At 35.8% G+C, this 72,089-nt stretch overlaps 1 protein-coding gene across 5 annotated transcripts; it reads right to left on the reverse strand.

The window, feature by feature from the left end:
- Positions 1-10,095: 10,095 nt before the first annotated feature.
- On the reverse strand, positions 10,096-48,772 carry LOC149198983 (splicing factor U2af small subunit B-like). Of its 5 annotated transcripts, none has more exons than XR_016253750.1 (8): positions 48,540-48,767; positions 35,854-36,145; positions 34,751-34,837; positions 34,566-34,647; positions 11,884-12,010; positions 11,266-11,768; positions 11,120-11,154; positions 10,096-10,560 (listed from the first exon to the last, which is right to left on the reverse strand). XR_016253750.1 is itself a non-coding variant. In XM_089402241.1 (7 exons), exons 2-6 carry the CDS (start codon positions 36,088-36,090, stop codon positions 11,291-11,293), a joined length of 984 nt encoding a protein of 327 aa, XP_089258367.1. In that variant the 5' UTR covers positions 36,091-36,145; positions 48,540-48,772; the 3' UTR covers positions 10,096-10,493; positions 11,266-11,290. The 5 variants fall into 5 exon arrangements, 3 of the variants coding, with proteins under 3 accessions (XP_089258367.1, XP_089258366.1, XP_089258365.1); XR_016253749.1 differs by having other exon boundaries at positions 10,096-10,493; positions 48,540-48,766; XM_089402241.1 differs by lacking the exon at positions 11,120-11,154 and having other exon boundaries at positions 10,096-10,493; positions 34,778-34,837; positions 48,540-48,772.
- Between the last annotated feature and the right edge of the window lie 23,317 nt (positions 48,773-72,089).

Below are 72,089 nucleotides of genomic sequence, written 5' to 3' on the forward strand. Positions count from 1 at the left end.
CTCGTTAAAACTATCGAAAAGTCATCCCTTTCGCCTTGTTTTATACTTTTTCGGACTTAAGGGATTATATTACGAAAAAGGAATATTTGAGTTTCCTTTCTGTCTTTTTTCAGACTCTCTAAAATTGAAAAGAACCGAGTTATCCTTGTCGTTAGGTGCAATGGAGCTTCAGTATATCTGCATAGATGAGTCAATTACAGATATTTTGACCAAGCCCTTAATAAAAGGAAAGTTTGTATTATACAGAGATAAGCTAGGGATGGTGCAAAATATCCTCCATGCTGAGAGGGAGTATTGAAATTTAGCAAGGTACAAGTGCTTCTACATAGGCTAGGTGTCAAGCACGCAGGAGTCATCTAAAGCCTCACTTAGGAAAATTACTTAACCTCAATTAATTGAGTAAGTTCCTTTTCATAACTTTCCTAAGTCTAACTTAGGGATAGCGCGTTAATTAAAGCCAATAAATTAATTACCTTAGTGACTTAGGCTTAATCTCAATCAATGATCTCAAGTGAGGTGAGATCTAGTCTCAACCTACATCAATCGTTTTGAAGATTAGGGTTATAGGTTTAGCTCAATAAACAATTACATAAAGTAGCCTAAGGAGAGAAGAAGACAGTTTTGGGAAAAGCATTTCTCAGTGAGTGTGAGCCACTTATCATGAAAACACATGTTGAGGAAAAGTGGAATAGTAGTAAAGTAAAATAAGAGCCTAGCGGCTAAAGATAGATCTGACCATATTTTTTAACGATGACCGAATGAGTTTTCAAAGAGAAAATTCGCAAACACACATAAAGAATCTAGGGTGTGGCTTGAGGCTAACCCAGGGTGAGTTTTCGAGGTCCAGAATTACAACCAGGACTCATGTGAGGACTGAACAGGCCACGTAGGAGGAACCCATTATATGTTGAGTGTTGTACAGGATGTGCAGTTGAGTTCATCTTCTACCCAAAATTTGTACAACATGATGCAACTATGACTTTCCACAATTTGGAGTTTTTTTGGGGCTGAGTTCAACTAAGTTTAATTGTTGCAAATTTCATATTTCCTATATATTTTTCCCAATTAGGGAACCCCCATTATTCTAATAAATAAAATGTGGCTTATTGAAGAGTAAATTTTTGTGTCTGAAAATTATTCCCTGTGTTTACTTCCGCTAAAAAATCTGAATTAAAATTATAATATATTTCTTATTCAGTATATTCATATTTAATTTTTTCTAGGTTAATAAACTACTAGGAATATTAAATCAGATTTGGGAATAGAAGTTTAACATGCAATGTGGCCAAGGCTAACATATCCACATGGGAATATTTGCAATCTATTTACCAAACATTATGGGAGTTTTGAGGTCTAAATTGGGCCTCCTAAGGAGATTATAAAACAATAGTGGAAATAATAAAATAAGATTAGATTACATCATCAAATTTTGGGAAAAAAAAAAATAAAAAACAAAATTAAATTAAATTAAAATTAAAATTAAAAAAAAATAATAATAATAAAAAAAAAAAAAAATCAACTCGTGTTTTCAACCTATCTCCCTATGGGTTTACTCAAATTTCGAGAGGAAACACTCGCTAGACGAAGAATTTGATTCTTCGCCCAAGGAGTACCCATGTTACATATTTTCGATGAACCCTTCTACACGAAAAATGAGAAATACATGAAAAACATTATTGCAATCATGTTTTTCATGTATTTCTCAATTTTCGTGTAGCAGGGTCCATCGAAAGCATGCAACATGGGTACTCCTTGGATGAGGAATTAAATTTTGCATCCAACAAATACTCCCACTCAAAATTTGAGTAAAACCTTAAAGAGATAAGTTGAAAATATGAGTTCAAACAGTGGTTTTATTATTTTATTATTTTTTAATCTTTTTACTTTTTTACTCCAAAAATGGTGAATCATCCCCCATGGTTGACATCGTCATCTTGAATCCTATTGGTTCTTATAAATTTTATTTTAGTAGTACATTTTCTTAGGAGACCCATTTTAGACCTCAAAATTCTCTTAATAATAGTAAGAAGCATGCTCCTAATGACTCGTCTTCCTAAACTAAAACCATGTCAATGATTGATTTAAATGTTGTAAAATCTAATAATAAATGTGTTGTAATCAAAGGGACCCAACAATGGGCAAACACAAGATTTTTTCAAAGCATGCACGTTATCACTCCAAGTAAATGAAGCTCTCTCTTAGAAAAACATTTGAAACATTTTGTAATGTTTACATAATTTACAATAAACCATCACAAAAACTTAAAAGCTTTAAACCTTGTGAGTGTTTCATAGAAGAGGCCACTACAACATTCTCTCAATCTTAAAAGGATCCATCGTGATCCCATTCTTGGGAACAATAAACAAAAATCTTAAAAGGATCCATCGTGATCCCATTCTTGGGAACAATAAACAAAATAACCTAGACACAAGGAAAAAATGCTTTTCATGAAAAATCAATTAAATATTATAATATCTATATTTTTTAACACAATGCAAAGTTAAGTTGGATGCTTAGACATTCTCATTGAGCAAACAATGAAGTTATATAGAGGAACATCCACAATATCTTTAATGTCAAGAAAAACATAAATCGTGGCCCATTAAAAACCGCCTCCAAAATTTTAGACATCATTTCCTATAAACAAGTATTCCTCAAAAACAAATAAATACAAATCTTATTCTAATCTTTGTTATAGATTCAAGATGGTTATAACCTAAAAATGTCATCTATAAAAGAAAATATTTTATGACATAATTTATTTTAGACACACTTTATTTAAATCGCAAAAATAAGTACATCGTAAACTGCCCTGCTTTTTGTCAGCATGAATATGGTTTAACACCCACTTTGTAGAGAAGGTGATAGATGAAAAAAACTTTCAACATCTCTAAATGATCACAACATGTTGATGGACTTAGCAATCTCGTAAGTTTTGAGTACATGTTTGAACATCCAAAATTGCATAGTGTACAAAAGGAACCCCATTTGTGTAAAAGTTGAAAGGAGGATCTCTCTTCTCAAAACATGAAGTCCCTTTTTTGAATTTCTGACGATGACAAGTAAGTTTGGTTTATCTTATTAGTTTAGATATGACATGTAGTAGGAACCTCATTTGTGTCCCAAGTAACATGGGTTCAAGTTTCTGGAGACATGTTGGCCCTTGTGGTATTTATGAAATAGTGGTTCTACCACGTGGAATAGTGGCAGCTATTTATATGAAGTTACCGATTATGCCTAATAGAATGTACTCATTACTATTAAAAAAAGTGATGTCTAAAATGTTCTTGAAAGTTTGTATGGAATATCTTATTAAATACTCTTAGTATTGTGAAAGTTACGCACATTTATTTTTGAACCAAAGTCTAAATACTTTGAAATATTAAATTTAAAAGATTTAAAATTGTCTCCATAAACTTTAAAAAACAAAAAATCTTCCTTCATAATTAAATGCTTTACTAACACTATTTCTATAACATCAAGAATATATCAATGTACCTTAAAGTTATATTTCATTGATCTTTGGCCTCCTAACTCCTGGGGTGGAAAGTTTGTATATTTCCAAAAAAAATAGAATTGAATAGCAATATCCTTAAAAGGAGAAATTATGTTTGATTAATGCTCGGCCCCTAACTCTTCAAGATTACTTCCTAAAAGGGGTTAAAACATATAAATTAGTGTAATTTAGCACTTTCCAAAGGTAAGGGAGTGCTTCCTAAAAGGAGTTAAAATCATATAAATTAGCATAATTCAACGCTTTCTAAAATTTAAATAAACATTACTTTAATGGGGTATTGAGCTTCATTATGCCTATGTTACAAACAAGGTTCTTTATCTCATAATTATATTTAAAATATTTAGAATATCCATGATAAATTATATTTCTCTATAAAATGTTGGAGTACAAGTAATGTGTTTTGATAGTACAATGAGGGCCCTAATCATATAGCCTCCTAACTCTTAGGGATTACTTCTTAAAATGGGTTTAAAATATATAAATTAGTGTAATTTAGCACTTTCAAAACTTTCCAAAATTGAAGAAATACCAATTTATTGGGGTATTGAGCTTCATTATGATTGTGATACAAACAAGCTTTATTATTATACAATTATATATAGAATATCTGAATATTGAATATCCATCATAGGATAAATAATAGTTTTATATAAAATGTTTGAGTGCAAATGATGTGTTTTGAAAATACAATGAGGACCTCATTTATACACTAAGTGTGTCCTTTCATAAGTCTTTTTAAAGCTTGTTTATTCATAATTAATTATACTTATTAACCATTATTTATTATTTTTATTTTATTATTTATAGGTAGTCAATGAAAAGGCTTGATATATTTTTGTCTTGTAATGTATTCGCATCTTTTTAAATTCTTCGAGTTGTCGTCTTTGAAGATACAAGACGTTATGAACTTCTAGGTGCAAAGGAAAATTGTTGAACTGAAAATGATCTAACCATCCAAATTCGGTCTTCTGTTAAACTTTGCACTTTATTTCATTGAAACATAGGTCATTTGTTTTTGTTCTGAGTGATCTGGATAGGTTAACTGGTTGAGATGTCTACACTTATGATTTGGACGTCAATAAGTTATTCATGTGAGCTGAGTTTCTCTCATCATATTTGTAGTGATTTCATGGTTTTCTTCAAATATATGATTATCTCTGCACATAAATGTTACTTGGTAGATCATGAAACCTAGATCCTAGAATTTATTTCGTTTGTATTGCAGCGTCTAAATATGCCTTCATTTTAATTGGATAGAAATCCCTCTAAATCATAATATTATCTAGATTTGTATTTGATTACTTACTGAACTTTTTTACCTTACATATATGTTTGGATAAGCTATTCTACTCTATTTCCAGTGATTGTTTATTAGAGTTAATCTTATTAATTTAAATGAGTATATTTTAGCTATTAATTCATTGACTTTATTTTTTGATGTTCTAATTTCTTCCAACTTTTGATTAAGACATTCTAAGAGAGGAGTTTCTTCATCTTATTGTGATAAGTTTACGTTGACTTTCTTCTCAAAGGCTTCTTTTTCATGTTCTAATTCACGCTTTGTAGCTTTAGACTTCTTGATTTGCGGAAACAATTTTTTACTATGATCTTTTAAGCAAAAAAATCTTTGCTTTTATTAAAGATAACTTCATATAAAAAAAAAATTATGCATCTTTGATATTGACTTTTGACCTTCTTAATTGATTAAATATGTCATTTAGGTCTTCAAATGAAGGTACTATTGAATCTAACTTCACTATAATGTCCTAAAGTGCCAGTGTCTTCTATCAAGAAAAGTCAAAAACTTTTTCTCAGTATTCAATACCAAATTAAATAAAAAATTACATCAATATTTTTTTCAAGCATAGATGCTACAGTGAATTCAACAAAGTAATATTGATGTAATTTTTCTTATTATTCACATTGATAAAAATATATTAACCTCTTTTCTTTGAATACTCCTATTTAAAGTAAACAACCTGGGACGTGATGAAATTTAACAATCTTTATTCTTTCATTTTCAATCTTCCGTCCTTATAGCGTTTGAATTGAATTTAGGATTAATCTTTTCACTTTGCTTTATATTATATTTTTGTTAATCTTTAATAATTTATCTTGACCTATACAAATAAAGCCACTCCACTTTTCATATAATATATATTTTTAAAATTACTTTTTTTACTTAATTTATACTTTATTCAGAAAAAATGTCTTAATAACTAAAAATATAAAAAGTTGCACCACTTTTGCAAGCCCTTTTAAAAACACTCACGCAATAAGCAATTTAATAATAATTCAACTTGGCCCTTTTATCCTTGTGTGATATTCGTATTTTAATAAAAAAATATTTCAACCATGTCTCACAAATTTAATATATATAAACGTATCATTGGAATATAGTCAAATATAAAAAGTCATGTGGGTCACGATTTTTCTCATACACAATTTTATACTACTTTGGACTAATTTGTTTTTATGTGTAAATGGTAAATGAACCTATCATACCCAATTACTACTTTGGACTTATTTGTTTTGTGTGTAAATGAAACTATTATTGTACACATGCAAACAAATTGATTGAATGGTCGGTACAACAATGAAGTAGGAAATGAATACAACATGAGCAAATGCAAACACAAAAACAAGTGTGGATTGGTACGAATCTATACAGAGGCATTGATTGTGTGCAAACGAGTTGTAGTTATTGGAATTTGGAGGGTCTAGAGGGTGTACAAATGTGTTGGTTCCTATAGCAATTATAAAATTCACTAAAATTGTTATAATTGTACGGCAAATGATTTGGATTTTGCCAATTGTAAGAACGTCAACCTTTTTTAATTGGTTGTACAAAAATAATGTATGTGTGAATGACAATATGGCAATGTTGTACATTGTTTTAGGGATGATCATTGACACTATGTACAAATGGCAACAACAACAATGTACAGACTTGATGGCTGGTGGACCCAAGGTTTGTGCAGATACTAAATTGCAAGGTTTTTTTAAATTTGGTGGCCAGCATGATACAGGATCAATGGCCTAGAGTCACGGAACATTGATTTTTTTTTGTTAATATGTGACTAAAAACCTTATTAGACAAAATCTGAAAAAAAAAACTATGGCCAACCGTTAGCATCAAGGAATGAAGCTTCAATACCAAATGATATGAACAAATTCATTATCACATTTATATTTAGAATATTTGAGTATCCATCATAAGATAAATAATATTTTTATATGAAATGTGTAAGAACAAATAATGTGTTTTGATAGTATAATGAGGACCTTGTTTTTTTTCCAGTACGAAAAAAAAGCATGAGTTATATTAATATAAGAGATTTACATAATAGTGTTACTATAAAGAGCAATATCATGTTCTGTAGTTGGAGAATTTTGTTATAAGATAAGAAACGATCAAGGCCATCAGGGCCATCATAAAAGCATAGAAAACTCAGTTCTCTGGATCATGATTCGGATCAGAAATAATGAGGACCTTGTTTATATAATAGGTGAAAGCACTATTTCATAAGCATCATGTCCTGAATCATACCCTTTCACAATTAATTATACTTATTAATCATTATATATTATTATTGTTATTTATATTATTTATACATAGCTATGTTTATAACCTCCTCTTAGTATTATGCATTAAGACCACTATTTACATTTTGTATAAGCATTAAATGTTATCTATCACTTTCCTTCCTTTCCCAAAAAGCAATTGCTAATAATTACGGGAGAAAACACCAATCAAAAAGGTCACCTTCCAATACATCATTTCTTTTTTATTGTCAGTTAAGTACTTAGAATGCCCCATCAGCTCAGCAGTAAAGTGAATGCTTACCATGGCTATGCACCTAATGTTCATTACATCAAGAAGCATCTGCCCATTGAAGGTTGGCAAATTAATCTTTCTTTTAATCCAATTTTTTTATTTTTGGTCATAAACAAAAGATATTTAAATACATTTCAAGACTCATCACATAAATGCTTTGATTGTCGACACATTTCGAACCAACCAATGTTTCATCATCAAGACAATTAGATGAAGAGAGTATGATCTAACGTGGCTATAAAATGAGGAAGTCGTCAAAAAATTAAAGACCAAGTCCAAAAAAAATATCCATTAAAATAACGGAGATGTCTTTAGTGAGACTTTTTAGAAGCTCTTCCGATGGGTTTTTCCGGTCCAATTTTTCTAAAATTCAGCAAGAATTTATTGAAATTACAAGTTTGATGGGTAATCTCTGCATAATGAAAGTGCCCTAGGGGATTTTGAGGGTGTTGAATCCATATGAACAGTCGAATAATACAAATCAAAATTTCACCTCAAATGTTTCCGCTCAATTCTGGCACCAATAAGTCCAAAAAGTCGCACTAAAGACAACTCCTAAAAAAACTAACTGTTAGAAAAATAAAAATAATCAAGAACATGATCAAACATAATAAAAAAATAAAAACTATTCTTTTTATTTTTTATCGTGTTCTTAATTATTATTATATTTTTCTTTTTTTAAACCTAGTCCTTAATCCTGACTCCTTCCTTTTACACCCCTGTTACATCAGATTCTTTTTATCTAATCATCATGGTGATGAACCATATTGGTGGGTGTGAAATGAGTCAACAATCAAAAGCATTATGTGATGGATCCAACCGATCAGATCTTTTTTATCTAATCATCATGGTGATGAACCACATTGGTTGGTTTAAAAGGCGTCGACAATCAAAACATTTATGTGATGGATCCAAAAAATAGATATTTGAACAATTCTACTCACAAAAACCTCTATTCAGAGAATGAAAGATATTGGCATATTTTAATCATTTCCTCAATATCAACAAATGGAATTTCAAATATTGACTACCTTGCATCTCTAAATCCATGTCTAACTTTTCAAATTTATCTAATATAATTATAATATTACCATGCAAATTACCAAAGAACAAATAGCACCATGTGGATCAATGTCATTTCAACACAGCCACATTTACTAACATAATTGTATTAATTTGTCAAAGGAACTTAGCTCAAGTGATATGGTTCACGACCAGCCCAACCACATTTACTAATATAATTGTGTTATTTGTCAAAGCAACTTAGATCCAGTGATATGATTCACAATTTGTGTCCCAAATAGCATTAGTTCAAGTCGTCAAAGACATGTTGGCCCTTGTGATATTTATGAAATATTGATTCTACCAGATAAAATAATGACAATCGTTTCTACGAAATTACCGATTGTACCTACTGGAATATACTCATTACCAATATAAATTTATTACCACTTACATGCTTAGAATACCCATCAATTTATCAGTCAACTAGATACACTCAAATACTTAGAATACCCATCAATTTATCAGTCAACTAGATATACACACCCGATGTTTATACAAGTTCTAATGCAAAATCCCATAGCCATAGCTCAAGAATAAAGTACCTTTGCAACCCATAAAATGGTTTAGAAAAACCCGCCCATGACTACTTTTTCTCCCACGTACATGTTTCCCTCCACCAGACAACTACACTATGATCTACTTCACAAGGTGCCGCAATCGAAGGCACATTATTCAAATCTATTCCGCTTCACATTCGTCGAACATAATTTTGACCTCCATATGAACCTGCTTTTGCAAAACATGAACATGTCTATCACCCGTGATGTAATTAAACTCTCTTTTTCCCCTAACAGCAATCTTGTTTAACCATTTCTTTTTTATTTCCCTCCACCACTATTTACTAATTTGAAAATCCATTATTTTCCGTTTTGTTTATGAAGGAATGTCCCATTTGTTGGACAACCCTAAGCCATCAACCCAACATGGAGAGTTGAATTATTTTATCCTGACAACATCATCTAAAACAAATGGTTCTCAAAGCATTTTGTAAAATCATACATGAACCAAGTGAGACATGTCAGTGCAAGTTCCTTTTATGATTAAAAAAAAACAAGCTAAGCTAACTGCAAATGTAGTATAATACCGTGTCCTACCAAAAGAATGACCAGAAACACTAGCATTTATGAAGTCGCAGGCAATATTAACAGTCAACTGTTCCAAAGAGATTCCTAATAGCATAATACCGTATCCTACAAACAGAATGAACAGAAGCCCCAACATTAATGAAGTAAGCAATATTAACGGATCCAAAGAAATTCCCAATAGATCTCTCTTTGCCAGAGTCACTGAAGCACCTGCCAGTGTTCTCAATGCCCTAAATTGTGACCTTTTAAGGTATATAGAAGACTTGCGCTATTAATCTCCTTAACGCAAGCCGTCTCATTTCTAATTTTGAGCATTCAACAAGAAAGTCAATAAAGGCATAACAATTGAAACTGGAATCTTATCATATTCAAAGAGTCATAGAAACCACCACCATCTACCATTCCTAAAAATAACAAGAAATGCATGGTATTGCAAATAATCAATCACAGAAATTGTATGCTGTACAAAACATCAATTCTAGCTAAGAAATATATTCCACCACAGAATATGAGAGGTCTGTATAAAACTAAATCCTGAAGAATTCAGGTATATAACTTCCAAACAAAGAGAATCCAACCACTGCATACTGTTAGATCCGTTACCATTCAATTCTGTATCAAAATAAATCCTGAAGAATACAGGTACTTAAATTCCAAATATAGAGAATCCAGCCACTGAATACTGTTAGATCTGTTACCATCAAATCTAGAACCATTTTAAACCATGTACCTGCAAAACACCTTTTATAAAGAACCACGGTTCAAAATCCACAGTGCCCGCACAAATAATATAGCTCTAATTTTTTAGGCAAAAGACCTGTGCCTGCACAAGATGAACCTGAAACAGAGTCATGTAGACATCCTTTCTCCCTGCATAATGGAGACCATTGCAGTCTCCATAATTTTCTTCCTGCACAAACAGCTTTAGCATCTCCAGAAATTTCGAAAACTCCATACACCAGTAACATTGAAGCAGCAGCACATGCACCTGTACACAAATCTCATATAAGCTGCATACAAGTGAACTGCATCCTGAAAAGCAGGGATACCTGAACCTGCAAAAACTCGTGCAAGACTGTAAGCTCACAGTTTGCAGACAAGCAACCTGAACTAAAAAACTATCTTGCAAGAAACGTATAGATATTATGTATACTGCACATTAACTTAAGAAAACAGAGTGCCTTGAATGCAGCCATAACACAAAAGACCCTTTACATTACACAAGGTGGATGATGTCAGTCAGCCTCAACAGAATCTCAACTGAACGAAAACACACCGCGTAATACAAGCATTAACTAAACTATCTTCACTACCATATGACCCAAAAACAATAATAATGCAAGAACACATTCGTGAACAACAAACACAATGCATAATGCACACATTAACTAACTTGTTCTTGTTATTCAATTTTTCTTCCGCATATAGCCATTTATTTTTCATGTTTTCTGGACTGTTTTCTCTGTTAAATGTTCATGATTGTTGGTGGTTTGGACCCGCTATATATGGACTTGAGAGAACACATTCATGGACAATAAACACAATGCATAATGTACAGATCAACTGACACGTTCTCACTACTGTAGACCCTAGACAAAAACGGAAAGATTTTACTTTTGAGAGAAGACATTCGTGAACCTGCGTGCCACCTGCACAATGTAAAATGATTTGTAAGCTAGGTTTACATGACAGGTGTGAAATGCGACCTATGCACCTAACAAGGTACAGTAGGGGATTTCAGAAGAAAGAGTGGAACAAACCAAAAATGCAGTGATCATCCATAAGCTAAAAGCCGTCGTCAGGTTGATCCGAATACACCCCTCCATTTTGGATGGACTGGTTCGCAGTGGAAGATGCTGCAGCTTGTTCTCTTTCTTTATTCCACTGTTCAATTTTAGCTCTCCTCTCAGCACTACCTTCTCTCACAAAATTTCTGCTCCTCCTAGGGCTGTGGCTCCTGCTCCTGCTCCGACCTCGTCTGTAACCTGGACTGCGGCTCCGTGGCCTTCGTCCATGTCTATCATCATGATAACTAGGATAACCCCTCCCATTTCTCCTGCCAAAACCACGACCACCTTGGGAACGGTTATCATAGCCACGACCACCATAGGGACGGTCATCATAACCACGGCCACCACGAGGACGATCATCATAACCACGGTGTCTTTCTACAGACAGTCGAGGGCTAGGACTTCGACTCTGGCTTCTACTGTAACCATGGCCATATTGTCTATACCTTCCAAATAATTGCCGCCTCAGCTCTCTGCACAGAAACAACGTCAGAAATAGAAACTACTACTATAAAAGAGCCCTTCAGCCAACAAAGCCCACATATCAAAGGATCTATAAAATCATAGAGATATATCTGATAAGCTTGCCTGCTGATCTTCTTGAGGTGCATAAAGTTACAGTAGCCACCACGGTTGCAAGTATTCTCTTCATATTGCCTACATGTCGCTTCGCGGAAGTCAGTAACAGGAGAGAAATCCACTATGATTGCTCGCTCTGTCAAAAGAAATGGGAAGCTTTCGGTTAACAAATGCAGAGCTGATTGCACCCAAAAATTATTAATCAATGCAGTTCAGCTTAAATCAAAAGATTTAATTTAAAGTTTAAACAATTAAGCCAAGATCTACAAATGCCAAAAGTGAATCCTTGAGGCTAGATGTCTGAAGAAAGAATGAATTAACTGCAAAGTTGGCGAAAGTTTCATTACATGAATAAAGGCTGGAGCAACCCTGTTAGAGGAACTGACAAACTAAAGAATCAGGCCTAGTCAAGTCAGATTCTGAATTTAAGACTGAAAACCTAACAAACTAGTCAAATGCCTTGTTTGCCATGTTTGCAATAAGAGAGCCAATAAGTAATTGTACTAAGCATAGAACGTACCATTGTTCACTAAAATTAATAGTTATTGACCAAAGAAACCAAATTTTCAATTAGGATGTTGCAAAGTTATGATGTGTTGAATGCCTCGGTTAGTATATGCAAAATGCCCAAAGAATATTCACCATGTATTTAATGTTCAACGTGTAATACTGTTATCAGCACAGATCTCCTCTTAATGAAGTGAAATCAATTTGAGAGCATCAAGACATGAATATGTAAACTCATTTATTGAGGGTTAAGTTAAGACTCATGCCCATTGCCCAGTGAAGGCATTTAGGGCCTCTTTTCCTTTCTCAACCATCTCTTTAAATTTTACCCTTTAAATTTTTTGTTTGTAAACAACCTAGGGTTTGTACTTTCAAATCATAGAGATAGGTTTGCTTCTCCAAGCTTCATTGAGCTAACCTTCCTATAATTTTTCAGCAAGCTTCTGTTGATGTTTGTAGCAACTGAAGGTCTTTTGCATAGAGCTTAAGTGTCTAGCATGCAAGAGAGAGTCTTCCTTAGGTGCTTGTTCAAGAGGAGCCAGTATTATGATTATTTTCCTAAGTTTTAACTTAGAAAAAGCACATTAATTAATTTGTTGATTAATGTTGGTTATTGAGATAAAGTTTCTAAGGATAGATAATCTAATTATTTACACAACCTAGACCTAATCTCCACCATTGATCTACGTGAAATTATAAAGAGAACCTAAGGAACAGCACAAAAACACATTATTTTTGAGGAAGTTGTTTTCTCATGAGAGGCTCGAGTGACTAAGGAGAAAAAGGAAAAGTGTGCACCAGATTTTTGGAAGAAGAATTTATGTGAGGGCCGAGAATCTTGAAGACAACCAAGACTTGGAAGAGAAAAAGAAGGTGAAAAACCTGAACAGGCTCAGACTACAAGAGAGGCCAAGATTTCCAGCAAGGGGGCCAAAATTTGGAGGCCGAGTTTTGTTTAACAGGCTGAGAATTCCAGTGCACAGGCTGTATGGATGGGAGGGCTTAGTCGTTGTAGGTACAGGCCAAGACCTATCAGGGCCAATTCATCAGGGGCTTATTTCTTCCTTGGCCGAAAATCTTCAAGCCATTTCTAGTTTCTAATATTGTTGTATTTACTGTGTAATTTCTCTGTGGGTCTAGACCCCAAAATTTTCTAGATTTAATAGGAAGTGAAGGAAGATTTATTGGGCAGAATTTATGTTGTCTTCTGGTGATTTCCTATTTAATTTTTGGATGCATATTTTATATCTAGAGTTGAGAACACCAGTGTATATATGCACAGTTTCAGAATTGATTTGAGCATAAATTAATTTCTGGGTAAAAATAATTGTGAAGAAAATAAATCAGATCTGATGTTAAAAGTTCAACGCGGTATGAGAGCTCTAGAAACTTTGTGGGGGAGATCATACAGCTCAACTGTTTTACAGTGGCAAACTTATTTTACCAGAAGTGATATTTGATTTGGGGTTTGCAAAAATGGCCGCAACAGATTTGAGATATGGCCGGCTGGAGGGGGCATCCAACTAGAGTCCTTGGAAGGAGAGGATAGCATTAGTCCTAAGGTAAAGCAAGATCTGGGAATTTGCAAATAGCACTCCTATTGCTCCTGCTGCTACACAATTGGCTGCCTTTCAACTAAAAGATGTAAAGACTAGGAGAGTTATTCTTGATGAAGTGAAGGATAATGTCATCCCTAATATCTCAAGGACAAATATTAACAGGGAAATGTGAGAGGCTTTGACTAAACTTTATCAAAGAAAAATGCAAACAAAAAAATGGTGGTGTAGGCATCTTGGAGGAGAAAGGACTGTTGGAGGTCAGTTCTGTGAGCCTATGTTAAATCATTCTAAAAGCAACTAGATAACTGATAGTGGCAGTTTGATCAGCTGAAGACGCAAGCATTCTAAAGTTGCAGAAGTCTTCTGAGCAGCAGAAATGGTTGCAAAGGACCTGTCAAAGGTGTTCCACATACGTGGACCAAAAGGGCTGAGTTGAGTGCTCCTCCAGCAAGTCAAGTGTACTTTGTTCAGGGTAGATTGAGTATCATGACTCATAAGTCGTTGACATCAAAGCCATAGCTGTTCTTGTATCAGGGCTAATTGTAAGGGCCATGATCCCCAGTATGGGTTCCCTATGTTTGCTGTATTAAAGTTTGTAATATAACAAGTTTTGGGTTAAAATTGTCTTGTGTACTACATTGATTCGTTGTTGTACATTTTCCATTGTGTGAAGTGATTGTGTTGTGGCATTTTAGTATGTGTATGATTGCTATCTTAAACATAACCTGATTTTGAAGTGCCGCAGAAAAATAGACACAATGCCTGAGAGAGGGCCTGTTACATGTTATGAGCAAAACCATGATTCGTTGTTGTACATTTTCCATTGTGTGAAGTGATTGTGTTGTGGCATTTTAGTATGTGTATGATTGCTATCTTAAACATAACCTGATTTTGAAGTGCCGCAGAAAAATTGACACAATGCCTGAGAGAGGGCCTGTTACATGTTATGAGCAAAACCATGGCCAGTCGCTTTGATTTTTTTGCAGTGATACTCAGCCACATTAAATTCCCAACACCACATGCTGACCACCCAACCGCTAGCACTGACAAAACAAATGAAGAAATGGGATTGGGCATATGGGTAGAGGACTGCACCGATTCCCGCCCCCCCTCATGGATCAAGGTCAAGGAATTGAATGTTGAAAAATGTAACTAGTTTCGGTCTTCATAATTGTCATTTGACTCATGTAATGATGTAAATATTATTTGGAGAAAGAATATGATGTAAAGAATAAAAGAAAAATATTTTTGGAACATGGGTTTCATGCTCAAGTTATTGGTCATAAGCTCTCCTAGGGTTTAGCATGAGCCAAAGAGTCACTGTTATTGTGAAAGACCGGGCATTTGTATCATTAAAAGAAAAATTATTTTGTATATGGAAATGTCTAGAAGGCTCCTAAGAACTAAGTCTTCCAGCCTACATGAAGTTGGCCTTGTGAGGGATATTTAAACCCAAAGAAAGGCTATACAAAGAAAGGATTCGACCTCATTTAGAAGACAATGAAGCAATCACATATCTTGGTTTCGGTTGAAGTTAACAAGGAATGTGACTGTCCTAGGAAAGCAAGAGAAGGCTAGCGAAGGAATGGAGAAGCTCTTGAAGAAGTCGAAGGTCTGAATTTTCATGTTTCTCCCGACACGTGCGAGAAACCTAGGTTTTTTGGATGCACTTCAGATCTAAAAGTTGCAGGATAGGTTGCAGACTCCGCTTGCAAAATCAAATGGCTAGAAGAGCCTTGCTTTGAAAGAACATGGTCTCGCTACTCTTGGAAAATCAAATGGCTAGAAGAGGCTTGCTTTGAAGGAACATGGTCTCGCTACTCTTGAACGACCTTATCTTGCAATGTAGAAGAAAGATTTGGGTGTCTGACTTGGTTCTTGGTGGTAGCGTGGGTCTAGGGTTTGGTCTTGGAAGTCTACTTTGAAGTTGATTCTATAAAAAAAAAAGTTATCCATGGGTTTTCCCCTTGGAGGGGTTCTGCCCTAGCTTGGAGCCTATATCTTGTGTTCATTGTGTATGGTTGTGACCTTCCTATTTTGGCATTTATTTGATGATAAGAACATAAGCATAATAAACAAGAAGAAGAATATAAAACACAAGTAACTGTCATGAATGGAAAAGTGAATTAATATGTTGACCTAATCATTTTCCAACATTGAGGCCTCAAGAAGAAAGACAAGAGTCAATTGGGAAAGCAGAGAAGAGGGCATTGGCAAAAGAACGTGGGGCAACAACGAAGAACATTGGCCACAGGAGAGAATTCCCTGTGGGTTGAGCTTGGAACGCATGGCGCAGAGCTAGAGTTGTGACCAAGTCCTATACTCAAAAATTTGGGATGTTATCCCCTGTATTGTTGTTTTTAAGGATATTCTGGTGCTTGTTGTATAGTTGTTAAACCACTTGAACAAGGCAATCATTGTGGTGCTTGTTGTATAGTTGTTAAACCACTCAAACAGGGAATCTAAACCATTGTGGTGCTCACTGGATAGTTGTTATACCACCTAGATAATGGACTACAAACCCTTACGATGCTTGCTATGAAAAGATAGTCGTTAACCCACATGAACAAGGGATTCAATCTCCTAGACTAAGCAATAGCCCATCTGGACCTTGGGTGAAGCCTTGTGATTAAACGCAAAGAAGTGAGTCACTTTGGTGCTTAATGCAAGAGGGAAGTTATTAAACCAATAAGACAGTGGACTCCATCTCCTAGGTTTCTACCAAGTTTTGGTGTGAATTTCCCTGAGCAAGCATCCCCTAAAACTCTAGATCTAACTAGAGGGTGGTCAACTACAAGAAAGTTGCATTGTAATTGGCCTATGGTTGGGTAGAGACTGGAAGTCCCTCCTTTAGTTGCCAACCATTTAAAAACATACACAGATAAGTATAATTCCCCATACATATTGGGCTATGGACCGTGATATTCCTAGTTGTGTTTAAGATTAATGCAAGGTCATGTATGCTTATCTATGATTGTTTGGGACTCATTATTATGCTCAGGATTTATAAACTATCTCATATGTATGTGGTTTAAAGAATGCTTGCATTAGGAAGTCCCATGTTATGAATATGATCTACAGATGTTTGGTGTGTTATAAACTAAAAGAATACTAAGATTGTGTTGATGAATAAATGACTCAGGATCCATGTGATAAATCGTGGGTTTATGCATCGGCATTTAGTTACTATGGTTGAGAACTATGGTCGAAATGAATAACTGAAATGTGTGGATTATTGCCACATTCATGATTACAAGATATTTTGCATATTTATCCTAGAGTTTACTCAAGATTAGCCAATTATCTTATAAACCTTCAATTATATTGAATATTGGCACTAGATAGCCCAAAGGGATAGTTCAGTTGGTCGAGTCCCTGTTGCTAAGCACCTCACTTATCGGGTGGTCACGAGGTCAAATCTCCTCGACACCCTTGAGGTTAGGTTGATGGGTAGATCCCTTCGGGTTGATCTACCTAGATTTTCCCGTGGAGGTAGCAGCCACTTGGTGTCTGTTAACCACCCTTGAAAAAGAATATTGGCACTAGGTAATTCAATTTGAGTACCTAGGTTGTGTTGGTTTCAATGTTTTAAAACTCCGGCTCAGGTTCGAAACCGGCCAAGGGTCGAATCCGAATCCAACTCGATATCCATATGGAAAGAAGACCACATATGATCAAAGTAGGCTCATGAATATATCCATTATATCAAAATAGCACCCAATGCACTATCCAATACATACATAATATAGAGATCAGAACAAAAACACATAACCAGGGAGGCTCTAAATGGCCTCTACAATAAAAGTAAAACATCACTAGTCACTACTGGCTACTGCTAGAGAAGCCAACATCATCTGGCTCAGACTCTGAATCAAAGTTAGATAGGGAAACCCATGGCTCCTCCTCATCAAGATCTCCAACTGCAACTGTAGTAGTAGCACTAGCATGCACAATGAGGGGGTTGGGTGTTAGTTTTTGTAGCATTGGATGTGTTCTAGCCACGAAAATTTGTGGAGATGCTAGAATACATGTATTCTCCAAAATACAGACTGGAAATTCCACCTAGAGATAACTTAATTAAAATAATTGATCTTTTTTTAATGGTACCTAAGTCGACACTTAGGAAAACTAATTAATTAAAGGGCATTAATTAAGTCATTGTGAGAATCTTCTAGAAGAACACTTGGATCGATTTCTAGTTAATCTTAGCCATCAATTATGTTTTAATCTTGGTCGTTGAAGCCTCAATGAGAGATTATAGGAAGAAATTTGATGGGGGTTGGAGAACACACTTGAGATACAAGGAATTCGATTTGCTGGGAAATCAATCTCCACAGTAGCAGCAGTCAATCGCTGGAGGTGATTCAGTGAAGTCAAAGCAGTGAGAGAGGGGCAGGGATAGTAAGGTCAGAGTCAGCTTCTTTAGTCTGGTGAGTGCATAGCTGAGAGGCAATGAGTGCAGAACTGAGTAGGTTGCCGCAAAGACAGCACAAAGGCAACAAGGGGCAGCACATCTTGAGCCAAGGTCAATGTCAGATCACTGGTGGGAGTGAGATTTTTCTCACTAGATCTCTTGTCAATTATTTCATTGTATGGAACACTAGATTTGAGCTTCCATAGATTTATACTCACATTTCTTAATTCATACTAATAAAAGCCTCAGTTGTTGCACCAGTTTTCCCGCATTGGGTCTTTCCAGGGACATTGGTCCAAATATAATGGTGTTTTATTGTGTGTGTACATCTATTCTACCAGAGTTTTTATTTCTTCCGCAATATTGTATTTGTGAAGGCTGCAATGTATTAGTTTCAATATTTACCGTAGGATGCTGTAAATAATTTGTTCAAGTTATTTAACAAATAGAAGAAACTTAATCAATTGTTGTAGTAGGATTAGGGGTCACCAAATTTTCACATTGGGTAGCTTCTATAGGCTCGATCAGTTCGGTAACTGTTGATTTTAGGTAACAATGGTATGTTTTATGCTTTAGAGCAATTTTACTTCAATCTCTTTATTAGCCCAATATCCATATCCACATTAGCAATCACATCAACATGATAGTAAAATGCAAATAGAACCTAAACATAAACAGTGAAAGACAAGCCGAGACAAGAGGACACAAGTTGTGGCACCAGCCAGGAACAAACACCGATGTGGGGAAACCCTTGATCAATTCTTCTTATATTCTTCAATAATTCAGCAGAGGGAGAGAGAGAGAGAGAGAGTACAATGATTTAAAGTCTTGCCAAATAGTAGATCTGACATCAAAGCTCTTAACCATGAAGATGACTCAATGAAATTGCAATTATGGCACCATCCACTGGAGATTTATATACTGCAATTCTGAACACTGGTTAGAGCACAAAAACATAAATATGTCAGCCCTAAAACTGCTCCAACAATCACCTAGAGGACTGCGGCTTTCCTTCCACAAGACCCTCCTTCCTTCGCTGCTCTATATGGCACCCTGTTTCAGCTTGTTATGAACAGCAGTCCCAACAAAACTCCTCTACAGGCCTGCGGCCAAGACTGCACACAATGCACAGGTGTCCAGATTCTCCTCAAAACATTCGGCCTCCCTTTCTACTCAAATCGGACCCAAAACAGAGATAATGATCACCTTAAATCGTACCCAAATTTGCCTTTAGGCTTGCAGCCTGTAACAGAGATACACCTCACCAAATAGCACAGAAAATCATCCAACAAGCATTCCTCTGACTACGGCTCTATTCAACAAGAAATCTATGCCCAAAAACAAGAGGTACACTACCCAGACAGACCTCCTATCCTCCATACATGATGCCACAGACCTGCGGCTCTTTTCTCCCAAGAAAACTAAACCCTAAACAGAGATGAGTCTCATCATAATGATCACCTTAAATCGGACCCAAAACAACGATAATGATCACCTTAAATCGTACCCAGATTTGCCTTTAGGCTTGCGGCCTGTAACAAAGATACACCTCACCAAATAGCACAGAAAATCATCCAACAAGCATTCCTCTGACTGCGGCTCTATTCAACAGGAAATTTGTACCCAAAAACAAGAGGTACGCTGCCCAGACAGACCTCCTATCCTCCATGCATGATGCCACAGACCTGCAGCTCTTTTCTCCCAAGAAAACTGAACCCTAAACAGAGATGGGTCTCATCATAAACTCAACCCTTGCCACTTGCGTCCTGCCTCAGATGTCGTCCTATTTTAGAGGAGAGGATGAGCACTTGGATGTCACAAATGAGGGAGAAAGCGCCTCTATATATACCAATCGGTGGGGGTCAAGAGACGTGACTATTGGATTACGTGAGCCAAGATATAGAAGAGGTCGACCTTGATAATTTGACCATTATCAAAATAAATTCATAACTTCACTTGTACATGTCAAAATCATATGATATTTAGATCAATCCTACACCTCTCGGAGAGAGGAATGCAAGAAAAATACCAATTGTCATAAATAAGATGACCCATGTGGAGTTTGGCCCTAGTTGCCAATTTTAACAGTAAAAAACCAACCTTTGAACCGGTTTTTGTACCGAGCCGACCCAAGCAAGGGTTCTCCTCCGTCGGCTCCGCCGATTCCGAATTTGTTTGGCCAATTTTTAAAACACTAGTTAGTCTGGGTACAGTTCATGAATATTGTGAATTTTGTGTGTTGCGCTCTCCTCTTGGCAATATTAGCTCAGGATCAGGCCTATAAAACGTGTTTGTAAATATAGCTCACCCTAAGCCTATACAATGCATTTGTAACTATAGCTCCCCCTGAGCAGTTGAGCAACCCGGTGAGTCACGATCATTTAATTGGTCAAGGCATAGCATCTAGGAGTACAAGATTCAGACCCTTGGGCCTCAACTCACAAGAGACAGCGGGAGTGGTCACTTCCCCTTAGCCTGCAATAACATTTCACTTGGCAGTGGTCCCATCCGTCGACGAGCTAGGGTTTGATATGACTGTTGAGTAATATGCAGGGAAGATTTGCCACCACCAATATGTTTGGGACTGATCACCTCACAATCAAGCAAAAAAGATGGAAGAATAGTCGATCCGATGGAGGTTCCATCTCATGTAACCTAACTCACTGAATGACCAACCACCACCAACTTGTTCGCCATTTGCTCACTTGAAAAAGACCATCTGAAAGAAGCACTGATCAATCTACCTATGGTTCCTTATCGGGATCCTTGTTAAAGCATGCTAACGAGCAAACAACAATGACTTGTTTAGATAATCTTCGGCAAAATCACATAACCAATCTTTTGTCGACGCGTTTCGAACCAACCAGTGTGGTTCATCGTCAGGACAAGTTGAAGAACCAATCCGGCTCAGCTTGTTTAAATAGAGTGTGCAGAGACTCCAACGGCTAATTTTGACCTAAGGTCCTAGTCAAACCACTAATATTCTTGTTATATAATTAATTTAATAAATTATATCTAGTATAATAATTCATATTTATTAAATAATCTATATATATTATTATTCCAATATTATTTAAATACAAACAAATAGTATTAAATTACCATTTAGTTACATTAGGTAATTGTATATTTATTTAATAATAATTATTTAAATCAAATGGTCCCTTGGTAAACTAGATCTTCTCTGTTTGTTTTTTAATAGATGAATATGCGAATATATCATTTTTTTTTATTATTTAAATATAATGGCCCATTTGAAATCAATAAGTTATATATAATAATTAATATTAATTAAATAATTCCACCATTATTAAGAAACAAACCAATAGTATTTAGTAAATAACAATGACTTGGTTGATCTAACCATGGTTCTGATTCACGAAATCGTGTTGTTGAACCATCCCTCATTGTCGTGAACCTTTGCGCCTTTAACACCTTGCAAAGATAGCTGAATGAAGGAAGATGGTTGATCTGGCCGAGGTTCCAAGCATGGAAGCCTATCATTGAGCAACCACTCACCGCCATGAAGTCTAGTGCTTTGTTAACTCTACTAACCAAGTGTGCTAACAAAGATTGAGTCGATTCAACCTTAGTTCTGATTCATGGAACCATGACGTCAGGCTACTGCCCACCACCGAGTTCCTTTGCGCTTGGGCAAAATTTATAACAAGGGAGTCGACAAGGAGTTGGGCGATCAAGCCATGGTTCCCTCCATGGAACGCTATAGAAGAAGAGACCGCCCATCACCAAGTTTTGTAATTCATTACTAGTAGCAAGTGAGAACGGGATGGAGTGGTCGCTCCGACGTGATGTGGACCTGGCTCTCCGCTAAGTGACTATGGGCCCCACAGTGATGACATGTATGGTCACATGAACCTGGTAAAGGCCACGTGGATGCCATGTGGGTATTAGGATGACATGGCCTATTGGCCAAAATTTCTAACAAACGTAACTTTTGATCCGGGACTCAAATTGAGAGAAAATTCATATCGTCAAAAAGCTCTCGACGAGCTAAACACTATAGTGTATCAGAATTATATTCCGCAAACTTGCAAAAATGATTTTTTTGCTAACCCCATCTTTATAACAAACCTTGAAGATTGGGTCAAACAAGCGAGTAGCACCAGAAGCCTAGTCTTGGTTCTGTGAATGATTTTAATATTAAAATAATTTGAGGATTTCTTCAATCCCAATATAATAGTGTGTCTGGACATGTTATATGGTCTATGGCCTAGTGCTAAGGCACATAAGCAATAACTCATGGAAAGTTGGATTGAAGGGAGCTCCAAGACTTCAAAGAGCAATAAGCGTTGCAAAAGAAGTGCTAGCATATACATGCACCAGGTTTTGAAAAGGTGTGATTGAAGGGAGCGCCTATATGACAAAGCATCATAAAAGTGCAGCACTAGTGATGTAAGCACAAACACAGCTCTGAGGCTGTGGTAGCACCAGGGCTATAGTTTACTACAAAACATTTGGCTTTGTAAGTGCCATACTCTTGAAGGTGGTTTGAAGGAAGTGTTTGTCCTGACAGCTTGAAGGAAGACCTATTTCTAATAATTCAAGTTGAAGGAAGTGCATAATCTAACGGTTCAAGTTGAAGGAAGCACCAAATTAATAATGCAATAGTAAGGGGTAATTGTACAAAGGTAAAGAATTGAATAGATAACCAGAGTGAATCGTTGCAAAGCAAATTTAGAATCACAAAGTAAACCTTTGAAGAATATGATTGTAGAGCAAAGTTCAATGACACAGAGTGGATCCTTAAAGTAATAGTTTATAAAATAGACAACAAAGGGAATTGGTGTCTCCTCCAGGTTGGTGCCTACAAAGCAGTTGTGGGGATTGGTGCTCCTATAGGTTGGTACCTACAAAGAACTCTCATTTAAAGAAGAATTATGGTTTTCTCCCGAAAGGGTTTCCACGTATATCTTGTGTTTCACATTCCGTTTATGAGATTGATGTTTTATAGTCTAATTGTTTAAATAAGTAAAAATTAGTTTTATGGTGCTTGAATGTTTAAACAAGTAAAAATTGTATTATATTGACCCCCCCCCTCCGTCACCCTTCTCAATATAATTGCGAGTCCAATATTCTATTTTCGAACCAATGCTCAACACTTTTTAGAGTTTTCAATTTTGCTTATTTTTCTTGGATTAGCAGTTCAAAACAATCACCTTAATTGAACAATTTGCTTTAACAAGGCATTGTCACATGGATAAATCTCATCCTTCTAATCACTTGGTAAAGCAAACTAGAACTTTGACTCAAATAACACCAACACTTACAGTTGGTGAAAATCATGCATTTGGTGGTAAATTGTACTACATGCGACAATCAAGTGAACCATCTTCACATTTCATTTTGCAATGATTTCAAGGTAGTAGATTCATTTATGGTTTTAACTCCAAAAGTCAATTTGTGCTAATTTCCACATCCACTCTTTCTATAATGTATTTAGCTCAAATAGGTCTACAAGGATTACCCCCTAGGTTAGGATAGTGAGTTTTTTCCTTAGTCTGAAGTGTGGGGCAAGGCTATTGAGGTGGCAGTGGTTAGCTTACTTCTTGTAGCCTTAGGATCTCCTATAGAGGTTAGGACTTTTCCTTCTAGGGTAGAGTTTGAGAGCTAACGCCTTCCAAAAGTGACTTGGGGTCCAATGGTTAATGTCAAAATAATGAATGTCTGCATTCCAAGATTTGAAGAAACATGCATGGGTTGTCTAACTATGCCTATGTTGTACATAGGAAAACCATTCGCACCGCATCTTTAAATATTCATCACAGTACATTCTCAATATTTGGACCATTGTTTGATTCAATATTCCAATTCATTCATCCATAGGCAAGTGAGATGTTGTGCTTTTTGATTGGGTTTTTGTGAGTAACCAAAATAATCCATGTTGAAAATGTTAGCAAGGGAAGGTCTTATTTGGCTCATGTCTTAGCCAGAAAAAACCAAGTTTGTCTTTCCTTTGACAATGGACAAGTTCACGGAGTTGGAGGACTAGTTATGAGGATCCTTCCTTCAGTTTGACTATAGATTGATTGGCATTTATAAATTTGGATAAGATGAGTTGGAAGCTTCAGTTTCTAATTGAGGCAGGGACGAGTTAGAGCCAAGTTAGCAAGTCAAGAAAGTCAAGTTAGAGACAAGTTAAACTCAATTAACAAGTCAATCACAACTGGTGTTCTAAATTTGTACTCGCCAATTTTAGCATATATCGAACCTATAAAGGAAGGACAAAGGCACAAATTTATTTATTCTTGTATGCAAAAAGTTGTGTGTGTGAGAGCATCTTGTTAAGGGTGTGCAATTTGGAGCAACCAATACGTGGTGATAGAAAGACTAATTGTTGCCAAATTTGCACTAGGATTCAGTGGTTTTTTCCTAAATAATAGGGGCCAAGACTGCACTAGGAAATACGAGATCTCCTACGCAAGGGAAAAGGGCCAAACAGGTTGTAGACAAGTAAGAGCAAGGGTTGATAGGTAGCAAGGTGTGTCCAGCTAGTGTAGCATCTCGGGGTCACTATTTACCTTTAAGAAATTTAATTATTCATAAAATTCTACAGCAAGACGTGGGTTTTCCCAATCGAGTTTCCCCAGAAAAATTTTGTTTTTTGTGTGATTGTGCTCTTTACCTCTGCGTTTTCTTTTGCTGCTTATCTAGTGTTGAGAAATTTTGTGTCTTGGTGTAAAGAAATTAGTTTCAAATTGTTCATCATAGCAGTTGCAGATTTTCGTGCAAATCAACATGGTATCAGAGCAAAGATCCACATAAAGACCAACACACAGAGATGAGTTTGAAGCAAGCAGTTTAGTTAGGTTTTGGTCTAGGAAGATACCATTGTTCTGAGTGTTTATTACCTTTGTTATGACAATCAAGGAAGCAACCTAAGAGAGACTTGTAACACCTCAAATCCAAGACAAGTAGAGGGTCGAGAATTATGTGTTTCATGGAGCAAGGTCGAGTAACAGGAGTATTGGTATTGGTAGTATAGATTGAATACCCAAGTTATCTCAGGCAAGAGCGAGGACTCGGGAGGATACATGTTTGTGAGACAAAGTTAAGGGTTGTCACGACTCACAATATACTTCAGGTCTGAAGATTGGACACAGAGTTTGAGAAGTATATCTACAGCAAACTGAGGCTAGAAGGTATTTTGATGTCATGTTTTAGGAAAAGATTGCTAGTAGAATAAGTTTGTCCTAAAGGGTTTTTAGGGCAGCAGTTTGTCCTAAAGGGTTTTTAGGGCAGCAGTTTGTCCTAGTAGTAGCACAAACAATTGTAATTTTGCTCAAGGCGGCAGAGCGCAAGGAGAAGTGCAAGGAACCTAAGGTGTCTCGAGCAAAGACGAGGAAGTCTGTCGCAAATCCAAGTTGCTTGAACCAAGGAAGGTTATCCCTTTGCAGCAGAATTTTGAAGGCACAGATCAAAGTTTGAAGAACAAAGCACAGCAATTCCTGGATAGCAGTATGGCATTCCTAGGGCTAAAGGTTAGATCTCATTTTAGAGGATCAAATTTTTGTGCATGGAAGGAGTGAATCACAATAGTGTTGGAAGATAATCAATGTTCCACCAAGACTCCGGTGCGGGGAGACGCGGGTGCGGGGAGATGCACAAGGGGGACGTGTGGGAGTACCCTCAAATTTTAGGGAAATTTCGGGGGTGCGGGGAGTCGTCGAGGTGTATATATATATAATTCAAGTTCATATTCATTGTTCACTGTTCAATAATGAAAGCATAAAAATATTAAATAGACAATTGAAATTCTAATCATTGATCCATCCTCATCATTCATTTTGATACATACATCATTCATATGACATACTCAAGTGACAAGTCTCATTATTGAATTAATTATTATTCATACATACCATGAGATTCGAAAAACAAAAATAAAAATCAATAATAAAATATTCAAATACATTGATCAATATCATTCATCATTCAATGGTTCATCATTCTACAATCTACATTGATTTAAAAACTAAATTCATCATCCATCATTCTAGAATCTAAATTGAAAGCAAAACATACTAGTATATTTTCAAAGTTTGAACACTAAATCTATATAACTCAAAGTTTCAAAGTTCAAACTCAAAAATAGTTAAGAGTGAAATGGAAATGACTTTGGGTTGAAATGAAATGAGCTTTTAACTTTAAGGTTTAGGCTTTTAAGTTTTAGTTATTTAGTTTTAATTTTATTTTTTTTAGACTTTTAAGTTTTAGTTATTTAGTTTAAAAAAAATAAAATTTAATGGTTTTGAGTTTTGAATTTTTTATTTTGAATTTTGAATTTTTAAGTCTTATTAGACAAATTTAAAGGGGGACGCCCAGGCGCACCCTTTTTGGGGAGTCTAGACTCCCATACTGAAGGGGGACGCCCAGAAGCACCCTTTTTGGGGAGTCTTGGGGAGTCTAGACTCCCACACTGGGGAAACGCACCCCCTTGCGTCTCCCCAAGACTCCCCAAAAAGGGTGCGTGGGGAAACGCACCCCCAAGAGACTCCCCGTCCCGGGTGCGTGGGGTGCGAGAACACGACCCTGGGGGACGCGTCCCCGTGGAACACTGAAGATAATGGGATGGGAGAGTTTATCAAGAATGTTATACAGCGAGCTCAAGATACCCAACAATTGGCCCAACATACTAAAAGTATGACACCAAGGCGAAGAGGATCATTCTAAAAGGGATCAGAGACCATATTATTCCTCATCTCTATGAGAAGACAACATGAGATGTTCAAAGAGATCTTCGATTTGTTTCAGGGTACCAGTGATGCCAGGAAGCTTGCTCTCAAGGAGAAAGCTAAGAAGTATCTGGATGGCCAAAGATGAGCCCAGCATCTCATATCCTTCAAAGTTCACTCGAGTTCGGGATGAGCTAGGTGGTGTAGGTGAGATAGTAGCATAATAAGACCTCGTAGGTCTTGCGCTTTTAGGACTCCATAAGTCTTGGTATGGCTTCCAAGATGCAGTAAGTGGTCGAGAAAATTTCCCTAGTTGGGAAAGGTTAGGAGTGATTGTATTCAAGAAGAAATATGGAGAGTGACTAGAGATGGTAGATCAACGAAGACAGAGGATGATGAGAAATTTGCCTTGGCAGGCAAAGCCAGGCAGGCAAATTAGTAGAGCCAAGGGCAAGAAGAGCCAAGGAGAGGTCGAGTCTAGTCAAAAGTGCGAGAAGAAGAAGGATTTGAGCCAAGATCAAATGCTTCCATTTTCATGACTTGGGACACTATGCCACTAAGTGTCCTAATCGGAAGGAGGAGTCCAAGAAGGATCACGTAGATGCATCAACAGAGGTAGATGCATTTTCTACCCAATTCGAGAAATATTTCTCATTGATTGCTTGCATGGACAGCTCAACAAACAGCAGTGTATGGTATATTGATTCAAGAGAATCCTTCCACATGACCAAGAACAAGAAGTATTTCAACCATCTTAAGGAGAAGGACATGCAGCTTCAGATCAAGCTAGGAGATGATGGATGTGTGCAACTAGAGGAGTTGGTACTGTCAGTTTCCAAAGGGATTCAGGTAGCATAACTATGTTCTCGAATTAAAACATAATCTTGTTTCGATAGCTACCCTTGAGGACAAGGGTTATGATGTTATCTTCAGCAAAGGTAAGGCTTACCTCCAATTAGCTTCTAGATGTAAGAAGCAGATAAGTGTAAGGAAGAAGAATTTGTACTTACTCCAGGTTGAGACAGGTGCAGTCTTAAGCAACAAGGTAAGAATCTCTTAGAGTACAGAAGTGATGGTTGAGTGAGAGCGAGATAGAGCTCTCAAGATGGAGTCTCAACCAGTATCTCAATTAGAGTCTCAACTAGTTGGAAATTGGATCGACCAGCAAGATGATGAGGAGCAAAGTCCAGGGCGAGTGGAGGCAGCCACTTAGTAAGTAACTCCTAGTATAAGGAGAGTTCGAACCAAGTGGGTAGAAGATTTGTTTAAGGGAGATCAGGAGAAAGTTGGATCTTCCAATATCACCTTCAACCAAAGGAAGCAGCCACAGAGGTACACAGGGTACATGCCACTTATGACTAAGGTGGTAGACTCACAGAGCATGGAAAGAAAAAATAGGTCTTCAGATCAGATTTCACAGAAGAAAGCACGAAAGTCTTCTAGTTCAAAGGGAGCAACTGCAGCAACAGAGAATGTGGTAGTGTTGAAGACAAATCCATGTCGACAAGTTTCTTCTAGAAGCACCTTCCTTACTAAGAGGGAGTGTTGAAAATGGTAGTGAGGGAAGGTCTTCTTTGGATCATGCCTTAGCTAGAACGACTAAGTTTGTCTTTCCTTTAACAATGGGCAGGTTCATGCAGTTGAAGAGTTCATGCGTATAGTTGGAGGACCTACTTATGAGGGTTCTTCCTTTAGTTTGACTACAAACCGATTGGCATTTATAAATTTAGATCAAATGAGTTGAAAGCTTCAATTTCTAATTGAGGCTAGGACGAGTTAGAGACAAGTTGACAAGTCAAACAAGTCAAGTTAGAGACTAGTTAGAGACAAGTTAAACTCAGTTAACAAAGTCAATCACAATGCTTATTCTAAATTTTTACTCGCCAATTTTAGCATGGATTCAACCTATAAAGGAAGGACAAAGGCACAGATTTATTCATTCTTGTATGCACAAGGTTGTGTGTGTGAGAGCATCTTGAGGGTACGTACTTTTGAGTAGCCAATAAATTGTGATAAGAGACTTCTTGCTGCTAGATTTGCGCTATGATTTAGGAGGTTTTTCCCAGGAAATAGGAGATTGTAATGTTCCCAGGATATTAATTTCCCAAGGGTCAAAATAGCCTATTGATCCTCGTATGCTATAGTCCTTCATAAAGGGGGGGAAATCCAAAATACTCAATGTCTGGGTGAGTTTAGGGCAGTTGGGCAAACAAACCCAAAATTAAGGCTTGGAGTAAAGTTTACTCAATTAATTAAAGAGAAGAGACCCCTCTAGGAAATTTATAAATATAAGAGAGTCGAATTCATTTTGGATCATCATTGTGGATCTATTGGTCTCTATTTTCTTGAGCCTGGGGCTCTGAGGATTTTAAGACCCCTTTCTCCTTATCAATTTCAGTAGTGAAAGACTCCACCCTAGTTGACACCATTCCATCTTTCTCTTTGTTCTGACAGGAATACTATTTGGAAGGGTAGCGAAATTATGTTGGGTTTGATCTCTTATTTTGGCACAGGAACATCATCTAAGCGACAGCAAGGTTTTCTTTTATTACTTGAATTGGGTTTCTCTTCATCTTGAGCAACAAAGCCTTTTCTTCACCTTGAAGTAAGTCGAACTCTTCTCTAGTCTAGAATATGGGCAAAACTTTAATCCTATGACCAGGTCATTAACCCTACATTAGACAGGTTTTATGAGGCTATGCGCATTACAAGACAGGACGTCATACGAAAAACTACAGAGCTATGCGAGTTTCAGGAACCTGAGGAATTACAAATTACAATGGCCTGAGGAGATGTGAAGTGTTTTGAGACAGAAGCGAGGGTCCAACACAGAAAGGCTAGGGTTCTTGTAACTACCTGCGCTCTGTGGAGCCGAAATTCTAAATACGCCTGTGGAAGGAACCTTCTAAAGGATTCAGTTGACCCCAGCATATTAAACTAGCCAATCCAAGCATCTTGTAGCAATTGATCTATGGTTTTTGTAGCAGACTTGGGTCCTGCAATACATTTGGATTCTATAGTAGAGAAGACAGCCTTTTGTGGTGGCAAATGTGTGGAGATTGGGGTAAATCTGCGAATGGAAATTAGTGCAGTCCCGAGGCAAACTCAGATCTTTCAATTAAGTAGACAGAGATCCGCAAAGGTTTTAACAAATTATGTAGAAGGTGAATATGTGGTTAAGGTGTTGAATAAAGATTATATTATAACCTGATATCTTATTATTGTTTTGTTTTGCAAAACAATACATTGCACTGTTGGGATTCATTGTTGTAGAAAATTATGGAGTGATGTAGCCCAACCCAGTGTTCAAGTTTTTGCTTGGTTTAATGCCCAAACCCATCATGATATTTATATCAGATTTGCACTTACTTCAAACAAAAGGGCTATTATACCACATTCACTTTTCAGCTAATACAAGATAAAATAAGCAAATACACACAATAAATTTTATACACTTATTTTTGGTCAACTGACCCTGCAAAACCCCACAAGAGGAAAATAAGTCTTCAAGGAGAATTTTATTTTGCTTCTTTCGAAAATTCTTACAACAAAAACACAAGAGATTCAACTTATCTCTTCCCTTGAAGAAGCATTTATGTAGTCTTCTTTCACTGAGTTTTTGGACTGATATTTTGCCCCCACAGTCTGCTCTCCTTCAGTTAGATTTTTAGCCTCTTTCACTGCTCCTTCAGTGCTGGAAATGACCCACGGAACAGCCAATATTCTGCTCGGGAAAACAAGTTTGAACAGTAGGTAATACTCACTGTATCTCCTTCCTTAACCACAAACTGAAACCAATCAAAAACCTGTCCCAAGAAACTTGCTGAATGTATTCAAAACAGGCCCAAAATTTTAGGGACTCAGCTCTAGAAACTCAGGATTCAAGTGCCGACTGAAGGAGAGTTTCTTTGCTGCCTGAACACTGTGATTCAAGCTCCTTAGCTTAAACTCAGCCTTCAAGGAACTCGAACTGCTGGAGATGATCCTTTGTTCTCTGTTGTAAGTTTTCTTCACAAAGTTCCCTTTCTTTTCTTGCTCTCCTCTCCTCAATAGCTTTTCATGAGAATGAATGAGCTCTATTCTCCTTTTCCTCCTTTCTGTCTTCTCAATAAGACGAGAAACCTAACACTTAGGTCTAATGGCTGAGATTAAATTTCAGCTCATTAGATTAAGAGTGGAGATCATTTCAACTTGACCCCCTTTTTAATGTGGTCCCCCTTTTATTAATGAGCCTCCCTAGTACTTTTTAATTTTTAGTACCATGGACACTTTTTTCTTCATAAAGTAACTTTTAGAATATAAAAGTCACTTTAATAATATAAAGTGTATTTTCTGTATTCAGGCTTCTGTGATCCATAATGAATTAAGCAGAGTCTTTCTGTAGAAATCACATAAGAGAAATTTTTGGCCAACACATTTTGAACCAACAAGAGTGGTTCATCATCAGGGTTCGAAACGCATCAGCCAAAAATTTCTCTTATGTGATTTCTACCGAAAGACTTTACTTAACATAAGTGACTTTAATAACTTAATTAATTAAACTCATAATGTCACTCAGACAAAAGGTGATTAATGTCTCTCACTAGGCCAAAAGGAGAAATGCCTAGGAAACACCTCCTTGGTACCCTTATTTTCAACAATTGTTTGGTTGATTGATCATAGTCTTGCGACCGTACTCCCCAGGCGGAGTGTTTCACCCGTTAGCTGGGCCCCTGATCCTAATCCTACCTAGTAGGCAGGCAGACCAAGGACAAACACTCATCGCTTACGGCATGGACTACCAGGGTATCTGATCCTGTTTGCTCCCCATGCTTTCGCACCCCAGCGTCAGTGGGGACCAAGCTTCTTTAATCTGTTCAGTTTATTCATATTGCATCATTAAATAAGTGTTGTTCATTAAAGAAGTACTCAATTGTATTGAATTAACTGTGTGGGGGAAATAACTTTACAAAACCCTAGTGCTCAAATTACCCTAGGCCACTACAGAGATCTCCTGCGCAAGGGAAAAGGGCCAAGCAGGCTGCAAGCAAGTAGGAGCAGGGGCTGATAGGTCAAAGGGTGTGTGCAGCTAGTGTAGCAGAGAGAACAAGTGTGTTCTCAGGGTCATTATTTGCCTTGTAAGAAAAAGTGGGTTTTACCAGTTGGGTTTCCCAAGAAAATTTGTGTCATTTGTGTCACTGTGTTCTTTATCTCTGAGTTTTATTCCAATGCTTATCTAGTGTTGAGAAAATTTGTGTCCTGATGAAAAGAAACTAGTTTCAGATTGTTCATCATAGTTGTTGAAATATTTTCGTGGAAATTCAACAATCAATTCTAAACATCATACGGGATTCATGTCACATATAATGTCGGATTTTCAAGTACCAAAACATGCTTGAACAACAGGTATGCAGACTGTTGTCTTTTTATGGACCCTTTTATATGGTATAATAACTGCCATCTTGATGCACCTAACTATTTTAACCAGTATAATCATTCAGTTTCAAGGTAGCTGACAAAACCTCCATTATCTGTTTGTTGGCTATGTCACACGGTTCGAGTTCGACAACGATTAAGTTCTATTCGAATTCGAATTTTCCGATCACGTTCGAATGAGGTTCGGCATTAAGTTCGACTATACATATTTTTCAATATATATATATATATATATATATATATACAAAATATTCTATATAAATAACAATTATATTTTCTCAAAGTCTCTCAATCTCAATAAATGTCACAGGTTGCCCAAATTTCCGGGTGGTCGTTTGCAAGCACACCATGCTATAGACTAAGATATTATATTTATAAGAAATTATTAAAATTAAATTAATAATGGAGGCCTATGCTAGGCACTAAAGTTGTTAAAACAAAGATAACGATAAAACATGCACATATTAGTTAATATATGGTCTTGTTCTGATCCCCAATTTAATAAATTTATAAGTTATAACCATGATATTTTAATAAGGTTGCTATTATTTTAATAATGGACGGTTATATAAGAGATTTTTTTTTTAAGTATCAATAATTTAGGTAGCACTATTTACTTTAGAATATATGTTTTGATATTTCTCATTTATAACATGTGAATTATTTTTGCAACTGATATCTCAAAATGAATTAGGTTACACTAAACGAATTTTGAAGTTCGTTTATAGAGAAGATTTTAATCTAAAAAAACTAGAGAAAATAAAATTTCCCACCAACTCATGGTTCACTTTATGCGTATTAGATAATGAAATTATCTCAAAGTGATCTAACTCATTGAAGTATCCTTTAAAAAAGGTGAAAGACATTTTTTCATGATGAACATTCCCCAGTCAAAAGGAATGTTAAAATTTATGCTTTACATCTTTTACATCCATTACCTTCTGCATAAGTGAGACATTTCGCATATGACATAGTGAGATGTTGTTGCGAGTGACGATAGCCACTCTAAAAAAATGCTCCAGCCTGAGGACCAGGAGGTACAAAATACTAACATAAATTTGAAAATACTTACAAAATATCTGAGGTTTCTCAGTCGACTTATAATATTTATTGTATTAGATAATTAGACATCCTAATAAAGTTAGAAAAATAATAATAGAAAATTCAAGTTCTTCTCTAACACTGGTGCCGCGGTGCATCGGTGGTCTGCGACTGCTCAAGCGGCAAGCCTCGGCCCTCAGGCTCACACTGCGTGCCCACTGCCTCAGGCCTGCACGTCTGCAAAGTGCAAACTGCACAGCGCTATCAAGTTATCAACTGAGAACTCTACAAACAAACGCTCAGCCTCAAATTCCAATCAATACTCCCTTCCCGACAGTGTGTGCCAAAACAGTAGCCAGCCATTGTTTATAAAGAATTATTTGGCGGGAAGAGTTGCTAAAAAGCGGTATGCGGCCCCTGGTTTTTCTTCTAAAACCGTCAAGAAAACCGTCGAACCTCAAAAAATTCGTTTAAGTTCGCGATTAGGTTCGTTTAGGTTTAGATTAGGTTCGTTGAAGTTCGATGAGGTTCGGGTTCGACTTTCAGGTTCGGCAAACCTGAACGAACTTCAAAAAAAATTTACAGGTTTGCCGAACCCTGTGACATAGTTTGTTGGCATCAACACATCACACAATGTACAACTTGAACATACATTTCTACATCTTGCTCCATTTTGGACCATATGAAGTGCCTTTGTAATGCAATTGGTGTTGTTTACACTCAAATTGATCAATTCTAACTGTGAAGATTGACATTCAAAGAGTGTTAAGCTTGTACGAGTCCCCTCTTGATGATACCCTTTATTTTCTTCTATTCAAATCCTAGTTGACTTAACAACAAACCAACATGTCATTTAAGTCTTCGGTGGTTGATGTTCTTCCCAACTATGTTCTTCCAAATTCTAGAGCCATTACTAATATTGATGCCGCCATGCCATCTTGAAGCAACCACATAAGGATCATAAGATCAACATAAATAGGCTGAACAGACTAGTATATGATAGCACTCTAAAATTCTATATCAAGGAATATAATCAGTAATACAAGGCATAAAGTTCATTACCAGCATAAAATCTACCAGTCAAAGCCTGCAATGCAGCAGCAGCATGTTCTTCCTCCCTGAACTGTACATAAACATTGCCAACCTGTAATAGAGGAGAAATATTAGGCAAAAAGGATAAATCAGAGTTAAAGACCAAACTATATTCATAAATAAATAATCATGATATAATTGATTATAACAGTCACCATATGATCAGCCAAGTTGTCACAAACATTCAAGCTTTCTATTGCTCCATACTTGCCGAGCTCTTCAAATAAATCTTCATAGAAATCCTGCATTCAATCAATACATAAATATAACTCAGTGCTGACAAACCTGAGGCATCTTTAGGAACATCATTAGTAATCTTTAAGTCATAAACATTCCATTTAGTATATGCATAAAGTTGGGTTTGGCTTGATAAACAAAATATTTTGAATAAATAAAACTAGAAACAATGCATATCTTTAAAGTTTCAGGTTATGCAAAAGAAAGCACCCAAAACAGTTTTCAGACAGCTCCAACCACGAGAAATATTTCCAGTCTACAAGCTGTAAATATAAACAGTGACTAATAATTGCCACTTGCTCCTTCAAATCATTGTCAAAGGACAACAAGGAAGATAGCACCACTACAGGAAAAAATAAGTTTTGGCACTAGAAAACAATTTTATCCAGCTTTTAAATGAAAACATGAACTTTGATTATGCCCTTGGTACTGCATAGGCTGTTATCTGCAATATGGATATTCTGTATGTTTATTGGCCCCTTTCTTGCTTTTGTATGTTTTTTGCTAGTTCAACTTCATATGCCTTTTTTGACTCAATGGTGGTGCCCGGTGTCATACGCCAACCTTTCTTTCTAAAATGCTATATGTAGAATGACACCCTTTATTTTGTAAGAAGTGTAGTATGTACATATTGTTATAATTCTTGAAATAAATAAGTATTGGCACTAGAAAACAATTTTATCCAGCTTTTAAATGAAAACATGAACTTTAATTATGCCCTTGGTACTGCATAGGCTGTTATCTGCAATATGGATATTTTGTATGTTTATTGGCCCCTTTCTTGCTTTTGTAAGTTTTTTGCTAGTTCAACTTCATATGCCTTTTTTGACTCAATGGTGGTGCCCGGTGTCATACGCCAACCTTTCTTTCTAAAATGCTATATGTAGAATGACACCCTTTCTTTTGTAAGAAGTGTAGTATGTACATATTGTTATAATTCTTGAAATATTATAAGAAGCATTGCTATTAAAAATGGAAAATTAAAAACAAAGTTACAGAATTCAACTTAATAGATCTCTACCTCAAAGTGTTCCTGGATCTTTCGAGGGTCCAGAGCATGACCTTGAGGATCCATCCCTGGAGTAATCATATCTGGCCTTTGATACATGTTAGATAGAAGAAGTGTAGGGCTGATACTAGGCCTTGTGTGAAGTCGTGAACAGCGATCCCCATGCCTGCAAACCCCAATTTTGAAGTAGAAAGGGCAATTTACTCTATCTTTCTCAGTACCAAAGATTGAAGCTAAATGTTCTGCCATGGCTTCAAATAGCTACTAGATTCAGACTTTCACAGATTATCAGCACTTCCACAACCTGAAGAAAACACTTTACCATCAGAAAAGAAATATATTCTGTACATGAGAAAAAAAAGCATATGGTTGTATGGTAATACATTGGAAACATGTGCTCTAGCAAAAATAATATTTGAGTTTACGATTTTGTATGATAACTCCAGCTAATAGCCTCGTCCCTTCATGCTAGATCTTAGACATATCAGAAGGGTTCTTTCATGTGAACCATAACTTTCTATATAGTAAATACATTACCTTAAAAATATATTGCCATAAAACAAAGGCATGGCTTGGCGTTTAGTAATTTAGTTTGACTTTAAAAAATCCTGTGGAACAGAATACTTCTCAAAAACTAAGAATTTAACATTGAGTGTCAAACAATCCTGATTTGTAGACTCCCTCATCATCACAATACAAATCACATCTTAGGTTAAAGTTTAAACCATGAATTATAGCAATAGATGACTGAAATTTTAAGATCATGGTAATTGTATTGCCATAGATCATGAACTTTTTATTGAGAACATTACCACATATGTCAACATTTAAACATTGAACAGCATCTTTTAATGATATAAAACATTTCAATCTTGATATGTACTACCAAGTGAATCTCACTGTGTTTACAATACTCAATATTTTTTAGGAGATTGGGCATTTTTAACTCGACCCATGCTCTCTGTTTTTAAACTAGGCCGATTCAACTGGTTGGAACTCCCTTCCGGTCTGACTCAGCCCTTAACTTGGATCGGGGACCAGACCATTCCGACTGGCCGAGTCTAACTTGAACCGAACCTCAGATTGGGTAATGGAGATTCAACCAATAGAGTTTGACCCTGACAAGGATATTGATCTTGATGTTAATATGGATTTGGATGCATTAGGGACTGATCATTTAGATGCAGATCCACTGTTACCAACCCCAAGTCCTCCAGCTGCATGCATTTCCTCTACTCAGACGTCACGCAAGTGCATAGCTTGTCTATCTCAGTGTGCAGCAAGTGCTAGTGCTACTACTTCTACAGTTGTAGTTGGAGATCTTGATGAAGAGGAGGAGCAATGGGTTTCCCTCTCTGACTCCGATTTAGAGTATGAGCCAGATGATGTTGCCATGTCTAGCAGTAGTGATCATTGATCATGTTGATCAATGAGATAGTATTCTGTATTAGTGACTTGTAGTCCTGCAGTTGTATTGTTTTGTTGTAGAGGCCATTTACAGCCTCCTTGGTTATGTGTTTTTGTTCTGATCTCCATATATTACATGTATTGGACAGTGCACGGGGTGTCATTTTGATAATAATAGATATATTCATAAGCACACTTTGATAAAAATATTTGTATAAAAAAAGATAATTATTAATGTCCAACAAATGACCACAAAAGTAGATCAATTGTATTTGTTTTTTGCCCAAGTATTATTAACTTATAACAGAATTCCCTTAATTTTCTCTTTGTCAGACTTAACTTTATGGCAAATTTCATCATTATGTTTTGCAATAGCATACGTTCTTCGAAACAATTTACAGGGTGCTTCTGGAGCCACAAAGGAAAACCCAGTCCATTCAAATTTCTCGACTTTTTCAAGGATGAGACTTTGAAACAAATATTGTGCACCCGAGGTTCAACCCTTAGCAGAGCTGATATGCAAAACAAGGTAATGTATGGCGCCCCTATCACCAGATTTTCTGCTTCCCACGGAAGGTGATCAACCCAAAATTTTGAGAGGAACGTCTCTCCAATAGGAAAAGAGTCACTAACTCCTTGAAACATATTTCCATAGACTATAGTCTATCATATATCAAGTGCTTACCAAAATTACATGGTATGCCATTATCCCAAAGATGTTGGAAGAAGTTCCAGTCATAATGACAGATAAAAGATATGATAATGAATACTAGATTTTGCAAACATGACAAATTATAAAACATTTTATGCATTAGCAATCAGAGTTGCACTTATCGCGTGATTATCAAAATTATCAAACTCCAAAACCAGCCTCAGGAATAATATCAACAATATATATCATGATAATTTCCCCTTTTTAAATTATCACAATACTTTGGAAATCACTGTCCCCATCAATGTTGCCTTATAAACCAACATTCCTGGTAATTTAACCCTCACTTTTAAAAGTGAGATAGGGGATTGAGCTCTAAGAATCAGTGCTATCAGAACCAGTCGGTCCAACCAGTTTGAGGTCAAGCCAGTCTGGTTCAAGGTCTGGAACCGAAAATGGCTGGTTTGGTACCGAACCTTAGGGAAAAATAAAAAACAAACAAACAAAAACAAAAACGAAAACAAATTTTAGTGTGGGACAGCCTGATATTCAAGCTTATGGCCCTATTATTGCTATGCAGTTCATGGTAATATTAAATTTTTAACATATGACTCAAGATATTTGAGAGTGGTTCCGACCTCATTGGATTTCATATATAGAAAGTTGAATTTTAGATTTCACTCAAAATCCAGCAAACTTAACAGTTTTCAGGATTTCGGAATTGCAATGTTTCCATTGGACTTTGTCATGTACAAGGGTATGAAACTAGTATTTAATCAAGAACACCAAGCCCTCTATGCACCTTGATGTTAGTGGCATTGGTTTTCGAACTCCTCTATCATGACCATACTAAATATGTACCCATCACTCGAACAAAATCTTAACTTGACATGCTACGTCATCTTTGTCTTATTTTAATGCTTAGAGGGTGATATTGATGACAAAAATCCCAACATGGGCAATGATTTTGATGATATGTAATGATATGTAGGTATTTTTTGTTGCATGATTCTTTTTGGATGCTAGAGGTCGTCTAGAGCTCTTCTGCTATATGTATAAATTTGTACCGTAAATCCCTCCCAGTTTCAAGTTTGGTTTTCACATCAAGTTTAATGCCCTTCCCATCTTTCATTAAAAGCTGATATGAACTTAAATTTTATTCTCAAAAGAAAACAAAAGAGATCTACTCTACTTTTCACATTTGCTGAGATGTAACACAAACATTCATGAAATTAAGACAATTTTTTAGTCAAGCTGACCCTGGAAAACCCCTAAACGGAAAACCGGTGGGAAAGAGATTTTTATTTCAAACAGAGAAATTATTACAGCAATTAAATTTGACACACAGTCAACTTATCTGCCTGATATCTTGCTCAAAATTCCTTGGGAAATGTACTGACATCTCCTCAGAAATTTCTGCTAACAGCCCCTTGATTTCTGTGCTGAACAAACATAGTTTTTTGTGCCCAAATCTGCTCAGAAAACTGCACCTCAGCCCCCTCAAAATTTCCTTGCTGAGTTTTCTCCTTGAAAAATGCATTCAGCCCCTCAAAACTTGTGTTGGTTTGCAGTTATGACAAACAGCAATTTATGAGATCTGTCCCCCTCGATTTTCACACCAGCTCTCCTTTAAAACCATGCTGCTACTTACAGCAATAAATGTGGCCCTGACAGTTTTTTCCTATGTTGCACGAGTTTCTGGAACTTGGGAACGTTGGGAACTTCGGTACGGGTGTCTGGAACGGCTAGAGGTTTCCCTAAATTTTCCAGGAAACGGCTAATTGGGAGCGGCAATATTATATAATAAAAAAATAATATATATAATCAAAAAAATATAATCAAAAAGACCACTGCCATAGCAAAAAGATATATATGTTTACATATGTTACCAAAAGTGTTGACATATGTCTCCTATTTTACCAAAAAGATATAATATTTACCAATAGGGTGAACCTTTACTAAAATTACATTAATATAAGTTACAGAGGTAAGAAAAAGAATTTGCAGATATTTCTTTAAAAAATTTAGTGATCCATAACAAATTTAAAGGCACTTTTTTACTAGTGTAGTGTAGATACCAATTTTAAGTTTGAAGCCATGTCTTATTATTTTCTTTTGAATTAATCATTGCGTTGTATCCATGAACATATTTGAGTAAAATGTTGGATCGTACATGTAAATGTTTAAGCCATGAGCTCTCCGCCTAAATTTTTAAATGCTGCATTCCCAAACGACTCGAATATATAAAAAACAAAAACAAAAATAAAATATGCTTGATTTGTTTTTTTACCTGAACTTATGAAAACGAAACAAGTAGTTTATTGCTGAAGGGCAGCGCTCCAACTCTCAACACACTTAGCTCTCCGCTCTCAACGCCAAACAACAACTAAAGCTCTCAGTGAAAAGAGGTGTAGCAACCAGCATTTATGGAAAAACTGAAGGGTTTTTTTGGCGCCAAAAACATTCCCACCCATTCATATCCACAGAAACTGGTGGAAAGACGAATAGTGCATCGTCTATCAATAACAAGTGCATATTTCCCTCTCTGATCATACAGTGTGTAACAACAAGTGCGTCTTTCTCTGCCCAGGTCCTTTTCTTTGGGGTTTACAGTATTTTTGACTTACCATATTGTTCGTAATCCACTATACAATTTCATGGGTGAATTCAATTACTAAATTCTGCAATTTCGTGGGTGAATTCAAAGTGAAAATTACTAAATTAGTGAATTCAAGTAGCCAATTTTCGTATCACTATGGCAGTTTCCACCGAAACCATACTGGAATGTTTGGTTCGAAACTCGCTGTCATAGCTAAAAGACCGCTGCCAATTCCAATTTCCACATGGGTCCACATGGGAACGCTGGAGCGTTGCAAATTTAAGTCTGACCAGTTTCGGAAACCGTCCAAAGTTTCTTTTACCGTTCCCACGGAAAACGGAACGTTCCTGTGCAGCTCCAAAGCTCCAGGGAGCGTGGGAACCACCGGAACGGGTTTCCTAGCTCTCAGGAACGGTTCCCGTGCAACATAGGTTTTTTCTAAACTGACCCAGTCTGCCTTGAAATCTACACTCAAGTAGCAGCAATTAATGCACAGAATTTCCTCCTCAAATTTTGTGCCAATCTGCTCAGCCTCTGCCTTGGAATCTGTGCCTGTAGTCTAGCTGTTGTACTGTTGCACTGTCACACGGTTCGAGTTCGAATTCGAGTTCGACAACGATTAAGTTCGATTCGAATTCAAATTTTCCGATCAGGTTCAAATGAGGTTCAGCATTAGGTTCGACTATACATATTTTTCAATATATATATATATACCTATATATGACAAAATATTCTATATAAATAACAATTATATTTTCAATATATTTTCTCAAAGTCTCTCAATCTCAATAAATGTCACAGGTTGCCCAAATTTCCGAGTGGTCGTTTGCAATCAATTTGCAAGCACACCATGCTATAAACTAAGATATGATATTTATAAGAAGTTATTAAAATTAAATTAATAATGGAGGCTTATGCTAGGCACTAAAGTTGTTAAAACAAAGATAACGATAAAACATGCACATATTAGTTAATATATGGTCTTGTTGTGATCCCCAATTTAATAGATTTATAACCATGTTATTTTAATAAGGTTGTTATTATTTTAATAATGGATGGTTATATAAGAGATTTTTTTTAAGGTATCAATAATTTAGGTAGCACTATTTACTTTAGAATATATGTTTTGATATGTCTCATTTATAACATGTGAATTATTTTTGCAACTGATATCTCAAAATGAATTAGGTTACACTAAACGAATTTTGAAGTTCGTTTATAGAGAAGATTTTAATCTAAAAAAACTAGAGAAAATAAAATTTCCCACCAACTCATGCTTCACTTTATGCGTATTAGATAATGAAATTATCTCAAAGTGATCTAACTCATTGAAGTATCCTTTAAAAAAGGTGAAAGACATTTTTTCATGATGAACATTCCCCATTCAAAAGGAATGTTAAAATTTATGCTTTACATCTTTTACATCCATTACCTTCTGCATAAGTGAGACATTTCGCATATGACATAGTGAGATGTCGTTGCGAGTGACGATAGCCACTCTAAACGAAATGCTCCAGCCTGAGGACCAGGAGGTACAAAATACTAACATAAATTTGAAAATACTTACAAAATATCTTAGGTTTCTCAGTCGACTTATAATATTTATTGTATTAGATAATTAGACATCCTAATAAAGTTAGAAAAATAATAATAAGAAATTCAAGTTCTTCTCTAACACTAGTGCCGCGGTGCGTCGGTGGTCTGCGACTGCTCAAGCAGCAAGCCTCGACCCTCACGCTCACACTGCGTGCCCACTGCCTCAGGCCTGCACATCTACAAAGTGCAAACTGCACAACGCTATCAAGTTATCAATTGAGAACTCTACAAACAAACGCTCAGCCTCAAATTTCAATCAATACTCCCTTCCCGACAGTGTGTGCCAAAACGGTAGCCAGCCATCGTTTATAAAGAACTATTTGGCGGGAAGAGTTGCTAAAAAGCAGTATGCGGCCCCTAGTTTTTCTTCTAAAACCATCAAGAAAACCGTCAAACCTCAAATTCGTTTAAGTTCGCGATTAGGTTCGTTTAGGTTCGATTAGGTTCGTTGAGGTTCGATGGAGTTCGGGTTCGACTTGAGGTTCAACTTTCAGGTTCGGCGAACCTGAACGAACTTCAAAAAAATTTTATAGGTTCGCCGAATTTCAAACCTGAAGCTTCAAATTCGCTGAACCCTGTGACATAGCTGCTGCACTCTCCTTTCACCTCTCAGCCTTCTTTGCTCCTTTTCTCCAATCTCACACATGAAGAATGAATCCTTCATAGTGCCTTTTCTCCCTTTTATGTCCTCATAATGAAGAGAAAGACCTATCCCTAAGATTAAAGGCTGAGATTAGATCTTAACCTCTCTTAATCAATGGTGGAGATCTAATCTAACATTGACCCCCTCAAGTCCCCCTTTTCATTAATTGACCCTCCTAGTCACTTTAACAACATAACCTACACTACAGACAGAAGCTAGTCTAGTACTAAAGCAAATGTCTATACTATGTATGGACTTACTGCTATGGAACTGACGGCAAAGGCTACAGCAGCTAGTGTCTCTTGGGGGCACTCTGAAGAAATAACATGTACTTTATGACACACAAAGTAACTTTAAAACATAAAGTAACCAACAAAAGGTCACATGACTTTAATAAATTCATAAAGTCACTTTTTAAATTTATAAATCACTTTATATAGTAATGTGGCTAGAGAATGAAATATGCTTGGTTACCCCTACATGCTAGGCACTGTCAATGCAGAAATACCTCCAAGCTACCATAAACTAACACCATAATACATCATAGCAAAATCTGAACACAAATATGAATATGACTCGGAACAGCAAAAAACACTTGAACAAAAAAAAAAAATACAATGTATACATCTCATAGGTACAAAAATGTCACATATCTTAGAGTGACATAGTAGAGTTATAGTAATATACAGTGCAGTGACAGCTTATTGTTTCAACTTTCTGCGAGTATTCGTAGGAGAATTATATAAGCATATATTAATGAACTAAAACAATAATTCAAATATTCTGCAACTAATCATAGGAGAAATAAAGCTACACTCTACAAGCATGATGACACAGAGTGGCTGTGTGCTACTGCTCACTATTTTCACTATTAAATTCTCGTTTCAATCTAGAATCTAAACAGAACTTATAACCTGAAAGTGCAGGAATTTATTACAATAAGAGTCTGGACTCTGGAGATGAAACACAACAGAAATGAGAGCCTATTATTACAGTAATGGCCACTATTATCTCTTGATAAATCACTTGCATTGAGAAAATTGAGCTTCAAAAACCACAAAGAATTAGAAGAAAATAATTTAATTCGTTGAAATGGCAATAAAATTAACTGGATATTTATAGGTTTTTAAATGGAATTGTGGCTTTTATATCAGTTAGCTTGAAAAAATTTAGCAGTTATTTGGTTTATTTTGGGATTGTAGAGCAGTTTTTTGGGTTTATTTTAGTATTTTTAAGTGGGCTTTTGGGTTTATTGATCAGGCAAACCATACACCCCTAAGACAGATATGGCAGTGTTAACTGTACCATCCACATGCTACCGATTGTAGAGCAGTTTTTTGGGTTTATTTTAGTATTTTTAAGTGGGCTTTTGGGTTTATTGATCAGGCAAACCATACACCCCTAAGACAGATATGGCAGTGTTAACTGTACCATCCACATGCTACCAATTATCCAGTGACTTCCATGCTGCCTGTGAATTTACATACAACACTTGGGCCAATACAGCCAAATCTGCCTTTATGCTGTTGAAAATAATACCAAGGACAGGTGTTACTAATTTACTAGGCATTTATCCCTTTTAGCCTAGTAGACACATTAATGACTTCTGTCTTGGTGACATTTATGAGTTATATTAATGTCATGGGTGGAAGAGATACTTAAAAGTGGTCTACCATGTACTTTTTCTAATATTAAAGGCACTTGTACTTTATAAATTGACTTTATGTGTAATATTACTAAGAGGCTTTTAAGTAATGAGGCAAATGTGTGAGGGGGGTCATTTCAGAAAAATGATCTCAACCACACATCTTGAGATTTGGAGATTAAATCTCAACCATTGAATCCTAGGATTAGGGATTCAATATTTTCTAAAAGACGAAAAGAGAAAAGGGAGGCTCATTCTTCACTTCACACTTGAGAAAGCATGAGAAGAAGAGAAGAGGAGAGGAGAATTTGCAGCAAGAGGGCCTGAGTTTCTAGAAGGAGGCAGCCAGAGGGAGGGGCAATTTCCAAGGAAGAGAAGCACAAAAATCAAGGGAAAGTTGGTGCAGAAATCGAGGCCAACAGAAGCACAAATTTCGAGGGCTATGGCATGCATTTCAAGCATCTGTTCAGCGTGGATTGTCGAGGAGGGTCTCTGCTGTCACCTGGCACAAATTTTGGGGGCATCTTCCGTCACTTCCAGTGCAGATTTCGGGCACAGAAATCGAGACAGCCAGTGCAGAGATCAACGCTGTTTATGCACAAGATTTCAAGGCTGTTTTGGCACAGAAATCAAGGCTGTTGCAGCACAGATTTCAAGGCTAATTTCTGGGCACAAAAATCAAGGAGCTGGGTTAAGGAAAAGTGCAGAAAATCCTGGGCATGAAAATTTGTAAAAATCTGAAAATATGCAGTGAGCACAAATTTCAAAAAATTGCATTTAAAGCTTCAGCTGAAGGGAGATAAGTACTGTGTTTAATTCATGTACTTAGACTAATTTCTCAAGTAATAAAATCCTCCCTTGAAGACCAGTTTACCCCAAAAGGCTGTGGGGTTTTCTCAGGGTCACCTTGACCAAAAATAATTCTCTCATATGCTTGAATGTTTGCCTAAATTTAGCATTAATTTCAGCTGATAGGAAACGTGAAAAATAGTAGAAGTACTCTTTGAATGTTTACAAGTAATGCATTCTGAAATTTATATCAGAATGGCAAAACATGTGGGTTGGGTCAAAATAAACACATGCAAAATTGTAAACTGGTGTTAGGGTGCAGATCATTAATTTTCTAGCAGTTATTTGGCTTATTCTGGGATTTTAGAGCAGTTTATTGGGTTTATTTTATTAGTAATTTTAACTGGGTTTTTGGGTTTATTGATCAGGCAAACCATACACAATTGTATATATAGCCCTAAGGCAGATCTGGCAGTGTTGACAGTACCATCCACATGCTACCAATTATCCAGTGAATTCCATGCTGCCTGTGAATTTACATACAACACTTGGGACAATACAGCCAAATCTGCATTTATGCTATACGCCAGGAAACACCTTGCCCATCACAGCACCCATCATCATTTAGTTTGGAATTTTTTAGCAGTTATTTGGCTTTGGATTTTTGGGTAGTTTTGTTACTTGTAGGTTTATTTTGGAATTTAAGTGGGTTTTGGGGTTTATTGATCAAGCCAACCATACACAATCATATGTATTGTTAATGTTTTGTGGCTGTGGGAGGTAATCCACGCTTGCTTGTTTGATTGCCCCTTTAGATGCTTTACTAAGGTTAACGTTAGGAAAAGTACAATAATTAGAGTAATTAATTATTGTGGACTATTAAGCAAAAGCTCCAAGGATAAACAATAAAAAAAAATTAAGTGACTTAGAGTTAATCGCAGACATTGATCCCAAGAGAGGCTTAGGATCTAATTCTAGACATTGAGATTAGGGTTAGGGATTATTTACTTAGTGAAATGATAAAGTGGATCTAATGGAGAGGTGAAGACACCAGTATACACATTGAGAGAGTGATTTTCTCAAGAGGAGAGCAAGAGGCCCTAGTTGACTGAAGAAGATTGGGGAGAAATTGATAGAGGGGAGATTTCTGGAGAAATTCAAGGGAAGCCGAGCAAAAAGAGAAGGACCGAGCTGAGGGACCGATTTGTTGTGGAGGCCGAGTTATTTCCTTGGGCTGATTTGACAGGTGTGCAGGCCTTACAATTGCTAGAGAGGCCGTCAGCAGGGAGAAAGGGCCCAGATCACTCCAAGGAGGCCGAGGAGGCTGAGTTTGTCTTGGGGCCAATTCCAGTTCAGTGTTTGACTTTCTGGGCAGCAGGTTCCCCTTCAGCTGTTATTTCCCTGAGTGATTTTCTGCAGGTCAAAACCCAATAATTCCCAGATTTAATATAAGTGAAGGAAAAACAATTTGGATCAAATTTCTGCTGTTCTTGTGGCTGATTTCTTGTGATTTTTCTGCTGCATTTTATTTGTGAAGTTGAGAAATGCCAAAGTATTTATTTTCAGTAGTTCAGAATTTTATTTGTGTAATAAAATACCTTTCTGCGTATATATAATTGTTGGTAAAATAAATCAGGCCTGGTATTTAAATTTTAACATGTATAGCCCAAAGACAGATGTGATGATGTTGAATGTACCATCACCATGGTCTCACCAAAGGGGCAGTAGGCCCCACCACTAAGCTGAGAAACAGGTTCAGAATTATAAGGGGGATCCGGGCTAGGGCATAGCTGGCCTTCTGCCCCAACCAAGAATAATAAGCACTTTCCAACCATGAACTTGGTCATATCAGAGAACCCCCAAGCCAGAGCCTAATTTTGGACAATACTCCCCCAGTCACTATATGGGATCCTGCACTGGGTAACATCCTACTCCAGGTAACAACAATGATTCCTTACTTGCAGCTGACATTATTGTTTCTTAGTGCTTATGGTCAGGCAGTTAGCCAAGTGGTTTTGGGACACTGCTGCCTTTGTATTTTCGTCTATTAATTACAGCTCTTTGTATTCAGTTGAGTTTATGTTCCACCAAGTTTCCGGGATGCAGGAACAGGCTAACAATTCCAGGGGATGTGTGGAAGCACCCCTCACATTCTCGGGGACATCAATGTCAATAATATAGGGGACCACCCCCGAAATACTAAAAGATTAGAATTCATATAAATGAAAACTGAAACATTAATGATTTTAAATATTATACATAATAATATTAATAACATTGAACATACATCTATCCATGTAATATAATAAATCATAAATGATACGCGTAATGATGTCACAACATAAAATCGGGTTTCACAAATCATTTATTACCACTATATTTCTCATTATAGTTAGAAAATTCTGAAGATATAGATCTAAGGTCTTAAAAATCTAGGAACCGGTCAAATGACAAATGAGAATGACATTCATTTTATTTTTATTTTTCACCATTTTTTTCACTTAAAACAATGAACTTCCGTCAAAGGAGAGCATGGGAGCATCACATATTTTGACGGGGCACTCCCTACTGCATCCCCCAAAAGTGTACATAGGGACCCTGTATTCCCAGAAAAAGCTACATAGGGACCGGAAGTGTGCAGAGCGCAGTGAGTGTGTCCCCATGTAATATTGTATTTGATAGTTTAGGTTTTTTTGCTAGTGCTGGTAGCTTTTTTAGTTTTCATGGTTTATATTTTTTCACTGGTGCTAGTGGAGGCTTTGTGCTAGTCAAATTAAGGTTTAATTACCCCCCCACCCCCCAACCAAAAGAAAAAAAAAAAAAAAAACAAATCTAGTGCTTTAAGTTGTCGAATGGAATCTGGGAAAAAAATGTGCAGAGAGAAGAAAAGGTACACAAAATTTCCTCTCAGCTAATTAATTACGGGATGCACAAAATAAGAACGTCAAAAACAAAAGTTTTTTTTTAAATTAGAAAGTAAAAATCATGACCATGCCAGATATGAGTGTTAAAAACCCTGGAACTGTCGATTATTGCAAACCAGGTAAAACTAAAAATAGCCTCGATAGCTCAGACCATAACAAGGCTTAATTGGTAGAAAGAAAAAGTTAATAAAACGTACTTAAGTTAATCACTAAACCCTAATGTATACGACTAGAGCAATATGTTAACCGTTTAACTCGTGAAACCCTAAAAACTAGAGCAAATAGAACATGGGTCTTCAAAAATTTAATCGATCTGCTTTGATTCCAGATATAATCAATAGATTTCAAAGGCAAAGAAAGAATCTGTAAATTATCGACATGTTGAAAAATATAAATAAAATACAAAAGCAACTGCAAGTAAAGTGCGAAATTCGCAGATTGACCTGTGATGGAGCCGATTACAGTTGGAATTCCTTCCAACTTGTGGAGTGAGCGGACGGCTTCACAATCTGTGGACTCAAACTTCGTACTGTGTAACCTCCAGTGCCTTCCTTTTTTCTTATTGTCACTCGACACCCGACGTTCGGTTGCGCCAGAAACACAAAGGCGAGATCTCATAAGCACAAACGGGATTTGTTATTTATAACCTAATCCAACGACCGACATCATTTGAAAAACTTGAAGGAGCATGAAAACCCTTCGATCCCTAAAGGGCACGCGAGAGGTACTTGCTATTCAATAGATCATCAGTGAAATTTATTTTTCTCACCCAAGAGGCAACCCATGCACATGTTTGCTACTTTCTTTTCAACTCAATTTTTCTAAAAGAAAATTCGAAATAAAGGTGACAATGTCTCTATTAGGTCTGATTTTCTAGGGATGTTCATCTTTTGGCATTTTTCATCTTTCCTTGAGCAATGTCAACCAAAGCCTAACTTCACCTTTCATCATTATTATAATGCATTGTTGAAAGACCTTCTTGCCCTTATCTTGGGTTGCATTCAAGCTTTATTTAACTCTAGGATTTGATTTCCATTTCTTTGGAAAACTTTAATCCATCTCTCACAATACACTTCCATGCGATGGGATGTTTCATTCTTTAAATAATTGCTCTCAAATGACTTGAACTCATTGAGTTCATGTTACCTCAAGATGCTCTCAAAGTTACATTCTTAGTAGCTTAATTCGTAGTTCCTTGGGTGGTCTAAGCCTAAGCCTAATTTGATCCCTTATCGTCAGCTACTTCTTAAGTAAGGTAAAGTTCATCATTCTTTCACATTTTTATATACAAGTCGATGGTTCATATTTTGCAACTCTTCTAAACATACACATATCATGTCCATTAAGATGGTTTGCTCATCATATAGATGAAATTCATGGCTTCTTTTCTCTTGGTAAATTTCCTCTATCACACTAGGCATTCTATTGACTCCTTGTGCAATCATGATGTCCATCATGTTTTGTGACCTTTACTACTTCATTACCTTTCCTTGTCTCGAGGTGTTAAGACATTTATCCTTCTTTCTTGTGTGAGGATGTCATTCACTATAGACATCCATATCTCTAATAGAAATTCTCTTGGTGTATTGAATACAATTATTATGGTAACTAATAGTATTAAAGTTGATTTCTACAACTCAAAGTTGTGTAATGAACCTTTATAAATGAAAGATACAACCCTTGAGCTTCAAAATAATAAAATGTGTCGACACAAGAATAAACACCAAGCTTGTAGAGAATGCCATTGAGGTAAGGTAATGCCATTGACTACTCCTTATGGGAGGAATCACCCCATAAGCCATGCTTATTACAATGTGATCCCCAGCATACCTCAAGACAATGATACTCATGAAAAGGGAGGAAGGGATCTTTTCCTTGACTCTCTCCCCCTTTCTTTTCACTTCTATTTTATTTGATTTCCTTTGTTTTCTTCAACACTTCCCTTCTTGGCCTTGGGGCTTATTGACCTCATCAAGCCTTTCATATATGACTACAATATCCATTAAGATCATAATATTTAGATACACACTTAACCTCACAAACAAAACCTTGATCAAGCCAAATACCTTCACTTTCTTGTCTATGGCAAAGATGTTACTATATGGTCTTCTTGTCTTGAGGCCTAATTAATGCATCATTGTTAATGGCATAATGTTCATGAATGCCCTTGACTTAACATATTATTTTACAGCAACAAATCATTGGTTCATAATAAAATATAAAAACGGCTATCTCCACCATTTAATCCTCTTTTGTGTGTGGTTTCCAAAATTACAGGTTCATCTTGGGAAAGACCCTCATCAACTTTGCGGAATCCAAAAATCATCCCAACTATTTCCTTCAATGATGGAATCTTGCTAAGTTCAAGGAAAGGAATTATTGCGTGAGACTTAGTAAGATAAGTATCTAAATCAAAGTTGGTGTCCACATTTCCATCTTTAGACATATTTATCATCAAGCAACGACTTGTGTTCTTCAAAATTTGAGTTGGTTGGGTTTCTTTGGTGGTTCCTTGTGGTTGCTTACTTGTATTACTTGGACTTTGGCTTGGATTGGTTAGGCCTGGACTTGGGCTACTATGAATTGAATTACTTAGAGTTTTTTATTAAGCTTGTTTACCCCTACATGGGCATGTAACCCAATCCTTTTCACAGATTATCCTCTTGATTTCTTCTTGGGATGGCTTGGGTGTGAAGGCCCTATCAATTATGGTTGGATCAAAGCTTCTTTCCTTACAGAATCCCCATTGTTGATCTCATCTACTTGTTGAAAGACTTATTTGGTGATAATGCAAGTATCTCAGTCATGTGGTAGACCACAAGGGTTACACCACGGATAACTCTCTTGATTAACCACATTATTTATCTCTATAGGATTTGGAACTCTTTAATTATGATTATGTCAAAGTTGCCTAGATGTATCCTAACCATTACCTACCTTTGGCTAATATCTATCTTGTTAAGCTTGCGTCTCCATTAGAACTATCTTATTTTTCATACCCTGATTTTATTTTTTAATTGTTTTAGCTTGTTTAGCTAAATTAACCTCCATTCTCTTCGTAGTATATAATAAACAAATTATAATTTCTTTCAACTGTTTGTAATGACTAACCTTTCTTTGGTTCATTCTTAGTTCTAGAGGAGCTTGCTTGGCTAGACCTACCAATTGTAGACATATTCTTCTTGGTCTTGATAGTAACCTCCTATGAAACTATAAGATTTCTAGGCTTTTGTTGCCTCAACTGAAATTCCAATTCCCTAACAAAAGCATCCAAGTAATAGATAAGGATTGCTTACTACTGGGATTTAAAGCTTTGGTTGAGATTTTGGACATTTTGAATAAACCTTTGATTGAACTCTTCAATGGTTTCATTTCATTTCTATTAGATAGCTTAAGGGCAACCAATAAATACTTATTGTCTTTTTTCTCACTTGTTTTTTCATAAAAGCATTTTCCGACCGAGTTAATGTACTAATGTTATCTGTAGGCAATGCTATAAACAAATCTAATGCATCATCTTCCAAATATAGTGCAAGCAATCTCATCTTCACATCCTCGTGATTGTTAGCATATTTCATAGCCATAGTTTTGAAATACTTCCAATGATTTGTTGTTGAAAGAATGTTGTTTCCTTGAAAAGTATGCAACTTGTCAATGGCTTTGTCACAAATAGATAGATCAACGACTTAAAAATTATCCTCTTCAAGGGGAAATCTTCATTTACATTACATAAATGATCAATTCTTGGATGATTCAAATGACAAGACCTCATTTGTATATATAAGAGTCTAAGGGGTCACAATATAATCAGAGCCTACATAATAATAATAATTTAAGGGCGCAACAATAACAATAGTGGGCTTCTATGGGGCACAACAATAACAACATGGGGGCTGCATTGGCACAACAATAATAATAAGGGAGATACACTAGTATTATAGGGACCTAACATGCCCCTCTCCTTCAAAAAAGTGTTGTCCTTAACGCTTGAGTAGTTCTCGATGCTTCTGTATAAAATTCTCATCCTCCCATGTGGAATCTTCAATGGGTAAGTTCTTCCATTTAATGAGATACTCTGAAATTGATCAATTTCGCAGCTGTCGGGTTCTTGTTTCCGTGACTGCTTCAGGCTCAAATATGATTTTACTTCTTCGTCAAGTTTTGGCAACACTGTTTGAACGAGAAGTTTGCCACCAATAACCTTCTTTAAGCATGAAGCATGGAAAATTGGGTGTACTCAGGAAGATGCAGGCAACTCCAATTTGTATGCCATAGTACCAATCTTACGCAACATCTTGTAAGGACCATAGTACTTGGATGATAATGTAGGAATTTGCAGGGTAAGCTCCTCAGATAGAACACCAAAGGACACCACTCACAAACAGATCACAGATCAATACACCAATATTCTTAATGTGGTTAAAACCCTCAAAGAGGGAAACAGCCCATGACCTGAGCCAACGTGGCCACTTCAGGAAACTTATTAATAAAATAATGAAAATTTACATAAGATTCTCTCTTGAACGGTTACCCTACAAATGACCCTCCATGCTCTTTAAATAGAGATCATGGACCAATCAGGTGTTAAGCCACGAATCAAGTGTCGGTAATACTGAGGAGAGAATGAACCATCGAATCACTTCATGTCTAGAACATATCGTGACCGTCAGATTGTAAGTTACAAATGTACATAGTAAAGAAACACACTTTACCTCTAGACCAAGTTATACTTAATTATTTCCTATGTGTCGAAATATCCTAACATCCCCCCTTAAGAACAACTTGGGATAGGATTGAAGGATGTACAAATATGACACAATAGGAGAAGGAAGGAGGCATTAGAGCCTATCCCCCTTAGTGACAACTTTCTGAACTCCAACCATAAATCAAATTTTAGTAAACTTCGCCTCTGTGACAGCCTTTGTAAAGATGTCTGCAACTTGATCATTTGTTGAATAATATTGCACTTCAAGAACATGGTCATGAATGAGCTTTCTGATGAAGTGCATGTGTAGTTCAATGTGTTTGTTGCGCTGATGTTGGACTGGATCTTTGCATAGTTGAATGGCACTTTGATTATCACATCAAAGTGTAGTCGGATGTTGTTGTTGAAAGTCAAACGCCACGATACTCTGCTTCTGTTGAGGAAAGAGAAATGACACTTTGTTTCTTGCCAGCCCATGTAATAGGTCCAAAACCAAGAGTGAAGACATAACCTGCAGTAGACTTCCGATCATCAAGGTCACTAGCCCAATCGAAATCAGTGAAACCAACCAATAGAGGAGATGCTTCTACACTGTAATGAATCCCAAACTGAACTGTACCTCAAACATAACGAAGTATTCTTTTATATGTTTTCCAATGAATTTCAAGTGGGTTTTGCTTTTACCGAGCAATAAGGCCAGTAGCAAAGGAAAGGCCAGGACGAGTATGGGTCAGATACAAAAGTTTTCCTAACAAATTGACGGTATAAGGTAGCATCAACTTCAAAGTAAGTACAAGTGACTAAAAGTTTGGCTCCAGAATGAAAGGGAGAAGGGGATGGCTTACAATTTTCCATGTGAAAGTGGCATAGAAGATCACAAGCATACTTGGACTGGGAAAGGGAAATACCTTCCTTGGATTGTAAGACTTGAAGACCAAGAAAATAATGCAAGTGTCCTCAGTTTGTCATTTCAAACTTCCTTTTAAGGTTGGACTTCACATGGTTTATAAGGTTGGGATCACTACCAGTAAGGATAAGATCATCAACATAAAGAACGAGAATGATAAGAGACTTACCCACTTTCTTGGTGTAGACAGTATTGTCAGAATGATACCTAGAAAAGCCAGTATCTAAAAGAAAGTTATCCATTTTTGCATACCAAGCCAGAGGGGCTTGCTTGAGACCATAAAGGGATTTCTTAAGCCTACATACAAGGCTGAAGTTTGTTTGTATAAAGCCAGTAGGTTGTTCCATATATATTTCTTCATGCAAGTCCCCATGCAAGAAGGAAGATTTAACATCCATCTGATTGACTTCCCATTTGAAAGAGGCAGCAAGAGAAATAACAAAGTGGATAGAGTTCATTTTGGAAACAGGGGAGAAGGTTTCAGTATAGTCAATGCCTTCAACTTGTGAAAAACCCTTAGCAACAAGACGAGCTTTATGTTTATCAACTTTTCCATCTGGTCATACTTGGTTCTGTAAACCCATTTGCATCTAACAAGTTTTCGTTCCTTTGGAAGAGGAACAAGATCCCATGTATCATTTGCCAATAACAAATGATATTCTTCATTCATAGTTGCGTCCCAATCTGGATGGCCTGAAGCTTCTACAAAGGTGTCAGGATCATAAGTTGTTGGAGCTTGAGCAAGTAAATAAGAGGCTCTATCGAAATGAGAACGTGTACATCCCTGATCTGTAGGATCACCTGCAAGAGCACCTGCTGCATCCCGAGTAGCACGGACCCATTTTGGAAGCTAAGGAGCTGAAGGAGGATCCTGAGAAGGTGGGGGAGGATTGTCATACTCGTTGTCATCATCTGAAGAAGAAATATTTCCAGAAGTAGAATGGATAGAGAGAGGTGGCACATCCGTCGAACTAGGCTCGTAGGCCGATATATTTTCATTAAACTTTACATCTCTTCTAATGATAACATTTTTGGACTTAAGTGGAATAAGTCTATATCCTTTGACATCTTCAGAATATCTAACAAAATACATTTTTCACTCTTAGTTTCTAAAGCTTTATGTTTCTCATCTAGAATATGGGCCCATGCTTCACTTCCAAAAACACGAAAGTGACTTACATCTGGTTTAATTGAGCTCCATGCTTCTTCTGGAGTGATATGATTTAAAACCTTAGTAGGAGTGTGATTTACTATGTAATTTGCACAGTTAATTGCTTCTACCCAAACATTAAGACTAAGTCCTTTAGCTTGAAGCTTACAATTAGTCATTTTCTTTAAGGTGTGATTCTTCCTTTCAGCTACACCATTTTGTTGTGGAGTGTATGGAACAATATGTTGCACCTGAATTCCATTCTTAGTGCAAAAGTTGATGAATTTGTTGTTAACATATTCTCCGCCATTATCAGATATTAGCTTAAGAATTTGATGTCCAGATTGTTTTTCAAAAAAGGCCTTAAAGGCCAAGAACATGTTAAATACTTCACTCTTGAGTTTTAAAAATTATACCTAAGTGTGTCTGAAAAAATCATCAATGAAAGTTAAGAAATACTTGTAGCTAGAGAATGAAACAACTGGAAGTGGACCACATAAATCACCATGCACAAGATGTAAAGGGGCTGAGGCATGCCAAGAGGCACGTTTTTTAAAACTATCCCAATGATGTTTTCCGAGTACACATCCAAAACAAACACCATCTCTGCAAGATACCATAGGAAGACCTATCACCATATTTTCTTTACATAGATTTTGAAGGGAGCGATAGTTTAAGTGACCAAATCGCTCATGCCAAAGTTTGCTCACTTCATCATTATGAGCAACAAATACCAAGGGAATAGTTGATGACCCAAAGTTGTTAAACTTATACAACCTTGTAGAATCATCAACAATGTCAGTAGCTAAAATCTGTCTAGGATCTCTTAGGTCCTTAATTACAACATCATGAGGTGAGAATTCAACGATTTTACCTTCACCTGAATGAGTTATCTGATATACAGATAGAAGGTTGCAGGATAAGGTTGGAACACATAATACATCATTAAATTGACCATTGTCTAGATGAATAGTTATAGTCCCTACAACACTAAGAGATCTATCATCGCAACATATATATTTTTGGTGTTACAATCATTTAAAGAAGAAAACACAACTTTGTTTTTGGCCATGTGATAAGAAGCTCCAGAGTCAATGAGCCACTCATGAGAATGAGAGGAAGAAGATACATTTAGTGCATAACTAGACCGAGATGCTTGACAACCACATGCAGAAAGTGCTATTTTTGAAGATGAAGTTGAAGTTGAAGAGTGCTCCAAATGGATGTTATGCTTCTTATTTATGCTTCCAAGGCTTCCATTTTCTTAAAGCATTTGGATTCTAAGTGGCCATCTCGATTACAAAAGTTGCAATGTCTATCACTCTTCTTCCCTTTGTTTTTATTTGCCTTATCATTTTGTGGAATTGATTTTCATTTTGAGACTAAAATTGCTTAGGACCCTTGTTTGGTTTAGGATCATTCTTTTTAGGATACTACTTCTTAGGATTCTTTGAATTTGGTTGTTGTTGGGCGGCCAAGGCTTTCTTAGAAGAGTTTCTAAGATTAAGAAGACCAATATGTAAGAGTTTTTCTTATTCTCTTATTAAAGAATCACAAAAGGCATCAAAAGAGGGGGACTTGTAGTCTTGTCCTTGAGAAATAAATGCGTTTCTAATAGAATGGAAGGTGGAAACAAACACAAATTAGACTGGTCTCAACTTAATAAGAATGGAATAAATAAGGCTACCATCTTCTTTCTTAACCTTAACACCTTCTAAGAGAAGTCTAAGGGTCTTGAACTTGGACAAAAAAATCTTCAATGGAAGAAAAATTATTGGGTTCCAACGTAAGCAACTCATTTTTGAGTTGATGGGCTCTAATTTCATTTTTAATTCCAAAAACTTTAGTGAGTTGTTTCATTGCTTCATTAGGGGTATCAAGTTCTGCGATATGGAATTTAAGGTCTTGAGAAATAAACATCTCTATCAACCCACATGCTTGATCTTGCCTATTTTCCCATTTGGTTGTCTTATCTTCATCTTTAGGTTTAGTTTCTTGGCCTGAGGCTATTCTGTAAATACCTTTATTTCTAAGTAAATCCACAATGTAGGACCACCATTGGAAGTAGTCGGTGTTGTCAAGAATAACTTAGCATGGACTTTCCAATTTGACAGAAACTGAAGCTGTAGGTGCTAAAACTAAGTGTTCCAATGGAAATATCTTGAAAAATTAGGCCGATTAAAAAAAAATGGCTCTGAAAACAGCTTCTGGATGAAGAAGTTACGTATTTTTTAAGAAAAGTTGTTGAAGATGCCGACGAAGTGCGTGAATGTGCAGAAGTGAATGATAATGTCATATTTAAAAATGCCCCCGGCTCCCCATCCCCCCTCCCTCTCCAAACTTAGTCTAATTAGCTCCACTTTAAAAAATAATTTATGTGACCCACTTTTATAAATAAGTGAAAGTCACTTTTACAAAGGTACTTTATGGGCTACTCACTAAATTGTAACTTAAATAAACTAGCAATTGTCCCAAAAGGTACAAAGAGAGGCCAATAGGATTATTAAATTGGAATTGTTGAGTTTTTCTAGAAGAGTTAATTGGTTTGTGGAAAACCCTTTTTTCTTGCACTAGATCATTGTGCAATTACTTGTCTTTAGATGTTTTGTTTATATCTATATTACAAGGAACACATTGAATGTCTTATTTCATTTTAGAGTAAGCTAATTACCCAAAATCAAGAAACCTCTATAGATGGCCAAGCATATACGAAGAATACATCTCATTCATATGCAATACCAAATCCATCTTTTCTTTTCTCTGAGTAAAATTTCAAAAGCATGAACACATGCCATTTCATATGCACAATAAATCCAACTTCTGAAATTTCAATTCTTGGATGCATGCCATTCACATGCTACAGTAAACCCATATTTTCCGTAAATTTCAATCCATAAACACATCCATTCATGAGCCATAACAGAACCACAAAAAACAAAACAAGCCAAGCCTCTCGAGGCAAATTAGAGAATGGAAGTCAAATTTCGAAAAGCATATAGGATTATTAAATTAGCATAAACAAAAATGAGAATTAGCATGATGATTTGATGTCTCAAACGTCAAACAAGGCCGCACAACCTTGTGATTTTAAATATGACATTTTTTTTTTCAAGTTTGGTTGAAGATTGACTACCAACCTAACCCCAAGATCCCTGGCATATTTGATTTTCACCATGCTTTTAAATTGCAAATTAATAATTTGTATTTCCTCGTGACACTTGTGCCTTCCATGTGATTTGTCGATATAGTCCATTGGACAATTATCGTTGCCCTATGCAAAAAACTTAAAACCATGTGAAATAATAAACAAAAATGGTTTAACCTTCCCTGCTATATCAAGAATACGGCAAAACAACTACGGCTCCATGGAACAAAAAAAGGTAAAAATGCCATGGTGCATATATACAGGGCAATACTGAACAAATTAATCAATTAATGTTAACCCTCATCTTCTACCGGCTTAACTGTTTACTTGGGCATTCTCATCTACCTATTTACATGGGTCATCTCCACATAAATATAGGTTTTGGACATTCAACTGATGGTATTGACCAAAATAACAAGTAATTAAACCAGAAATGATCGAGTTGATGGAATTTGCAGAGAGCAAATCGAAAATGACCGAATGATTTCTCTCTTTAAGAAAAGAAGAATCGCTACTAAATTTATTATTATTAAACAATAGAATTATCACTTTTATTAGCTAAGCCCATTCGAAATCCACTTAACCAAGTTTAAACTTATTTTTTTCAAAATTAAAATAGCAAATTTCTAACAAATTACATGAATGAAAAATCACAAAGGGAGAAAAGAATAAATAAGAAAATGGGATGTTCAATGAATGCTTAGTCCACTCAACGAGATTCATTGCAATTTAGTGTATACTTTGTGGATTGTACATACATCTAGTTTAAAAAGGGACTTTATCCACACCTTGCGGTGTTCTGTGGTGAAATAGCTTGGGGCTCAAATTTACCCAAAATTCAACTTGATTGGTTCAAAATAAGAAGAAACAATTTTATCTTTTTAAGAATGAGGTGCACTGAAAACCAACTGTTGGATGCTTCGACAAGGTCGCAAGAAAATCCAACAAAGGACCGTGGGCGTTGCATTAATTCATCAATTCCACGCCCTTTCTTCAAGACATGAGACATAATCACTACCAAAAGAGGTTATTAAGCTCGGAGAGCATCTACACCGTCATTTGGGCATCCGATGGTTAGAGTAATTTGGTGCCCTCTACACATGAGACCCTAATGAAAACCTAGCCTCGGCTACCATCCAAATCGGATATAAAAACAGCGGTAAGGCTGGGCCAGGCATCCATGATTTGTTTTTTGCAACTCTCTATGAGCCATCGAAAAAGGGAAAAGTGAAATAAATAGAAAACCCACGCTAAGAGGTCAAATATTGGTGGGGATTCTTCAGATCTGCAGGGGCTCTGATATATACAATTGGGTCCAATTCCATATTTCGTCCAATTTTATCCATCATGCTCAAAAGGCAAAGTCAAATGAAATTTCCTTAGATATTTTCTCTCAGAATATTTATATAAATTTCTCTCTCAATATTTATATAAAAAGGAAAAATAAGAGCAGGGATTGAATAACGCACACTAAGAAAAAAGATGGCATGAAATTCAAAATTTTTATATACGTAATACGACCAAGGGTGAGATCTAAATAGAGAAGAGTAGGGTAAGGGCTTAACCTTCATTGAATGGATAAAAGCTACAAGTATCATCCCCTTGGTCTGAAGATGGATGGAGAGAAGCTACAATGTCTGATTATTTTGCGATACATATTTGACCAACGCAGGTTGAGTGTTTTCAGTCTCAATACAGAACGTAACACCAATAGTCTATTGCTTTATCCCACCCCCCCAACTTTACCTTCATAATGAATCGAGCTCCATCCCTTCCAATACGCTTTCCGTTTCGATAGTCTGTTAGATCAACCCAGTCATGAAACCTTAAATAGATTCAGAAATCGAAGCTTCTCGTCTTATATTATCCCCTTTGGCGAATTCTTCTCTTCCCCTGTTGAAAAATTAATAGGCAGGGCAAAACCATTCAGCAAAAACTGCCAAATAAAATAAAAGCACTATCTCTACAGTTAAAGCCCTTGCGATTTTTCCACGGCTTCACCATAATAAAGAAATAATGGATTGAAACTGTTGAAAAAATTGGGTTCCATGCATAGCCATTATCTACCACGCTGCTTTTCCCTGTACAAATTTATTAGTAAAACCCATAGATATTGAAAACCAAAAGCATACCTGCTTCTATCCATAAAAAATTTCGAGAATTTCATTCCAATGGATCAAGAATTTCATCTCTATCGATTCTTCTGCTCAACATAACAGCAACAAAATAGAATCGCCAGGATAAACCATGCAATCACTCTTTTAAAAAAAAACATAAATTAAATTCAAAACAGAGAAAAAGACAACGAAAATAAAACATTGTAAAATCCAAAATGCATGGCCATGCAACAAAGAAAATAAACTTGAACAAGAAACAAGGCAAGCCAATGCAATGCATAGTATTGAAGAAAATGATGAGATGAAAGTGAGAACGTGCTTCGTGAGATGCTTAATACTAATTAGTGCTTGCCAAAAGCCAGGGAAGAAGAACAGCGATAACAACTGGTAGGAAAAAAGCAGTAAAAATATCTTCAAGAGTGACATAAAAGAATGGGAAAAAGTAGTAAGGCAACTCAACACATATTTGGAAAAAGCAGTCACACTTCAAATCAACAGTTGAAAGTGTCTCACCTGATCCAACGGAGCAGGGTAAAAGTGTTGACGATTGTTGATGCATAGAAAGGCCTATCGGCCTAAAGATAAAGAGACTTTAGAATTATAAGTGACTCACTTTTTATAATGGGTGAGAACACATTTACATAAAGTAACTTTAAAACATAAGTTACATGTGTTTTTTGAAAAAGTAACTCAACAAAATGAAAGACTTGAACTCAAGACCTCTATTCTCGTAAAGTAACTTTGGATAAAGGGAGCTAGTTTAAAAGGTTAGTAATTTTTGGAAAAGAAAAAGGTGTGGTTTTTTTTTTTTTAGTCACTGAAGCTTTGGGGTACGTGCTTACTTCAAAAAACTCTTTTTTCCTACAAAACAAAAAAACACACAACCCAACACGGACATACAAAAAAAAACCAAACCTTATGGCTTGAAGTTAGCTTTCACCAGAAACTAAATATTTTCCTCAATGTTTCTAATTTTCCGAGATCACATTAAGGCGCGACGGAAAAGAGCATACGCATGAGAAAAATCCTTCCCTTTCTGTTTTTGATTTGCCAAGATCACATAGAGTTGTGGGACAAAGAGCATATGCAGAAATGAAAAATATAGATCCAGTAATAAAAAATAGAGAACTAAATAAGCCGAAATAAACAAAGAGATAAATAACTAGAACTGAAATAAAGACGATATACCTCCAGATCTTAAAAATGATGTAGCTAAGGCTACCATAAACCTTTTCGCGTGAAACGAAACAGGTTCTTCACTGGAACAGATGCTCCTAACATAATAGAGCAATCCTCTCAGCCCAAAAGCGGTTAGAAACAGTAGATCTAGGAAACGATAGTTGGATGCAGTTGTACCGACTTCCAATTTGGATCACCAACGGATATGGCCCTCAAATGGCTCTAATACCATGTAGGAATTTGTAGGGTAAGCTCCTTAGATAGAACACCACAGGACACCGCTCACAAACAGATCACAGAATACACCAGTATTCTTAACGTTGTTAAAACCCTCAAAGAGGGAAACAATCCATAGCCTGAGCCAACACGACCACTTCAGGCAATTTATTATTAAAAGAATGAAAATTTACATAAGATTCTCTCATGAACGGTTACCCTACAAATGACCCTCCATGCTCTTTAAATAGAGATCATGGGCCAATCGACCATTAAGCCACGAATCAAGTGTCGGTAATACCGAGGAGAGAATGAACCGTCGGATCACTTCATGTCTAGAACATATCATGACCATCAGATTGTAAGTTACAAATTTACATATTAAAGAAACACACTTTACCTAACTCTACACTAGACCAAGTTATACTTGTTAGATTTTAAGCCTCTGTGGAAGTTTTTTGTAGTGTCATGATCCAGATTATCCACAGTTTCTAGTTCATTCTGCCAACGTTTCAAACCCCAAAGGGGGTCCATCATCAGGACAAATTAGATAGAATATGAGTGAAAGATTATTGAGAGAAGAGAACCTTACGTCCTGGATATAAATAAACAAGAACCCTAATTTTATAAAGGCCGACACATGATTCTTTATTTTTATTAATTATTATTTTATTTTATTTATTATTTTTCTTTTTATAATAATTTTACTTATTTATAAAAGTTTTATAAAAACTTTAATTAATCATTTAATTATTCATTATTAGTTTAGGTTTAATTATTTTAATCATGAACAAATAAGTTAATTTATTTTATTTTATTAATTTTGAACCCCATTTATTAACTAATTAATTCTTTTTATTTTTACTTAATTAATTACTTACTTTAAATTAATTTATAAATTGTTTTTGCCTTCCTTTAATTAATCAATTATCAATTAATTAATTAATTAATTGATTGATTGATTAATTAATTAATTAATTAATTAATCTAATTAATCGATTTATTAATTTCTAATTATTTAAATTTAAATTTATTTATAAATTAAATGTTAATTCAATTAATTTGATTTAAAAATTGACTAATCAATTACTTAATTTAAATCAATTTATAAATTATTTTTGCCTTCCTTTAATTAATCAATTATCAATTAATTAATTAATTTATCTAATTAATCGATTTATTAATTTCTAATTATTTATATTTTTTTATTTTTTATAAATTAAATGTTAATTCAATTAATTTGATTTAAAAAATTGACTAATCAATTACTTAATTTAAATCAATCTATAAATTATTTTTACCTTCCTTTAATTAATCAATTGTCAATTAATTAATTAATTGATTAATTAATTAATTTATCTAATTAATCGATTTATTAATTTCTAATTATTTATATTTTTTATTTTTTATTTATAAATTAATGTTAATTCAATTTAATTTGATTTTAAAAAATTTTGACTAATTAATATAATACAATTTTTATTTTTATTTTATTTTAATTAATTAAAAACCAATTAAAATTGATAAAGAAATTAATTTATAATACTAGAGCTCTATTTTTTTTTTTTTTTATTAATTTATAATTTCAACTTCTATAATTAATTAATTAAATTAAATTAATTTATTTTATTTTATTTATTTTGATTAATTAATCCTCATTGAATTTAATTAAAAACAATAATTCAAATTTCTTTAATTTCATATAATTCTAATTATTATTATTTTTTTTTTTTACTTAACTATTTCCTATGTGTAGATAATCTATTATCCTTCTTAGCTTGCTTGAGAGACATTTGTTTGTATGGTTGTAGCCGTAAAAATACACAGTCACCTACATCGAAACTTCTTTCACTGCAATGTTGATTTTCTTGTTGTTTCATTTGATTTTGCGCCAGAGTGAGGTTATCCTTTAAGAGTTGGAGAACTTGTTGTTGATGCTCGATGTGATCTTCCACTGCTTTAACCTTAAAATTTTCTCTTAAATATGACGTGATGGGTGGTGGATGATATCCATAAAGTGTCATAAATGGGGTCATTTTCGCTGCAGTGTGGAAAGAAGTGTTATACCACCATTCAGCTAGAGGTAACCACTTGACCCATTATGTTTTTTTATCAAATACAAAGCAATGAAGATATCTTCCAAACATTTGTTCACTATCTCAGTTTGCCCATTAGATTGAGGATGATAAGATGAGCTATGAGCTAATTGAGTACCAAGACAAGGAAATAATTTTGTCCAAAAATTCCAGTGAAAATGGGATCTCTATCACTTACTATAATCTTTGGATTTCCATGAAGCTTTTGAATTGTTTCCATAAATGTAGTAGCAATTGTATTGCCTTTAAAAGGATGAAATAATGTACAAAAGTGTGAATACTTGGTAAGTCTATCAACTACCACTATGATGACACTCTTTCCTTCAGACTTGGGTAAACCTGTGTTAAAATCCATTGAGACCTCCTCCCAACACTGAATTGGAATGACTAAAGGTTGTAACAGACCCGAGGTCTTAATTGTCTCAACTTTATTTTGTTGGAAAACCAAATATTCTGCCACAAACTTCTGAATATCAGATTTAAGGCCATCAAAAAAAAATCTTCTTGATCCTATGGTAAGTTTTTAGAAATCATGAGTGCCCTCCTAAGGGAGAGGTGTTCAATTCCAAAAGAATCTTTTGTTTTGAGTTGGGAATTATTTCAAAGATATAAGCGATCTTTGTAACATAATGAATCATTTTTCCAGCTAAATGTATAAGATGCATTGGAATCTTGCTGCAAAATTTGAATGAGTGACCAAACCTCTTCACCATTCTTCCATTCATCCCTTGCTTGGGTTATCCACTCAGGTTGGATAATAGAAATGGCACAAAGCAATGCTTCCACATCCTCATCCTTTCTTGAGAGTGCATCTGCAACTACATTTTGCTTCCCTTTTTTGTAAATGACTTCAAATTCATAACCCAACATCTTAGTCACCCATTTTTGCTACTCTTCTGAAGATAATCTTTGCTCCATAAAGTATTTAAGGCTATCATGATTTGTTTTTACCTTGAAGTGTCTTCCCGTTAGGTAAGGTCGCCATTGCTTTAGTGCATGTAGTATTTCCAACATTTCATTTTCATAAATAGGTTTGTGTAAATACTTTCCTTTGATTGGACGACTTTCAAAAGAAATGGTTCTTCCTTATTGCATCAAAACAACACCAATTCCATTTCTTGAAGCATCACATTCCACAATAAAAGTTTTTGTGAAGTCTGGCATAGCTAAGACCGGTGCTTGGCACATTGCCTCTTTAAGATGTTCAAATGCCTTTGTTGCATATGGAGTCCAAGAAAATTCATCTTTCTTCAATAATGATGTTAGAGGTGTCGTTATTCTCCCATAATCCTTAGCAAATTTGCGATTATACCCTGTCAACCCGAGAAATCCTCGAATATGCTTTATGGTTGTGGGGATTTTCCATTCCTTAATGGATTTAATTTTGTTAGGATATACCTTAAAACCCTCATGAGATGCAATATGAGCCAAATATTCCACCTCTTGTACTCCAAAGAAACGTTTGGAGGATTTTGCATATAATTTTTTCTCCTCCAATAGTTTGAGCACCATGTCATCATGTTGAACATGATCCTTTCAAGATTTGTTGTAGATTAGCATATCATCAAAAAGTACTAACACAAATTTTCTAAGGAAGGGTTTGAAAACGGAATTCATCAAACCTTGAAATGTGGAAGGTGCATTAGTAAGGCCAAAAGGCATGACCAAAATTCATAATGACGCTCATGAGTTCTGAATGGTGTTTTCGGAATGCCTTCGGTCTTCATTCTAATTTGATGATATCCTTAACGAAGATCCATCTTGATGAAGTAAATTTCTCCATGTAATTCATCCGACAATTCATCAATGAAAGGAATGGGAAATTATCTTTAATAACGATCTTGTTGAGCTCCCTATAATCTAGACACATACGCCATGATCCATCCTTATTGTGCACCAATACTACTGGAGCGGAGAAAGAACTTTGACTAGGTTGAATTATACCAGCCTCTTGCATTTCTACAACCATGCGTTCAATTTCACTATTTTGGGAATAAGGATATTTGTAAGGTTTGATGTTTGGAGGAAGACTTCCTAGAATCAAGTGAATCGCATGATCATGATCACGAATAGGTGGGAGTCCTTTGGGAGTCTCAAACACCATGGAATGATTGTCCAATACTTTTTGGAGATCTGGAGAAATAGATGATTGCGATGTTTGAACCCCTAGTGAGCATAATTGTGCAATTATGCCTTGTTGTTCTTTCTTCAAAAGCTTTTTCATGCCATTAGAGTTGATTACATTTCATGGTTCCCCTGTGATACCCCTTAATTCAACTTCCTTTCCTTCCCAAAAAAAATTCAAGATAAGTTATTGTCCCCAAATATTGTGACCATTGGACTCCTAGTACAACATCAACACTACCTATTGGAATGGAAAGCATTGGACTATTCAATACATACTCCCCCATGTTTAGATTGATATTATGGCACTTTCTAGAGCAATTTATAGTTCCTCCATTTGCAACCATCACTTGACAATCTAGTGCTGGATATAGGAAACAATTCAATTCCTTGGCTATCTTACAATGAATAAAATTATGGGTACTACCCAAATCGATCAACATTGTTACCTTTTTCTTCTTGATATATCCTTCTATCTTGAGAGTTTTAGGAGTGGTAATTCCTGCCAATGCATTACGAGGTATGGACGGATTCATTACTTCTTTCTCTGGGGTTGGTTCCTAGTGTATATCCTCCTCTTTTGATGTTGCTTATTCCTTTTCTTCCTCCTCTTCACAATCTATGTAGAATAATTTCTTCTCATCACACTTATGACATTCAGTGTATTTTCTATCACAATTGTAACAAAGCCCTTTTTCTCTTTGTTCCCACAATTGTTGTTGTTTCAACCTTGTAGGTTGTGGAAGGCTAGGAGCAACAACACTTCCATCTTTATAGTTGTGAGTGGCAGACTTCCTTGTTGCCATAATTTTGCTTTCAACTTTTCTTGCAACCCTAAATGCCTTCTACAATGAATCAAGTTTCCAAAGGCGAACCTCATGTTGGATGTTATCTTTTAAGGTGCATATGAATACATCAATCATATGCTCCTCTAGAATATCATTTACCCTATCATTCAATTTTTGGAAGTCCTCAATTTGCTCCGCTATTGAACCCTTTTATTTGAAATTTATCAATTGGCTAAAGAAGGTGTTGCTTTTTGTATCCTCGTAATGTGCTATCATTTCCTCCATAAAAATTGACCAAGTGACAAGTGGCTTACAATAACAAAGTCATTGATACCATACAAACTGATTGGGTTCTAAATATAAAGTTGCAATGCATGCATTTTATCTGCGTTACACATTATGGAGATTGAACTATTGCTCCATTTGTAGTATCCATGTTACTGGATCCTTGCCATCAAACGTCCTCATATCGATCTTTGGAATATGATGGGTTTTCAATCCAAAGTTAGAGTCTATGGAATCATGATTAACATTCCTTTTATTCTCATCATGAGTTTCTTCTAATATCATTTCGCTATTAGGAATCATTTCTTGTAACAACTTTGTCAAACCTTCTTTCAAACCTTCCATATCTTCTTTTAAATCATTATTCAAATCTTCCATGTTGCCTTTCATTTTTGCTTCTATACCATCCATTTTAGCTTCCATAACATTCTTCAAACCATATATCTTAGCTTCCATTTCATTTTTGGTTACTCTTTGTGAGAGCGAAATTTGTTGCACTTGGTCTCATAATTTTGAGATATCATGTTGCATTTCTTCCTCTTCTTCATGTGTCATAGAAGAGCTTTTTGTTTGCTTACTAAATGTGTCCATTTTTTTTTTTTGGGGAATTTTGAAATCAAACAATGATATATATGTTTCACTATGCCTTTTGAATCACTCCAAACTTATTTTTCAAACAAAAGTTATGCAAAATTTAAAAAATACACACATTTTTCTTGCTTTCTAGGAGTTAGATATTACATATGTTGTATCTTTGTAATTGTGAATCTCCAAGATTTGAAATTGTGTCCTGTAGTAGACCTCTCAATCTTCTTTCCAATCCAACAAGTCAGACTAAGATTAGATTCTTCAAGAAAGAGTTATGCCCAATCTCCCATGATGACATGATTATAGACTGTTTTAGTATGACGTACTTGTACGAAGTGCCATGTGTCACTGTTTCGACCTTCAGCCCTAAAAATGATACCAATTCCATCATCTTTCTGTCACTTTTTATGAAATTCAAATCTGATGCTCAAAGAGAAAGTTATGACAATTTTCCCTAGGTCACCTGTTTGAGATGGAATTTTGGAGTTTGCAACAACCCTAACTTCCTCGAATCATATATCTGAAAATATAATGAGACAAGATCTAAAATTTGCACACGAAGTTCACCAAGATTTTGGCTCTACTTGGTTGCAATTTTAGCTTCTGAAGCTTCGTAGAAAAATAGTTATAGCGAAAATGCCACGACGACCTATTTGAAGTAGCGAAAGAATCCAAAGCTCTGATACTAAATGTTATGCAACCAACTCACAAATAGATAGATCAACGACATAAAAATTATCCTCTTTGAGGGGGAAACCTCATTTACATTACATAAATGAACAATTCTTGGATGATTCAAATGACAAAACCTCCTTTGTATATATAGGACTCTAAGGGGTCACAATATAATCAGAGCCTACATAACAATAATAATGTAAGGGCACAACAATAACAATAGTGGAATTTTATGGGGCAAACAATAACAATATGGGGGCTACATGGGTACAACAATAATAATAAGGGGGATACACTAGTATTATAGGGACCTAACATTCTTCTTGGTCTTGATAGTAGCCTCCTATGCAACTATAAGGTTTCTAGGCTCTTGTTGTCTCAACTGAAATCCCAATTCCCCAACAAAAGCATCCAAGTAATAGATAAGGATTGCTTACTACTGGGGTTTAATGCTTTGGTTTAGACTTTGGAATTTTTGAATAAACCTTTGATTGCACTCTTCAATGGTTTCATTTCATTTTTATTGGATAGCTTAAGGGCAACCAATAAATACTTATTATCTTTTTTCTCACCCATTTTTTCATCAAAAGCATTTGCCAACCGAGTTAATGTACTAATGTTATTTGTAGGCAATGCTATAAACCAATCTAATGCATCATCTTCCAAAGATAGTGCAAACTGTCTCATTTTTACATCCTCGTGATTGTTGGCATATTTCATAACCATAGTTTTGAAATACCTCCAATGATTTGTTGTTGAAATAATGTTGTTTCCTTGAAAATTAGGCAGTTGTCAATGGCTTTGTTAATAATATCATGGGGACAAACTTGGATCTTTGTAAAATTAAAAGGCCTATTCAATTCAGTAAGCCAATCACCCTTTATGACCTGAGTGTGTTGCATAGTATTACCCTCGAATAAGTATTGAATGTCCTCAACAATAAGAGACTCTAAATTGTCTCCAAAGATTAAAGTTTCTTTGGTCCTATGGATTCGTTGGTGGAAATATCTTTCCAGCTCCCAGATCAACGAAGGAGTGCGTTGAGAAGGTATTATGTGGAATATAATTTAGGAAATGATTCATTATGTGGAGTGAACAAATAAAATTATCTAAAGGTCATCAAAATTTGAATCTAGAAATTATTAACTTAGGAACTTGACTTTCTCCTTAGCAATGGCATCAAAATGTTTTCGCTTAAACTATCACCGAGGTGGAAAGGTCCTACCCTCAAACGGGAAAACTAAGAAGTAGCTCTTAAGCAAGCCACCCCTTATCACCTTAGTGGCCTTACCTTGCTCATTAAACTAAGGATAGGAATGTCATAGCTAAGGGAGGGAACTATATTAGTCAACAAGGAAAAATCATTTTATGGGATGAGTATCCTCCCAACTTGGATTAACAAAAAGATATAGTGATTAATACCCAAATTACTCTCAAGGTTTGATGATAAGTTAAACATGCAAGTGATTATGATCTAGATTGGATAATTATATTATGTTTCATCAATGTTGATGCTTCCAAAGTGGAAAAAGTGGAGGAATCAACCCAGAAGATCATTTTTATCAGCAGATCCAGTTTGAAAATTGGGGTCTGAAACCTTATGGGAGTATTTTTGGACATTAAACAATGGTTTTTGGGAGTAAAAATTTGTTATTTAAGTGCACATCTTTTCGTATTATTCTACACACAAAGACCTTTCCAACGACACAAGATTTGCCTCAATGGGAGTATGTATGCAAAAGTTATGTCACTCAGAAGTTGACCTTCTTGTTTTTACCATCATAATTCGAGAGGATGCCACATCAGCCTCCATTATTCATGGAAAATGGGCTAGCCACATGATTATGGTGAAGAAGTCTCTATAAGAGTTCATATTGTAACTCTAGTTAAAATTTGGAGTCAAACTTAACTACTAGTAGGCTATCAAGTTAGGTTGTAATTGAGCCACTAGGAGGAAAAGGGGTTCCATTCTATTTGAGTGCATTTTGTTCCATAGATGATTAAAGTAGCCAAAGATTGGATGGAGAGAGAGAAAATAGAGAGGATGGATGCACTATAGTAGCCCATATGCTATAAGCTGTACTTCTTTGAATCTTACATTAATTTGCGGTTTCCGAGTTTTATTTCATTGTTCTCTATTTTATGCATAATTATAATTTGCATTGATACATAATAAATAGTAATTTATAGATACATAAATTTAAGGAGAAATAAGCTCTCATAGCGTTAAGTTCAGATTTTAAACATAATTTTATATGATCTATTACGACAAACTATCAAGTGGAGTATCCACGCCAATTTAGGAATCGGGTTCGTTAAATCATTTAGATTACAACAATATTTAAATGACCATGAGTTGTAGACTATGCTTAAGTTATGTTGGAATAACCATGAGCATAACTGGAAAATGAGAAAATCCAATTTACTTGTTATTACACATTAACCATGTATCTTCAAAGTAATTAATAGCTCAAAATGAGATAAATGAGGTGTGCTTGTGTATGGAAAAATAGATAGATGTCATAATAACACTTAACCATTGATTTGAATAAGGTAATGTAAAATACCAAACTATGAGTTATGTTATCATTCAACCTATTGTAACATATTTCAACACACTGAAAATTAAATTTTTTCAGTGTGAAGTTGCCATTCCTTTTGAGTTAAATACTAAGGGCATATATAAATTTTATGCTTTTGAATGATTTATTTATATAATTTTAATTTTTAAATAAATTAATTTTAATAAAAATATATAAGTTTATATTTTTATTAAAAAGATTTATTTAAAATATTAATTTTATGTTAAAAGTGGGCCAAGCCTTAGTTGCCAACCCCACCAAATCCCGTTGCATTTAAATAATCTGTTATCCACATTTCCTTATATTTTCCACTCACACATTTACGCTTTCTGCTCATTCCCCAACATTATTAATATTTCCTACCACGTTATATCCTAACCACTTCTACATTGTCCCACCACTATCCTACCGCTTACCCATACCTTTCCCATCCCACCGCGATATAAACCTCCGCATTAAACCGCCCTCGCCTTATGTTTTCACTCCCGCATGTCCTTACACATCCAATGGCTCCTATACCTTTCGGCTCCCCCTCTACCTCTGAACCTTACCGTCGGGGGAAAGGTCCGAAAAGGCAGTTTATCCCTGTAAGACCCTCCCATACTTGGCAGCTCCATAGCAATTCAGACCCCCCCAGTAGTGAAACAGCTTACCGCTCAAGAGCCCCTCCAAAAAAGCTGATTCGAACCTCTGAATATCGTCGGTGGTTTCATAATTACACAAGCTAGCAAGATAAAGTGACAACATTTTGCAATTACAGGATTTTAAGGAGGTATTCTAAGGAAGAAGATCTTTCTGTCGAAGAAATCATTGCCAGATTCGAAGGAGGAAAATATGTTGTAGGGATTGAGGACCGTATTTAAACTCACTATTAAAAAGAAGGTTCAATTCAACAAAATCCTTTGCGTAGCTGAGGAAATTCGGTGGTTAATATTTCGAAGTGGAGTAATTATTCTATTCTTAGCAGAATCGATAGTGACAAAGCACTTCTCGAACATATAGAAATCAGAATATTATATATCCATGTCAAAGGGTAGTTGATAGATTTCAAGGAATAGGTTTAGCATAATCCCGAAATTTTCATGATTAAAGATCAACAGTCGGAGGATTGAATCCAGATTTGAAGGCAATTGGTGTAGTATGTGTGGTGTTCAACTCATATTTCCAGCAACGGACTATCATCATGGATCAAATTATTCAACTACTATGGAAATTATCATCATCAAGTGTAACCTAAGAGGTTATCATTTACCGGATGATGACCAGAAAGAGATTCATACTCTAAGGCTGAAGGTCAGCAGTTAAAATTGTTTCAATATTTGAAGGTAGCTTCTTTGCATTCGAAGAACACCTAGCAATCAGTTGAGCATATTTTGGCATTGAAGATCAACAGAACACAACAAAGTAGCTCATAAGGTGACATCGAGGCCAGTTCA

This window comes from Pinus tabuliformis, chromosome 2_1, assembly GCF_031772625.1.
Source record: "Pinus tabuliformis cultivar Carrire ecotype Pingquan chromosome 2_1, CPIR1, whole genome shotgun sequence".
In the NCBI taxonomy this organism is placed as follows: domain Eukaryota; kingdom Viridiplantae; phylum Streptophyta; class Pinopsida; order Pinales; family Pinaceae; genus Pinus; species Pinus tabuliformis.

What these genes read in the sequence shown, in the direction of transcription:
- LOC149198983 (XM_089402240.1), bottom strand. Translation starts at nt 36,090, where the DNA reads ATGGCAGAACATTTAGCTTCAATCTTTGGTACTGAGAAAGATAGAGTA. An exon ending in AGATCCAGGAACACTTTGAG is followed by an intron (nt 34,838 to 35,853) that starts GTAGAGATCTAT and finishes GATTGAATGCAG; the next exon opens with GATTTCTATGAAGATTTATT. An exon ending in ACAACTTGGCTGATCATATG is followed by an intron (nt 34,648 to 34,750) that starts GTGACTGTTATA and finishes CCTCTATTACAG; the next exon opens with GTTGGCAATGTTTATGTACA.